This window comes from Sarcophilus harrisii, chromosome 3 (assembly GCF_902635505.1).
Source record: "Sarcophilus harrisii chromosome 3, mSarHar1.11, whole genome shotgun sequence".
Classification (NCBI taxonomy): domain Eukaryota; kingdom Metazoa; phylum Chordata; class Mammalia; order Dasyuromorphia; family Dasyuridae; genus Sarcophilus; species Sarcophilus harrisii.
The window spans coordinates 152,209,371-152,281,459 of NC_045428.1; the positions used below are offsets into that span (position 1 = coordinate 152,209,371).

At 33.2% G+C, this 72,089-nt stretch overlaps 1 protein-coding gene across 1 annotated transcript; it reads right to left on the minus strand.

The window, feature by feature from the left end:
• Positions 1–8,904: 8,904 nt before the first annotated feature.
• SLC10A2 (solute carrier family 10 member 2) lies at positions 8,905–29,774 on the minus strand. The gene is made up of 6 exons (XM_003765754.4): positions 29,298–29,774; positions 19,971–20,089; positions 15,469–15,557; positions 13,018–13,193; positions 11,502–11,659; positions 8,905–9,089 (listed from the first exon to the last, which is right to left on the minus strand). Exons 1-6 carry the CDS (start codon positions 29,669–29,671, stop codon positions 8,962–8,964), a joined length of 1,044 nt encoding a protein of 347 aa, XP_003765802.1. The 5' UTR covers positions 29,672–29,774; the 3' UTR covers positions 8,905–8,961.
• Between the last annotated feature and the right edge of the window lie 42,315 nt (positions 29,775–72,089).

Genomic DNA, 72,089 nt, shown 5'->3' on the forward strand with positions numbered 1-72,089 from the left:
AGTGACATTTGAAGTAGGACTTAATGAATTATATAGATAAGCAAGAAGATGATAGGGAGAGAATAGTTGTTCCCTGAGATCTATGTAGTAGGGGACCTGAATAATATTAAAATACCATATAAATGGTATATTTATTGACCAAAGTCCTCTATAAAGCTAGTGATTCAATATAATCTCTTTAAAAAACAAGATTTCTAAATCTATTATAACATGTAACTAGTTATATTTGAGGAATCTGACCCATCATATATAAGTATTCCTGATATGGAATCACAGGATTTAGGATCTAGTAACTAATTTAGTCCATCCCATTCATTAAGTAAACAGAAACCTAAAGAAATTAAATGACTTGATCAATATCACTCAATTATAGCAAAGCTAGGATTCATATCTAGGCCTTTTCACTTTATTAATCAATGGAGTCATCATGGATATTGTATTTATTAAACTATTTTAAGAATTTCCCAGAGTCACTGTGGTCTGTTACATATATGACATTCAAACACATTCATAAATGCTTCTTTATTTTGTTTATCAAATGAATATTTTGGTAAGACAAATGAAAAGGGGCAGGATGGTGATGTACCTAAAAAGCTGGTTATAGAATTATTAAGTCTTGGGTCCCATGGAGTATATGGGTCATAAGATCATAAATGTTGATCTGAAATGACCATCTAATTCAATTGCCTCACTTTACTAATAAGAAAACTGAGACGCAGAATTCAAGTGCTGTCTGACACATACTGATTGTGTGAACCTGAATGAATTATTTCACCTCTAAACTTTATAAGTAATAGATGACTTTTCAATATCTTTTGGTATATAATTTTCACTCCAAGAGTTTCACACACTGGTGAAGTTATAGGTCTAGACCTCCAAAAAGCAAATTGAAATAAGCTTCCTATAGCAAAGTCTGTTTCAGCATGGTTAGTCCCTTATAAGTGCTGTAGAATATGCCTAATACTTATTTACATAATAGGGTTAGAGTGGTCTGAGTGGTAAAATAACTATGCATACAGTTGTAAACCCACCCTAATAAATATGTATTTGAAAGCTGTAAGAAATATTTTTACACTTTCGCATTATATAATTGGAATTTTTATTTTCTATCCTTCATTCCATAACTAATTACAATATGGCAGGTCTCAACTATCGTTACAGGCAGATAAATAGAGCAATTATCCTTTAAAAAGAAATTCATGTGGTGTGGGAAGAATTAATCAAAAAGCATAATCATGCAAAGTTCTAAGTGAAATATTGTTAACATTAACCTGGAAATACCTAGTAGGAAATGAATATTTGCTATTGTATGTACATGTGCTTCCATAAAGCCCCCACAACTTCCAACTTTCCAATGTTTTTTTTTTTTTCTCCTCACCTTTAAAACTACCTGTTTAAATTCCCATCTATGCCTAAAGCCTAGCTACCTTTGAACTGTAATGGACAGAATAAAAAAAGAATAATAGGAAATGGATAGCAAAGATAGTTAAGAAGATTGTAAGAGAATACCTTATTGTTCTTGATAAATTCATGTTATATGACTTAGATGAACCTGGGGCAGGAAAAGGCTGGAGAATGTGATTACTGAGTAACTCCCACCAATATTTAAAATGTCATGGAGAATGGACAACATAACCATGGGACTGGGCAAGAGCAGATGTCCTGAATTAAAAAAAAAAAAAAAAGATGATAGAGTACAAACTATAGGTTGTACCAAATGGTGTCATGAAAACTTAGACATAACTGGAAACTACTGAACAAGTTCTTCTGTAGGACACTTTGGTCACACTAATACTGGAGCTATTCAATTCCACATTTAAGGAAGGACGTTTGACATGCTGAAGAGTATTCAGAGAATGCAAATAGAATGGCAATGTTTCTGAGTCCAACTTAATTTGAAGAAATGAAGGATGTGTCAGTAGGATAAAAGAGAATCCTGGAATACATCTTCAGATAGTTGAAGAGTTAGCCTGTGGAAGCTGAATCAGCATTGATGGAGTAAATAAAGGACTAAGTATTTGGAAGATCAGCCAAGAGTTTCCTTTTATATGTGCTGACTGTGTGACACTATGCAAATCATTTAACTTTTCAGTTCTTTAGGGTGCTGACATGTAGATTCCATGAAACCACAAGATCCACTTTTTATTCCTAATCTTGTTTGCTCCCTAAGGGCAGAACTAGTCACAAAGAGTAGAAATTTAGTCTAAATTTAACCTTGATATAAGGAAGAAAACTTTCTAACAACTAAATGTGTCCAAAAGTGAATGGATTGTTCTTGGAGATAGTGAGTAAATAACTTCTTAGGTACATTGGGGGAATCTTTTCTAAGTATGGGTTGGACTAGATATCAAACGGAAACAGAAACAGATTCCTGCCTACATATCAACTTAGAAAACTAGGGAGCCAGAACTCTGGAGAAGCATACTTAAAAAAAGGTGTTAATTCAGTGGAATTGATAAGACAATGGTTTTCTAGTTTAGCATGGTGATTAATAGTTCTCTAGTTCAGTATGATTGAATTAATCTTACAACAAATAATGGTTCCCTAGTGATACAATGATTGGCTTATACTCAGTATGATGAATAGATTTAATTGTAATAGAGTATTTAAGATGTCAGAGTCAGACCTAGAGGAGGACTCGAACAGATTTGGGGAAGGCTGGAGCACAAGCTCCTGGACTCAGGGACACTTCAAGACAGAGATCATGGTGATGGTCCTCCTGCTTTCTCCACAGAAACTAAGACACATTCTGGATCATCTCCAGAAAGCTAGCCAAGCCCCAGGCAAGGAGACAGACTGTGAAAGAGACGATAAAGACTTTTGGACTTTTATCACCTGGCTATTTTCGTGGTGATTACTCAGCTGAAATGAAGGCTGGTACAAAGACTTCCAAAAAGCTAACTAGAACATTACAGAAAACTTCAAATTTTTTCCCAGTTACATTTTAATATGATTCTGGTCTTGTTTGGGAGTTTTACAGAGACTACCACCCTGCAAGTTTGATATCTCTGGGCAATATGATGGCTGAATTCCTTCCCGCTGTGAAATTCTCTGGTTGCTCTAGGTATTCTCATTATTGTCTGGTAGGCATTTAGGCCTTGCTTCTACCATGTTTCATTCACTCATACTATCTGAGGGTGATAAAAAGGCCAGTCATTATTATGGTACAATAACTGATCATTCTTGAGTCCTGTCCTTGGCTAGGAAGACATGGAGGTAGTTAAATAGAAAAGAATTGGTGCCCAAAATACTGAGTATTTATATAATTAATTATATTATAATTAACCCATGACATTCTTCTCTCAAAAGAAAACAAAAGCAAATTAAAACAAAACACTAAAATCACTGGGGGTAAGTTTCTATCCCAAGGCTATTGTAACTTATGTTCCTCTTGGGAATACTCTGGATACTAATTTTAACCTGATTTTTCTGAGGGGCAGCATTCTTGTATATATGCACATCTTGGATATGTACAAATTCCATAAATCAGGGCTAAATTTATTATTTTATTTATTGCTTAGACTTAAGAAAGTGATGGAGAAAACATTAATAATGCAGATTAAATGTTAAAATGTGTTGAATAGAGACCTTATTGTTAAACATTTACCAGCACACTCCTTGGGGGAAAGGGAAGCAAGGAGATGTTGCAGTAGGATTTGTCCCAAATAATTTCTTTATTTCTTCCATGAAAGTTAGGTTTAATTCACAGAATTTACAGCTTAAAAAATTTTTAGAGATCAATTAATCCAGTCCCCACTTTCAAAAATGAGAAAACTGAGATACAAGGTTAAATTATTTGCTTAAGGTCACAGAGCTAATAAATAAGAGATCCTTGACCAGATGTCTCCTGACTCCAAATTCAAAGCTTTTTGTAACATGCTTTATAGGCCTTTTAGGGCTTAAAAGCCCTACTTTTGTCTTACAGGAATAAAAAGAATTATGGCAATTTCAGGTAAAAAATAGAAGGGTCAGTGGTACCATAGTAAAGGAGAGATTTGGAACAAAGTAATTTGTAAGAATAGTAATATCTTAACTGTGATCTTCCACAGTTTGTGGTTCAAAAAAGATAATATATTTTTAACAATAACTCTGGGATTTGTGATTTCATTTATATAGAAAACTTCTAGGTAAGAAACCCTATTGACCAATGGAGTTTGGCATCCTATTTGCAATTTTTAGCTTTTTTTTTTTTTAAACTAGAGCAGTAGTGTCAAACTTGAATTGAAACTAATTCATCTTTTAAATAGTATTTTATTTTTCCAGATACATGCAAAGATAATTTTCAACATTCATTTTTATAAAATTTTGTATTCTAAAATTTTCTCACTCCATTCTTTATCCCCCCTTAAGCGATTTAATACGTCATATACGTGCAATCCTCTTAATAATATTTCAATATTTGTTATGTTGTGCAAGAAAAATCAGACCAAAAGGAAAAAAAATGAGAAAGAAAAAAGAGAAAAAGATGAAAATATGATACTTCAATCCCCATTCAGTCTCCATAGTTGTCTCTCTGGATGTGATTGGCATTTTCCATCCCAAGTTTATTGGAATTGCCTTGAATCACCACATTGTTGAGAATTCATCACACCCAAATTCATCACAGTTGATCATCACATGATATTTTTGTTATCGTGTATAACTGTTTTCATGGTTCTGCTCACTTCACTAGGCATCAATTCAGGTAAATCTTTCAAGTTTTTTTCTGAAATCAGCCTGTTCATCATTTCTTATAGAACAGTAATGTTCCATTACATTCATATACCATGACTGATTCAGCCATTCCTAACTAATGGGCATCCATTCAATTTCCAGTTCCTGGCCACTACAAAAAGAGGAGCTAGAAACATTTTTGTACATATGAGACCTTTCCCCTTTTTATTATCTCTTTGGGAAATAGACCCAGTAGCAAGAATAGTGGATCAAAGGATATGTACAATTGAATCATTTCACAACTCCATCAACAATATATTAGTTTCAGTTTTCCCATGTCTCCTCCAATATTTGTTATTATGTTTTCTTATCATCTTAGCCAATCTCAAAGATGTGAGATGGTATGGTGTCACTAATTCATGCACAAAGATTGCTATAGACTTCATATTGACAGTTTAAAAATACATTATCTAGTATTTCATTGTATTTTTATCTGTTTTGCTAAATATTTCTCAATTACATTTTAATTTGTTTAAAGTTTAAGTCTGGTTCCAGTTGCCTTGAAGTTTGATACCTCTGATCTGGAGTGGTAAGAGATTGAGTGATTTGCCAAGAGACATAATATAAGAAGTACAAGAAAGAGTAGACCTACCTCAGTAGACCTATTGATTTTCACAACATATGTCAAATGCTTAGTCTTAAAACACAATGTACGTTTATCTGGAAAGTTAAGTGCCCACCTAGTTTTCCAATGGTCAGTGATATGGCTGAAAAACTGTTCATAGGACTTGTATTTTAGAAATACAAATTCCTTCTGCATCAGAAGCAATAAATCTATTGCTTCTATCTACATTTTTCCATTTGTAATTATTCACAGTCCTTAGCTGAAAAGTAAGTATAATAAGACTTACTCTTCTTGCTTCATAGGGAGTTGGTGAGTAAAAGACTTTGAAAATAATAATAATAATAATTAATATTACTAGGCAAAGAACAAGTAATGTCAAGTACTTATGGAAACAAATAGGGCAGGATCTGAATTAAATTATAACAAACTTGTTTATTTTCTAACCCATGTAATATTTCTATAGACTTAAGATCTTTTTTAATTTTCTCCTTTCTTTGGAGAAGAGGAATAAAAAAAAAATTATCTCTTTTTGTCTTTCACTCAGTTCCCTTCTCTCTCTTCCTTTCCCTATCCTCACTGCCTTTGACGAGGATTGACAGGTACTAAACTTCTGAAGGCAATCTTATGCTAAACTGATGTGCTCTAACAGGGGGGAGGGCTGCAGTTTGGAGTAGGAAATGTGGTTATTTTCATTGCATAAAACAAAATCTGAAGAAGGTCAAATGATCTCAAGATGTCAATGTATTCTCTGAATGGGCTTGGTTTTTTTTTTTTCTGATTTAGTGTTTCCTTTTTATTAGTACAGAACATTAAATCAACAACTTGACTTTATTTATAAAATCAGACTAGTTTTTCCCCTGTGAATTGTTTTGAGAAACTGTCTACAAATTAAATTTGATTTCTTTCAGAGGATCATTTAAAAATGCTTGATGTAATTACTATCATTATGATTATTAATTATAAAATTGATAAATGCTACAATGAACATCATAAAACATTATACTTCTTTTGTCAGTCCTCTTGGAATTATTTTCTTTGAAAAAAATAATTGGGGAGATTTTTGTGGTACTAATTAGTTGATTATGGTAGTTAATTATTTAAAAATATATTGTAGAATAATGTAACATTAGTTATTAAATAAGTTTTATTACAGGGCTAATTCTCAGCATTAAGGAAATCACACTATGAAATGATTCAAATAGACCAAATTTTACCAAAAAAATTAAGTTAATTTATTCAAGATTTTATAATAACATTAATTTAATGTAATGTAGAAGCAACTATATATATGTGTATATATATATGTATATGCACATTAATCAACTTCCCAAAGTTCATTTAAAAATAGAGATTTGTTGTTTCAAAGACTTGTTTTTTTCCTTCTCTCCAGAAATTTTTTGGAAAAAAAAAGTAAATTAAAAACAATGCACAAAATATTATATATTCATTATAGAGAAAGACATTTTTCCTCACTTGGCTATTTTAAAGGACAGGAAGGAATAATTCTCCTCATTTAAGATGTTTTCTAATCCTTGGACTTTCCATGTATTTGAAATTCTTAATTTGAATTTACTATCTTATATCTTAGGACACTTATCTGTTTTCTGTTTCATGAGGAAAGCATAGGAGAAATCTAGCCATAAGTTTGAAATACTTCTTTCTCACAATTGCAAAATTTGGGAATTGACTAAATATTTATGTGACATTCACTGAAATATGCACAAATTGATAATCTTTTGAATAGAATGTCAAAGTTTTGAAATTGATAGCTCGTAGCCATCTTACTCTCGAAATATGCTAATTAGGAAGTATAAGCAGGAATTTAGTCTGAATTTTGATCATTAACATGCTGAAAATAATTATGGGCAAAGAAATTTACTATAAAATTATCCTACTTGACAATAAAGACATCAACAAATGAGTTAGTAATGTGAGCAGATTCTGCTATTTAAAAAAACCCCAAAATTGTTGACTCTAATAAAGATCTCAACTATAGGATTCAAGATTCTAACCTTCCAATAATCTCAATGACCTTTTTATTTATAATCTCATCCTTTTCACTCATTCCAGACAAATCTACTTCAGTACTTCCTCTGCTAAGGTTTTTTTTTACTCTTAGCAATCATTACATGTCTTTGACTTCACACTATATCCAGTGGTCACCTCCTCATTAAACTCTTTCTGACCTGAATCATTCCATTTTTGTTATATCCAGTGCTTTTTTATATCACTGTATACCTATAATATTTCACATCCACATTTAGATGTTTTTTATTCCTTATTTTTCCTAGTTTAATTTGCCTTGTTGCCATTAATTTGAAATCTCTTATAGGGCTGTCACTGCTGTCAACTTCTATCACAACTTTCCATGATAGTAGCATTTAATATGCTCTAGACATAGTGGATATTTAATAAGTGTTGATCATTTGGCTGATATAAAACATTCATATCATATCTTTTTCTGTAGCATCAGAAACATACTGTACTTGGAGAAGACTCAAAAATTCAGAAAACTTTCTGCAAAATAAATGAATGAAGGAAAACACATTTATTACATTCTTACAATATGAAAAACTCTCTAATATATAAAAAATATAATATATAGTTAGATTTGTTAGTCTCTTGAAACATACTGTCTAGACCATTATATTTTTGAAGTGGAGCAAAGGATGGAGAGTAGGAGTACACCACTAATTTTATGTCCTGGACAGTCAATAAATGTTTGCTGAATCAAATGAATTCTGGTCATACTCATTTATATTAAAGCATTGTTCTTGGAAGGGGCTTCAGTTTGGGTTTTCTTTTTTGTCTCCCCACTTCTCAGCAGGAAAATCAGATATTGATTTGTGGTGTTCTCTGACAGGTTATCTTGATTTGAAGCAAAAGCTTTGAATAATAATAGTTTAAAAATATCATAGGTATGTTCATTTCTTCATTCAGGTAAATACTGTAACTTTTTTTTTAAACAATAGCTTTTTATTTTCAAAATACATGCAAAGATAGTTTTCAACATTCACTCTTGCAAAACCTTGTGTTCCAAATTTTTCTCCCTACCTTGTCCTCATCCCCTCCCCTAAACAGCAAATAATCCGATATATGTTAAATATGTACAATTCTTCTACATATATTTCCATATTTATCATGTTGCACAAGAAAAAATCAAATCAAAAAGAAAAAAAATGAGAAAAATGCAAACAAACAGCAACAAAAAGGTGAAAATACTATGTTTTGATCCATATTCAGTCCCCATTGTCCTCTTTCTGGATGCAGATGGTTGTCCCCATCATAAGTTGTAGCTTTTATTTATTTATTTTTTTTAGCGACAATGAATTGCATATCTCTCTTTCTATAAAATATCAGGTCCTCATCTCAGGGTGATAAAAAAACTCAAAGTATTATCCAGGAGGCAATGTAGTGCAATCATTAGAAGGTCTTCTTGGTGACCCTTAGAATATTTATTCTTGGCAGAAATTAAAATTAGTTGTTCTTGACAAATCTTTGTAACATCACAGGGCCACCAGTAAGTTATCACAGAATTCAAGTTGTGGCTTCAATCATATTTTAAATGTGATTTTAAATCACATTTTAAATTTAACTGTTTTACTTAGTCAAATGTTTTACCCAAACAAATACTTTTTAAAAAAAAAGTATCCTCCTTGGAGATCTTCAGTTTCCATTGAAGCCTAGTCCTCGTGCAGAGAAAATACTCCATTCTGAATACCAATGGGTGGATCAGATTCTGTATTATTGTTGTCACTCTCTACAAATTTTACATTATTTTTGTCAGCACATTTCTTGTATAAGACATAAGCTAGAAAAAAAACACACACACACACAAAGACATTCAAGATTAATAACAGAAGGCTGCATTGATGATAGGCTGCAAAATATTCCAGGATATGATTGTGAACATGACTTTTCACTCAAAAACACTTTGCATTTCTGAAAGGTCATGGAATATTCTGAAAACTGGGAATACCTTTGAGAATGCACTGGTGTTGAAGCTCATGCATGGATATCCTGAACTACTTTTGCATACAGTACAGAGCTGCTTTGTGACATGTGAGAATGAATGGGCCATTCATATGACTACTTTAAGCATAGTTTTCATGTAAAACTGTAAGCAAGAAAATCCTTTTGGTCTATGGGACTTTGTTGATTATAAAAATAATATTTTTCTAGATTTTTCTGCAAAAAGGACAAAACTTCTGAATGCAAATACCTCTTGAAATTATAATGATTCATCTTATTATGAAGATGTGAGAAGGGTAGAAAACATTGTCATTTGATTTTCTCAGTGTCCCAAAGCAGTAAAGGAGTTGGGACTAAAATGAGTCTATTTTAGCCTACGCTAGATATAGAGCAGATATGGAAGGAACTTTAAGAAATTACTTTATCTAATCATCTAATTATTAGATAAAGAAAGTGAGGTGAGATATCCAAAGTTGGCTAGACCTAGCTCTCCAGATTTACCAGTTAAATGCTTTTTCTAATAGAGGGTGGTGAAGTGGATAAATATTTAGACTTGAAGTCAGGTCCAAATCTTGTTTCTGATACTTACTAGCTTATGGTAATGGAGAAATTTTATTTTTGAACTGTTTTAGTTCCCTTTTTTGTAAAAGGGGGATAAAAATATCTGTTTAAAATTAATAAATGGTTTCTTATTTCCTCCTTTTCTATATATTTAAAAAAAATCCATGATTTCATCAATTAATATGCCAATTTATGGCTCACTCTCTTCATGCTTTAGAAAATAGTTTCATAATTTGTTGTGGTCAAAAAATCTATCATCTAGTAGACAACTTTTAGAGATGATACTTTCTAAAAATAGTTATTTTTCAAGCCTGTAGTAAATGCTTTGTAAGTTTTGTAGGACCTGTCTGAGACTGGATTTTCCTGGAATAGCCTTCAAGAAAGTAAGTTGATTTCTAAGTCACAATAATTGATAGATTAGATCAGTGATAGAATATTTATTACATATTTGCTATATACCAGTCATTGTGCTAAATCCTGGAGATAACAAATAGAATAAGAAAGACAGTTCCTACCCTCAAGGAACATACATTATCATGGATGAAGACAAAGCATTAAAGTAGAGCTGGAAAGAAAGTGAGGGACCATTGGTGAAGAGGTGGAGAAGTGTGGAGAATGAGACATTGAACCCACAGTGAAGTGAGCATGAACTGGGATATATCATGAAATAATAGGAAGGGAAGAGAACAAGCATTTACTAAGCATCTAGTATGTACCAGGCATTGTGATAGATGCTTTATAAATTTATATCATTTAAGCCTCATGAAACCCTGTGAAGAAGGTGCTGTTATTATTATCATTTTATTATTGAAGAAAACCAAGGCAAATAGAGATTCAATGATTTGCTCTGGATCACAGTTAGTAAGGTAGCTGAGGCTAGATTTGAACTCAGTTCTTCCTGACTCCTGGAGAAGGAAATGGTACTCCAATGTCTTTACCAAGAAAACCTCATGGACAATATTGCTGTGCTATGGCCCACAGGGTCATGAAGAGTCAGATATGGCTGGACAGCTAACTGACTGGTTTTCAGATTTATTTATTGCAAGGTGGGCTCAGTAGGTAAAGCTTTGGCTGAGTCTTGAGATGGACCTGAAGTTCATATTTTTCCTTGGATTCTAGTTATTTGATCCAGGGTAAATCACCTAAATAGGTCAGGGATTAATGGACAATCAGGGGAAGGTTCTGAATTTATTCAGGTAAAACATATTGTGGGTACATGTGGATTTCAGGGAAATGTAGGATTTAGGGATGCCCAATTGTTTTGATTCATTCCTCATTTATCTTATTTAGTTTGTATTTGTAGACACAGCTTTGGTTTCCAGGTAAAATATCCTTGACATACCTAGACAGTTATTTATTTAGCGATCTTGGACTTAACAGAACAATCAGTCAAATTCTCTTTGATGAACCCTTATGCAATATTTAGGAACAGCGTGACCTCCCTAAACACTTAGAACAGGATGCTACATGTCACATGTAAAATTCTTAATGGAACCCATTGCCAAACTTGGAACCTTTTGGACTGATATCAGGCAATTATAATAATATTATGGGCTGCTTTTCTCCTCCTTGCCCCATGTTTGTTTGCAAAACTAACTGCCCCAAACCAAGGAATGCATGAAGTTCAGTTTTGGCAATTCCAGGATTTTTGAAAGAAGACTGTCAGAGTATAGTGATTAATATTGCTTACTTCCTACGAGTATTCCTGCCATCCCAAGCTGGAAAATACTGTAGATGAGAGGAAAGGTAAAAATGTGATTAAGCTCTTCAATGCTGAAGGACAGTTGTATTATCGTTGAACACAGCTGAGTGTTCTGCATTCCTGTTTCCAAAGACACTGTACGACATCTAAAAGTAAATTAAAATAAATGTTCAGATAATATTTTAATTTTTCAAAGTTATGAAATATTAATTGTATACACGTATATACATAAATGTACATGCATCTATATAAATACACATATTTATCCATATATTTATAAATTTATATTTACCACACCATTAGTGAAGGGAACTCTAAGTAATCCCTTTTTACCACATAAGTCTCAGATAATTGACTGAGGCACTGAGAGGATAAATTATTTGCTCATAGGTATACAGCTAATATATATCAAAGATAGAATTTAAACCCATATCTTTTTGACTTCAAGTCTAGTCCTTGCTCCATTATGTGACATTCTTACTTGAAGTACTATATATATATATAGATGAAAAACATAGATTCATTTCTATAGATATTTCCACATGGCTTAGACGTCATTTTGCCTTTTTCTACTATGTTCTCAATTAATGTGGAGAGCACATAAGTGTAACTGATGTTGTTATTTTTTAAATTAAATTGAATTCGTCAATTATGGGCCCTAAATTGATAGATGAGAGGACTGACAGGCCCTACTTTCTTAGTTCTTTGCTCTTTCTAAATCTATTCTGGTGGAGAAAGTCTATGGCAAAATTTTCTATTCACTTCTCTTTGGACCAGTGGGATACAAGACTGGACTTGGTTAGGAAGTTCAAATTCTGATAAGAGACTTAATATCTATGTGACCCTGGAAAAATCACTTAATTGCTGCATGCATTAGTTTCCTCAGTTGCAAAATGGGGATAACCAGAACACACATACTTCCCAAAGTGACTGATGAAATGAAATGTTTGTAAAGCACTTTGCAAATCTTATAGTACTATGAAAATGCTAAATTTTATTATTTTAGTAATCTGCTTCTACTTCTTTCAACTTTGACTCTCCACCAACTTTGAAAGCTTTTTTTCCCCTACTCCTAGTTCAGATAGAGGAGAACTAGAAGAAATATCTCTTCCTCCCTGTGAGCAAGCATTACATCTACAACATCCCAAGTTTCAGCATGCAGCATCTTTTAGTGATGATACTTCTATGACCTCCTGTTGTCTGGAAGAGCCTTTAATTATAGTGTTCCCTTAATTGGTTTTATGTCAAGTTCCTGGCTGGAGAATGAAAATGCATAGAAATATAAAAGTGTGACTTTGCATAGTGTGCTAAATGATTCAAAAGAAAAGAATCAAACCAGAATAAGTCAGTATTTTTTTTGTCATTTACATATTTAGGTATAATCAAGGAATATATATGATTTTTTTCTTAGGGGTAATAGGTGAGAAGAAGAGATCATTATATTTTGAATTATAGATTAACTTTGGGAGCTATCTCCAAGAAACATGCAACAAAACAAATGTACCTCTGCCAGTTCTGACCAGCTATCCAAGCCAGGAAGAAGCCCATTGAATAACCAATTAAAGGAAACATAGTTCCTATAATCCACAATTTAGGACGAATGATCCAGGAACCCTGGTACAATATACCTCCAGTCACAGCTATGACCACTATGAGAATTAAACCTGTAATGGAACCAATCTGAAAAAAAAAAGGAAAAACAAACTATATGAAAAGCAAATAATCAATCCAAATAATCAAATCCAAATACATAGCTTGTCAAAATTAAAGTCATGAGGATAAATCCTTTGTAGTTTTTTTTTAGAGGCAGAATGGTATAATTGAAAGTGGAATTTAGAAATAGGATTCCTGGCACTGACTCTGAGCTCTTTTCTCTGATGGACAAGTCACTTTACCTCACTAAAATTCATTTTCCCTATTTGTGAAATGGGGATGCTAATGGTTGTGCAGCCTACCTTTAAAGTTTTAAGTATTTTTAAACAAATTTTGAAGAAATTCTAGGAGGATGAGAAAATCAAATACAAAACTGGTATGAATATATCCCCAAAATCTTAGTCAATGTCTTTGGGAAGAAGAAATTTACTAGCATGACTGTGAAAATTACACATGATTATGTATGTAAAGTGTCTTATAATCTTCAAAGTACTATTATAATAATAAATTTCTATTTCAAGGGGCAACAGGAATTAAGCTGAGACCAAAATTCTAGCCCTGAACAATTGTGTGCTTTTTACGTCTTTAAAGGTGTTTTTAAAAAGTCATTTTCTGAAATTATGCTATTTAAGATGCTGAAGTTAGTTCCTTGTTTTCATGAGGGAACCAGTGAGTGGATTGATACCTTAGATAGGGGATTGGACCGGACTCTGAGATTCTCTTAAAATAGATAAGTAGTTCATGTACAATTGTCTACAGATAATTGCTCAGTTTGTGTATTATAATTTATCTCTCTCTTCCCTTCCCCTTCCCCCCATATTTGCCATTTCACTATTTTGGTAGTGTCCCGTTTCATTTTTCCTTCATTTTACTCCCACTTTTGTCAAATAACTTTGTTAGATTTCTCTGCAGATGATATCTATGCTAGCCAAAAGATCATGAATTCATAGAATTTAGATCTGACGGGAACCTTAAAAGTCATCTAGTCTAACTCTTTTGTGTGGAAATAGAGGTTAAGAGATGTTAAGATTGAGATCACAGAGATACTAAGCAGGCAGAGTCAGATATAACTCAGCTCTTGTGACTCCAAGCCCAAACCCTTATCATACTGCTTTTCTCTTTCATCTTGTTTCTCTGTATTATTCTTAAACTAGATTGCAAAAACTGAAGAACATTATTAGGGTTCCAATTTAGCTGAAAGCAGGGTATAGATCTTACTCAATAGGTCACTTGATTGGGAATGGTTATAAATGCTAATCTCAGTATTTTAAAAATACAGAGTTTGAAGAGATCTCAGAGACAATCTAGGTTAATTTTGGTTCAAAAGATGAATTGAATATGAATATCTTCATATCATATGAATAAACTTTCTATCATATGAATAAACTTTAATCCAGTTTTGAATGGAAGATCTCTCTCTAGCAACAGAAAGATCATTAATTTCAGAAGAAACTCAATTAACTTTAGAACATTATTAGAAACTCTTGCTACATTGAGCATTTCCTTAGAAAAAGGAAAGACATTTAAGTTTTTTCCTGAAGCCTTCATAAGCTATCGGACATTGAAGGATTTGTGGAAACCATATGGATTAAATTTAAGAGATATAAGTTCTAATTTTGGTTCCACTACTAACTAGTTATGTAACTTTCCCAAAGTTCTTAACCTTTGTTAAATTTAAGTTTTTTCATATGTAAAATGGAATTATATTACTTGCATTCTGAAGGTAAAATAAAATAATGTATGTTAAAGTGTTTTGAAAACTATAAAGGTGAAAACTATAGACTTTTATTGTTGCATTTTTTTATCTGTTTTATAAAGATGTAATGGATAATAGGGAATTGATTGGAAAAGAATTTTTCACAGCCTAGTTAGTCACTTACTTCCTTTTCTATTCCTATTATACAGTTCAGTGATTGAGATTTTGCCTCCAAATTCTCAGAAAGTAGGAAGCCCAATAAAATATCAAACACTTTTCATGTTCATTCACATTTCATGTGAAATACCTTCATTTCCATAAAATATATTGGATTTTTAGTTTAAGGAGAATAAAATGTCAGCACTATTTTGCACATTGAAGAATAACTTCCTCATATATAATGATGGAAATATAGTTTGGTTATATTGATAAAAAAATTGTTTCCATAGAAATGCAGTCTGGGGAGCTTCTAGGATCCCCCATTCTCCCCTCAGCAGAAAAACATTTAACATGATAAAAAATATTTTAGTGGTGCTAAAGAAAAAATAATTTCCCTCATGATGTCTGGTTATTTATTGGTGTGGAAATACTGAATAGGACTCTTACCTTAAGTATGATCTGAGCTTTCTTTGGCCATTTTTGTTTGACAACTATTCCTACAGAGATGGGAATAACGAGAGCAACTAAAGAAATACCTAGAAATAAAAAAAAGGAAATTTTGTTAAGAGCAAAGATAGCAAAGAAAGAAAAAGACATAACAGGAGGAAAAAAAAACACAAGAAGAACTTGAAAGGATTTAGGAAACTTTTCTTGTTTCTTCTCTATATCTAAGGTCTTCTTCAGTTATAAATCTATGATCCTTTGACTGTTATCAGTGGTAATATGGAGTAGTAGATAGATAGATATAGACAGATAGCTAGATAACTAGCTAGAGAGGTAGATAGGTAGATAGATGGCAATAGATAGAAAGCTTTACTCTGAATCAGGAAGAACTGAATCATTCCTCTCACAGATCTTAAATGTGTGAACTAGGTGGCACAGTGAATAACAACATCTAACTCCTAGAATTTTTGGGGAGATAAAATGAGATTTTTTTTTAAAGTGCTTTACATTTTATTAATTATTATACTTTTTTTCCTTCCTATTACTATCTTGGGCAAATCACTAAACCACTTTATCTCTCAGGTATTAAGAGAATTAAATAAGTAATGCTAGGAATATAAATATTCTCCTTATAGATATTTTATTTCTTTTCTAGGCTTTAATATTACCTTTCCTTAGCATTGCCTTTGATCTAGATTCAGTTATATAAAAGCTTTTTAGCTGGTCCTTAGCATTTCTAAAAGGAGAGTGAAATGGGAGTTCCTTTTGATTCTGAACTCAGTTTCCTAGAATGAAAAATCAGAGCATCATTAATTGAAAGCTGCAAAGGATGTTAGAGGTCTTTTTTTTTTTAATAGATGAGGAATCTGTACATGGACATACATTGAAGACCTCCTTAGAGTCATATGGATAATCTGAGGCAGAATTTAGATACAGTTTTTCATGACTCCAGTATCATCTTTAAAGGTAATGCTATTTTTTTTTTTTTATTCTTTGTTAAATCCTGTTCTTGGAAGTGCAAGAATAATGTATGGAAAATTAGCTTGAGTTTATAGGGCATTCCTAAGACTTTTACACACTAATGACTTCCGGGACACTACTGACTCAGCTACATTCAAATCCATGACCTAGAAGTGGTAGACTAGAAGGGAAAACATGTTTTACATTTTTCTTGAGATAATCTATTTGGCAATGTCTCAAGTAATTACAATTCTTTGCAGCTATGTGCTCACCCAGCCAGATAACAGAGGTATACTTCAATTTCACTGTGTTCAATTTACTGCTGTTCTTGTGATATACAGTTTGTTTCCCATATTATTCAATAGCCATTTGTTCACTTGCTGCTTCTGTTATAGTAGGTACAGCTTCTTGTATTCACATTCCCTTCTTCTTTTTCCCCTCCCCTGCTTCTCTTTTTGTTTTCTCTCTATCCCTCCCTTATATGTTCATTCTCATTTTCTCTTTACTTTTCCTTCCTTCGTTTTCTTATGTTATCTTCTTATTTTCTCTATTCCTCTATCACTATCTCCTTCATTTTCTTCTCTCTTTTTAGTCTCTCCTTTTTCTTATCTCTCTTTCCCTTTCTCTTTTTCTCTCTTTCTCTTCTTCCCTCTTCCTACATTTTTTTCTTCTTGTGGTGCTCAATTTATTTTAAAATATTTTAGGGCTCCAAAATGTAATAATGAAATAACAGAGAATTTATAGCTGTTAGTAGTAAATTGTACCTAGGTTTAGAAGCAAATTCTAAGCAGTCTAAGTCTGGGAACATTACTTAAAGTAAGCAAAGCTGTAATAGAAAAGATTTACTCCAGTACAAAGGGGAAAAAAGCACTTTCTTTAGTTTTTATCTTTTCTGATTAAACAGGGATCAGTCCCTTGTTTAGCCCTGAATTTTTCAAAATAGAAGTAAATATTAATGGCAGATTTAAGGCAGGTCATTAAAAAGGAAAAAAAAAGGAATATGGGGGAATAAAGAAATAAGAAGAAAGAAAATTGGGGAAAAGAAAGGGAGGAAGAGGAGAAAAAGAATGGAGAAGGACAAAGTACAACCAATAGTTGTTTTCTGTGTATTTTTAGTGATGATAGTTCTACAGTCCAGGGCTTCTTAAACTTTTTTCTACTCATGATCTCATTTCACTTGAGAATTTTTTATGTGATCCCGGTAACTACTACTTAGTAGTAGTATATGCTAAGTTTTATATATATATATATATATATATATATATATATATACCTTATAGGTATAGGTATATAAAATAGGTATACAAATTAAACATCTACTGATAATAAAACATAATTTTGCAACTCCCACATTCAGTTATAAGACTGCATATAAGCTTGAAAACCACGGTTTAAGATGCTTTGCATATAGTATGTTTTCTCTTGGATTCCAATTTTATTACATATTTAATATTTATTAGATTTCTACATTGTGCTGGGCACCATACACAATTCATACATGTTCTACATAGAGCTTTCCATTCATGAGTTCTTTGTTTACTAATTACTGACAAGGCATATCATTTAAATAATTTTGCTTGTAGTAGTGATAATTCATACATGCTTTCTCTTGTCTGTCTCATGAACACTCAAATGCATAAGTGGGTAGAACATTTACTATAACATATACCAAAGCTAATTACTCACTGGAGAACTGAACCTACAATGTTTAGCTTTTTAGTCCAGTTGTTTGACCTAGTGGCAGATTACATGAGTCATAGATTCTAGGTATATGAAAAAGAAAAATATTTTAGGAGCTCTTATTGGTGAATTTATATAATATAGCCTTTTCCTTTGGATTAAGATTTATGTGTGATATTTATATTTCAGTCCTTTTCTTCACTACTTTCCTGTGACTCCAACAAAGCATTGTGAAAATTCCAGAGCAGTTTCTCGACTTAGGTTGAGAGAATGTCAGAGTTCTCATTCATTTCATTTGATGAGTTGTAGAGGATTCTTATATGTTTGAAAATGGTCTTAAATGACAGTAATCTTGAAATAATACTTTCTATAATCATAGAGCCTTAAACATTCTAAAAATACTTTCACATTATTAAACTTTTTTTATCCTAAGTTGTAAGGATCCTTAGGTCATTTGAGAAATCTATTTTTCCTATTCGATGGTTGATGGAACAAAATTTTGAGACATTGAATCTAGAGTTAGAATTAGGCTAAATTTTAAAGTAGGCAAAATTTGTCTTTAGTAGGTATAGACACCATTTTCCACCCTGCTATAGTTTTCCCCTTCCCTTCATAGGCCTAGTATTTTCATGATCTCTTCTCTTTCTATCAAAACTTACTGTTAAAAAAGATTGGATATTATTTACTTATATTTTAGTGTGGGTTTAAGCTTTGTGTTATTTTGGTCGGATATTCAAATTTTAAGCTTCATTTCCAATTATCATTAATTCTGGAATTGAAAGACATTTTCCCCATTAAATTATGTCTAGCAGACCAGAAATGACCAAACAATGACCAAATGTAGCTTGGTCTAGGACCTATTGGTAACCAATTAAAATCAGATTGACCAGAAACCCTGAGGGTTTTCTCTCTTAGATTCATTCTTTATTTAGATTTTTTTTTTTTTTTGGATCAGGTGAAAAATGAGATTCTTTGCCTCAATTGCTACTTAGCCTTAATCATGAAATGGGTGTGGCCACAGTCAAACTGAGACTTGTGGACCTTAGCTTAAAAGGCCAAGGCCTTTTATTGCATCCATGATCATCTCCAGTCTTCCTGATGTATATCTTCCCACTGGATCCATTGGCTTTGCAGGGGAAAGTGAGGCAGGTGACCTTGCACAGCCCTCCCTCACTTAAATCCAATTCACTTTCACGTCATGGCATCAATCCCTTGATATCATGGTCCTCTTCCATAATGAGGACAATAATAATAACAACTGCAAACCAGAGAGAACTGCACTACTGATTAGGCTAATCTCTTCTGGAGTATACAAGGAAATGTTTTATTACCAGATATTTTGAGTTTAATCTGCTTTACTAAGCAGTGAACTGAGCTCTGATTTATAGCAATTGCTGATTTCTGAGGAGTAAATGTTCATATTGAAAATTTAATAATCAATTTTCACTTATCTCCATATAAAGCTTTTTCTGGTTAAGTAAGGTATTTTAGATCACATATGTAGTTATTGAGAGGCAAGACTAGAATCCAGGTTTTCTCTGTTCTTTTTGCTATACCAGATTATTTATCTATCTAATATAGCCATTTCTATCTATCTATCTATCTATCTATCTATCTGTCTGTCTGTCTATCTACATCTATATCTATACATGTATTCATATATATGTATGTGTATATATATATATATATATATATTTATCAGGAATCTATAGTCCTTTCTTTATATTAAAAATACTTTAAAAGTCGAGGAATGTAGTATAAAAGACCAGTAAAACACATCTAGAAAAATTAGGGAAGGGGAAAATAGACAAAGTTTAGAAAAACATTAAAGTATAACATGGAAGAAAAAAAAATACCCAACTCACCTAAACTATCATAAGGAATTCTAATTGACCCAGAATCTGTCCACATTTTTGTATAAATATAGAGACAAAGAGGCATCATTCCCAAGGCAAGCATTGTGGAACATGTTGTCATGCTGATACTGTGAAGAAATGGACACATTTATTTAATTTGAATCTTTCCCATTCTTTTTTTCAAGTGAAAATCTCTTCCTTCCCTCCTCCTTTGCAGTTTATATACAACATTCAACATGAGATTATCAATAGCAGTAGCATCCTTTGATATGCAAAATATTTTTATATGGCATGTACTTATTTGGTTCCTTCTTCCTTCCTGTTTTACTCCCTCTTCTCTCTACTCTATCACTTCTTCACTAGGAGATATTTTACTCTCATGTGCTGCTAAGGAAGTATTGGCTTAAGCAAAAATACCTGCACACAAAACAAAGCTCCCAGAGTTTCTTGATCCATTTTCTCTGCAATTGGTCTCAGAGCAGTAAAATAATTGTGATTCATATCAGACAAAATTCTAGATGTAGTTCAGTATTAGTTCATTTCACATTGGTACCAAAGGATTTTTCTGGACCCCTACTCCCCCACCCAGGAGGACAACAAATATATATATATATATATATATATATATATATATATATATATATATATATATGTGTGTGTGTGTGTATTATGTACATATATTATATGTATATTATGTATATATATTATATATACACACATATATACGTGTATATTTTAAATGTGCACTAAATAAAAAATGGAAAGAAATAGTTGTTAATTACAGCCTAAACTGGAAAGGAATTTAGAGATAATCAAATATAACTTCTTAATATTGTAGATGAGGAAACCAAGACCCAAAGATTAACTAACCTGCTCAAAAGTACACCAGGTCTATATTGTTAGATAGCCAAGGTTCAGACCTTGGTGTTCTGATGCCAAATCTAAATTTCTATCCATATCCATACAGGACTTCTATTGTGTTGCTTCATCTTCCTTTGACCTATTTCCTTTTTCTGTGAAATGCAGGAGTCAGCTGAATTATTCATTAATTTTTTTTTTGGTAGATAAGTGGAGGATGGACTTGAACTCAGATCCTCTTGACTCTGGAGCTGGTATTCTACCTACTGCACCACATACCTGTCCCAGTAATGTCCTTTCAAGCTCTAAGTTCTTTTATGCTAAAATAATTAAATTATAGACATAAAGAGCAATGTAGAAGATGAAATTTCAGAGCACTGATATCTGATATTGAATAAAGCATACTATATTGCTATCCAGGTTCATTGAAGGGGCAAGGCCAGTAGTACTTTCAATCAGGTACTCTAGCTCACTGTTATTGTATATTGTAGTGTTTTATCTGGCATAATACAAGCTGGTTGATTTTGGGCAGACAGTCTGTATGGGTGATAATTCATTGAGGGACACTGGAAATAAGAGGAGGATCATTAGAGAAAAAAATCCAAACCACAAAGAAAGAAGCTGGCAAGGGCCAGAGATGTTTGGTATGTCCAAGATCTCCAAGTAAAGGTTAACAGTATGGCAATATCAGAATCTAAGGATCAAATAGGAAAATAAAGTCTACAGATCAAGCAGAAATTTATGAAAATTGCTTTCCCAACAGGTTTGAACTCATTCAAAGAAGTATGAGTACAATTTGCCTCACTCAATATGATGATTTCTGTTGGCACACTTCTGCACTCTAGTTGGCGAATTCTCTTGATTTTCTGAACGAGCTTCAGCTGTGGACAGCTCTCCTCCACTGCTAGCACTTAGTATCTTGAAAACAGCTGTGTTTTGGTGGTGGCATATGGTTCCATAGAAACTTATAGCACACATTTCCAGGAGAGTAATGGTTTAGTGTTACTTCTGCCAGGGGCATTTGTATTTTAAATAGGGGGCATTGGATAACATTCAGTTATTTCAAGAAGACCTAAAACCCTTCAAAGACCAAATAAATAAATCTTTATGATAGAATTCCTGGCACCTGGTGAGTAGAAGGGAAATGATTTTGGCCCGAGGGATTTTTCCTAGAACTCCTCAGATCTCAGAACACCTTATAAGGTCAATCCTAGGAATTTGTATGTTTTTGTGAGAAATTGTGCATGTATGACTGAACTATGAAAACTTGCTATGAGAACTGTGTTGCTGCATTATTGCCATGCAGCCTCTGATGTACCTAAATAATTATTTCTAAAGGCTAAACTTTCACAATTATTATCACAAATATCCAGGTTCAATCATTTCATTACAGTATTGTGAACTACTAATATTCATTTCATATGGAAATTAGGGTTTACCAAATACTTTCTTCACAACAACTTAATGTAATCAAGATTGCAAGTATTATCATAATAACTTTACAGGTGAGAAAAATGAGCTTCCAAATGGTTATATGACTGACCCAGAGTCATACAGCTGGCAAGGATTGAAGTTGAAATGGACACTTCTTCTGGCTCTAACTCCACAACTATTCTACTTTATTTGGAAGAGAGTCTCTCATAGTGGCAGGAATTCTAAAAATATTAGGAATGACAGCAGACTCCGTTTCTCTATTGCTGTGGGACACAAGAATGTAACAAACCATGATGGCTATAGAATGCTGCTGTATGTATCAGTGTTTATGTGTTCATATGTCAAGGAAAGATCCTAAATGTGCACAAATCAGCAAAAAGAAATAAATTTTAAGTAATGGACCTCTGTAGTTTTGCATTAAGGTAAGCAAAATGAGGTTTCTTTTAAGTAAAGATGAACATTTTAATTTTAATTCACTTAATCATATATGGGCAGTTCAACAGAAATATTTGTGTATGTGTGTATGAGTATGAGAGAGAGAGAGAGAGAGAGAGAGAGAGAGAGAGAGAGAGAGAAACAGAGAACAAGAAAGACAGAGAAAAAGAGAAGAAAGAGGCATGTATTTGGAATAGTAAATAGGAAGCTGTCCACAAAACTTAAAGTCAAATTCCATTTCTAATATATACTGGTAAAGTGGGTTCTAGACAAGTCACTTAACCTTGAAGTCTTATAGGATATATTCAAAGAACTTAAGTTTCCTACTCACTAGGTACCTGGAATTCTATCATAAAGCTTTATTTACTTGGTCTTTGAAGGATTTTAGGTCTTCTTGGAATCACTGAATGTTATCCAATGACCCTTATGCAAATTGGATTGGTAGAGTTCCCTATACATATGATATAATAGTTGTAGTGTCTAAGGAGGTGGGGGAGGTGTTGTTCAGGATAATGGTCCTTCCTGTTCATTCATTTTTAGGAATAACTTTTTTCTTGGTTCATTTTTTTTTTTTTTTTTTGGTTTCAGTTAAGTATAATTAGACTTAATATTATGAAGAATTGGTTAGTAAGAATGAATATGGGTAATAGAGATAATGAAATCCATTATTATGGTTGTTTTCTTGAGTGATACAAGCTGTTGTGATAACAGAATAACTCCATTTAGATATGAAATACAAAAAAAGACATGAAATAAGAAACTTTTGGATATTTTTTCTATTTCTCTGCTTAATTCTTTTTTATTTTTATTTTTTGCTTTCTTTTCTAGGGTCTTCAATTATTGATGGGCTTTGTGGCAAAAGGATGGAAGGATTTGAAGAGGACAGAAAAATACTTTGCAGATTTGTGGGAAAGAAGAAATGGGAATGAGACAAGTCATCAAATATATTATAACTAAGATCGAGAGGGAGATAGGATGAGATGGGTCATGGGGGAAAAGAAAATGATAGCAAATTGGGAAGAGAGGATATTGAATAGAATTGTTGCAGAAATCTATAAGGCACAAATGAGGAACTTTAAGGAGGAGAGGGCTTGCCTGAATGACAGGAGAAGAATTCATAATTTGAATTAAACTGCAAGAGTTGGGGTTTGGCAGTTTAAAAGATAGAGAAAAAAGAGAAAAAAAAGTCATGCACCACAGCTCTATTAACCATTAGCTAACAAGTGTGTGGAAAGAAATAAATGGAGAGAGAAAAGGGGATCTGTTAGTATCAAAAGAGAAGGTAGGCTAAAGAGGAAGAAGGTGGTCATTGAGTGGAGATCTTAGCATGTGTAGATCAGAGACATGAGGAAAGGACACAGAACAATAAAAACAAACAAAAAAGGAAATAAAATAATATAAAATGAAAAATTAAATATGGGGACTGAAGAAAGGAGCTAGGGCCAAGAGTTAAGAGTAACTACTTTTATTCCCTCTAAAGCTATTATCTATCTACTTTGTATTTATCTTGTGCATACTGATTTATTTGTCTTCTCTCCCATTATAATGGAAGCTCCTTGAGAGAAGGGACTAGTTTTGTTTTTTTTTTCTTTTAGTATGGTGCTTGATACAACAGAAGTACTTGACAAATGCTTGTTTATTGGTCAAATGATGGACATTTATGTGAATAAAGTTGGCGTTGAAATTGGAGAAAAGGTCCTAAAGAATTAAAACACTAGCAACATAGATGGGAAAAAAACAAAAAGAGAAAATGAAACAGAATACAGAATCCACAAAGAAAGAGAAAGAGTAATAACAAATAATAGAAACGAATGGATTAGTCAATGGAAGGAAAAGAAAGAATAAATCAAAGGTGGGGGTCAAAGGAAAGGCTACAGAAATATAGCTTATTCAAGGAGTAATTGAGATGAAGGAAAAGAAAGATAATAGTACATGTCAAAGGTAGAAAGTGTCAATTGGTATTTAAGTCTTTCCTGATTCTGCCAACTAAGGGAAGCTAAACTTTTCTCTTCTTTTATACCTCTTTCAACACCTACAAAGTCAGAGAAGATATATGACAGGTCTTAGGTGTAAATGTCAGGGAAGGAAAAAGGCTGGAGTGGTTTCTTCTGAAAACCAGAGAAGTAAAAAAATATCTGGTTGTATACTTGCTTTTGCTCCCAAACTTAGAAGTATTTTATCTGATAATAGAATTTATCCTCTGACACAGTGAGTTAGAAAAAGAAATATTAATGAATTGTCATGTAGAATTTTCAGTGACATATTTTGCTCTAATATTCTGATTTACATTTCCGTTGAATGGTACCATTACACAATGCTAATCAACCATCTCTAGCTAACTCTCTTCAAAACAGTTTCCATTTGGTTGAAATCCCTAATAGCTTGCCATTTCCTGAAATCATCTCCAAGTTATATGAATTACTGTATTATATCATATGCAGGCATATTTTTAAAACAGTTCTTTCACATTTTTCACAGGTGCTCTAAAACTTAAGCTTTGGAAAAGATATTTGACTCAAAAGTGGAAGTAAGGGTTTCAAATAACTCTACTATGCAGCCATGGGCTAGGGAGCAGCAACCTTTTGACTCCATCTTTGCATTTCCTGTTACAAACTGCAAGTCAGGAAGAGAGGAATGGGAGTATAAAGTAGCAGGAAGCACAGAAGGTCACAGCAGTGATGGCTTGAATACAGAAATATGAAGTTCTAGGATGAATTTTATTTCTGAATGACAGTAAAAACTCAATTTTCCATTTCCCTCAGTAAATGAATTTTCTGGGTATCTTAAGGTTACTTTTGCTGAGTGTCCCATAGGGGAAAGAGTGCAAGGGACTTGGATTTTAACTGCAGTCCAAACATTTATTAACCATATGTCCAAGGGCAAATCATATTACTTCTCTTAGCCTCAGATGCCCTGAATGTAAAAGAGTTAATAACATATGTATTAAATATATGTTGCATTGTTTACCTGATTCAATTGTTATGAGAAAAGAAAGTTTCATAAAGTTGAAAGGGCTATATAGAAATAAATAATTATTGACCTTTTAGTTTTTATTTTTCATTTGCTTTTTTTTATGGTATTCTCTCTAGCTCCCTTAATTTGGAGCTTTTCTTTCTTGCTATTAGCAAGATGCTTATCCTTGTAATTTACAGATTTTAACTTTCTAGAAAACCAGCTAGTCAGGTTTTAGAATTATATATAAAAGAAGAAAAAATAAACCTTGAGTGAAATTGTAAGGGGTTTTCCTATGAGTCAAATGTATAAGTTATACCATATGGACTTTATAACACTTATTTTGGTTACACTGAGATCTTTTAAGGATACTTCCTGGTTCTTGATTGTAGTAGATCATAAGGAGATAGGCTTTGGATCTGGAAGTGACCTTAGAGATTATTTAGTCCAACCCCTTCATTTTATAGATGAGGAAATTCAGTTCTGTGTAGGCCAGGTTCCCTCTTGGCTGAGATCCAGATAGATGGCACATTCTGATTCAGTGTCATACATAGCATTGTATAGTGGAAAAAGCACTTGATTTGAAGTCAGGGGACTTTAATTTGAAGTAACCTTGTGGTGTCCTGGTTGTGAGGCCTTAGCCAAACTTCTACTAGCTGGGGCTTAGTTACCTTTTAAGTATAACAAGACTGTTGGACCAAAAGATTTCTAATATCACTTCCAACTTGAAATGCTATTAGCCTCTTTAGGAGATTAAGATATTTTTCCAATACTGTGTCTATAATTCAAATTAAATTAATCTAGCACTCAATTTCTCATTATTGTTCCAATGCACATTTGGATTACTTAAGAAGCTTACACAAATAAATGGTTTAAGCTGAATTCTGTTTCACAGATTTATTTTGTTTTCCTTTTAAAAACATTTTACTATATTTAAAAAGTATGTCCTTGCTAGAACATGTTACTTAAAGCATCCCATATTTTCTTGGCTGAATATTGCTGAATATACCACTCTCCCATTACCTCTTGAGTAAGTAATTCCTTGTAATAGAATAAAAAAAGAAAATTTAATTCAGCAATATCAACACATTCACCTGATATAGCAGAATATACAATGTTTCATACTAATAATCCTTCTCCCATGCCTACAAAGAAGAGTGAGATGCCTTCATAGATTTCTTCTTGGGGTAAAGTTTGCCTTAATTATACTATATGTAGATAAGTAATAAGGTAAGACCTTGTTTACCTGTTCCTCAATTAATAGATATCTTCATTTCCAATTTTTTGCTATACCCCAAAGTGCTACTATGAAGATTTTGGTATATATAGAAGTTCAATATGCCTCCTAAATATATGTCTTGTAATAAGATTGTGTCATTTTGTAGCATATTTAAGTTGATTTCCATAATGGCCACACTAATTGATAGTTTCATTATCAATAAACTAATGTGCCTCTTTACTGTTACTCCAAAAGTGATTATTCCCATATTTCGTCATCATTGCAAGTTTGTATAGGAAGTGAAATCTTAAGAGTTGTTTTAATTTGGATTTTCCTTATTATCAGCGATTTGGAAGAGTTTTTCAAATGTTTGCTAACAGTTTATTATACCTTTGAGAATTTTTTTTTCATCTTTTTATCACTTACCATCTCCATAACTTTTTGAAACAAATTTCCCATATGTGGCTACTACTTGATCCTGTGTATTGTCTCTTCTATAAAATGTAAGCATGCCAGGAGAACAGCTGTCTTGGCATTTGTATTTGTGTCCCTAGAGCTTAGTATGGTCCTCCATACTTAACATGTTTTTTCATCCATTCATTGAGGAGTAACTGTTGGTCTTAGATATTTGTGTAAGTTAGCTCCATATTCTGCCTATCATGCTTATCAGAGATATCTGAATTTTTTACAAATTTCTTTTTAACTTCCCATTTTAAAATCTTTTTACTAAATTTATTAGCTAGAACATGTTACATAGGCATTCTATAATTTCTTTTTAAATATTGATATTAAAATTTTTTATATTAATATTGTCTCTTATTTCTAGAAAACCATTTAATTTTTCTTAAAAAATATACAACTATTTCAGAGACATTTGATTAGATTGTATAAAATACTTGCCAGAAAGGAATGGCCATGTCAGCAGTTATCCCCCCAAAAAAAGAAGTTAAACACTCCTATTATAAAATATATCAGTCTCCCATCATCCAAAAGGTGTTTATAATAGATGAGATTTTTTTTTTTACCCTTCCAAAGAGATGATAAATGCATGAATTGGAAAACTATGCTATTTCAGTGAAATATTACAATTTTTCTGAGAAAACAGTTTTGTTGTGCTAGCTCTTCATTCTCATGCAAATATATTCCAATCAGGCTGGATCAGTTAAGATAATAGACTGGTCACTAGGCCAAACTGGTCTAGATATCTCTTGGCACAACGGCTTTTCATGCAAATGACACACACATATATATATATATATATATATATATATATGTTGAACATAATAGCTATCCCTTTTTCTTTTATAAAACCTTACTAAGAAATTCTGTAGCGAGGTAGACATTATGTTTCCTTATTGGAGGAAAAAGGTGGGACCTGAAGAAATAGATTTATTTCTCACCCAAAGGTGCAGGAAGAAGTGATGACAGAGCTGAGAGGAGAGAAGACAAAGCTTGTAGAATTAGCTACCAGTTTCTTCCTCACTTGGCATTTTGTCTTTGGCATGCACATTTATATACTCTGCAGTTTCTGCTTTTTGAGATCTAATTCATACATTTTCAATCCTCTCTCCTGAGTACAGTAGCTGGTGATTAAGAGGCCTGATTGCCTACTATATGGTATTGATAAGCTCATATTACTTTAACACCTGGATGTTATGTATAAATGCATATTTTTCAAAGGGAATGGTATGTTGTTCAATACAGAAAAATAATTTTTTGCCTATTCAAGCTGTTGACATTAAAATTCCTGATCTATTCACTCTACTGCCACATCTTATTTCTATTAGTTTTTTTCCAAAGCTAGTTCAGACTGGAATATGATGAATTGAACAAATATTGCAATTTATGTAACTCTGTGGGAAGTAGAGAAACCATTTTCTGTTTGTTTTAGAATAAGGTAATCACAATTAAAATAGAAAGAAGCAAATTGTAGCTTCCCCTCCTCCCGCCTAAAGAAGGGTTTTTTGCCCTAGATTTTACCTCCAAAGACAAGACTAATTGACCTAGAAGAGTGAGTTTATTTACTGCCTCATCACAGTTTGTTTCTTAACAACTACTTTAACTTAGTATGACCATACTTTTTATTCTCTATTACTACCACCATCATTTCCCACCATTTTCTGATATTAAAATCTTTCACTGACTGTATTTTGTGGTTTGAAAAAGGCCTTTTCCTTCAGAAATTATGATTTCCTTCCCAGTGACTGAATCTTCACGATTGACAATGTATTTAATACAAAGATGACAACAAGATCAGCTTCTGAAGCCAAGGAACCTGTCAGCAGCACAAAGAAATGCACATGTCCTGCCCTGTTTTAATATCTTAATCAAGAGTTAGATTAGTGATAGATTCATTCAGAGTTCAACATGTTATACATAGACTTCTAAAATGACAAATACAATGTGATTCCAATAAGCTAATAGTTTGTTTCTCTTACCTCAGGTCCATGTCACCATCACTCCAATAAGTCAAAATATTGGAAGCTGTTCCTCCTGGACAACAGCCTATGATGAGCACTGCAACAGCTTGGATAGGAAGGATGTCAAAGGCCACGGAGAGGAGAAAGCCTGTAAGGGGCATGATTCCAAACTGACAAAGGAAGCCCACAAATATGCCCCATGGTTTTTTTATGTGAGAGATGAATTTTGGAAGGTCCACATTGCAACCCATGGAAAACATCACTAAGGCTAACATAATAGTAATAACAGTACTCAGGATGACACTTAGAGTTTCGTTGGGATTCTTCTCATGCAAAACACAGGATGTACCATTACAAATGGTAGCATTAGAAGAGCAAGCAGAAGTATCCATTGCTGTTCTGACAGTTGATGATTTGAAAATCTTTCTGTTTTCAGAAGCTGTTTCCTCAATGCTGTCTGTGTCGTTCACTGAAGCAAGTGGAGTGCCTATTGCAACTATTTCAAACTTTTAAACCTTTGTTAACACGTGTCACTTGGCATCCTATAAAAAAATAAAAACACCTCCCTAAGAAGCAATAAAAAACAATAAATACTTGAACTTCATGAATACTGGTTTCAAGACTTGGCTTATTATGACACAGCACAAATTATGAATCATAAAATTCCAGAAAAATTATTGGTTATGGTAAGAGAATTTTAATTAATCATTTATTGGGAAGAGATTGAACTATGTCATGTAAAAAAAGAGTTATGTTAATGTTTAATGATAGAACATTTTGCTGAATGTGTTTAGTTTTTTCTATCTTCTTTTTTTTTTTTTTGATAGCATTTGAAAGGAACCAACACAGTTTGTTCTCATGTCATAAATCTAAGTCTTGAAAACTTATTGGTCCCAATTTTCTGCAAATCTAAGTGTTACAAAGGCCTTGACCAAGATGTAGAAATGACTATGGTGAATATTGTCAGATTTCTGAAATCTATTCTGGATTCTGGACAAGTATGTTATGTATCTTGCACTATAGTAATTAATTACATTAATTATAGAGACAAAAATTATTTAAAAGGTTAAGTCTAAGATTTTGTCTAAAAAAGTAAATCTGATTTTTTAAAGATTCTTAGTCATAAGAAAGAAAGTAAAAGGATAAGTGAAAATAATAAAGAATTCAAATTCAAATTTAACAAACATTCATCATGCAACCACTATATGCAAAGTATGTGTGAGGTGCAAGATGAGAGCAAAGAGACAAAATCCTTGTCCTAGAGAAACTTACAGAATTCTAGAAGTTAATATATACACAGAGATAATTGTAAACTGTAGCAATACTTATTAAATTAGAGAAATGGGGAACCAAGCCATATAAAAGTTTCAAAGCAGAAAAGGTCAGAATTGAATATAAGAATTGGGGAAAAGATATTGGAGGAGGTTTTTAAAGTATGCTTGAATGAAATAGGGAAAGAAGAGGAAAGACGTTCCAGGAACAGTTAACAATATAAGCAAACGTATGGTAGCCAGAAAGTTAATAGTATATTCAAGGGGAAATGTATAATCTAATTTGACCAGAATGCATGAAGGATAGTAATAAGTGCTAAAGCTAGAAGGGTAGGATGTTGCAATATTGTGGAGGTTTTGAAGGCTAGCCTACAATATTTGAAATTTATTTGGATTAGAAAAAGGAGGGAGAGGTAGGGAGAACTCTTTGAGAGGCTGGTGGAATAGTCTAGGTAATCAGTAAAGATTTGTACTAAGGTATTAGCAGTGAAATTAGAGGCAGGAACAAAGTGACAGACACTAACTAGAACAGAAAGAGAAGACTTAGTGACTGATTAGCTATGAGATATGAGGGAAAGAGAAGAGGCAAACATAACATCAGATTTTCAAGCACAGGTTATTTAGTAAATGGGCGGTGCCATTGGGAGAAACAATGACATGAGACAGAGGTTAGGGATGACAGATCAGTTCATTTTTGAATATGTTGTGTTTGAGGAGATTGTAGGATGGCCAGTGCAATTATTATATTTTCCTAAATCTTCTCTGAGCTAAACAGTTACTTTTTTCAATCTATTCTTGAATGTCATGATCTCTAGTCCATTCATAATGCTGCTTATCTGTCGCTCTAATTTGTCAGTGTTCTTCTTAAAACACAATGTACAGAATTTAATGACATGGGATGTTACCAGAGAAGGATAACGAATAGGCACTGGATCTGTGAGTTCATTGGAATATAGAAATCTCAGGTGAGGAAACTTCTGACAGGGAAAGTCAATACCTTTTCTGCAATTTATATAATTTTATATAAAATATATACCACTGAGAGATTAAGTGATTTGCTCAGGACCACACAAATCCAGTATGTGTCAGAGACGAGTCTTGAACCCAGCCAGGTTTTTCTGGCATTTGAGGTCAATTCTCTATTCCCTACCACATCAATTCTCTCCAGGGAAAAACAGTATTCTAAAATAAATGCTCAAATGACAGATAGTCCAATAACTCCTTTTAAAATTGAACATGCAATAGTAATTATAGATTTTCTATTGCGTAGCACCATATTAGGTTCTGGGTACCCCAGATTGATATCATACACAGCTCTGAATTGATGTCACACTCCTAAAATCTAAAAGTGAGGGAGTCTGTTCACATTGCTGAGATCTGAAAGCGAGGGTCAGCATAAAGCTTTTCCTGCCATAGATGATTTGTGGAGAAGAATTCTCAGCCTTTAAGAAAGAGAATATTTTGCATATGTACAATTTGCAAATGAACAATCTGCTTTTTTCTAGACTGAGAGCTATATTCCCTACAAAACACACACACACACACACACACACACACACACACACACCACAGCAAGTACAATGCATTCCTAATTTTCAATTTTTTACATAAATTTACATGTAGAATCCAATAGGCTTTAAACGGATGTATTAAAGTAAATTAAAATCAATTAACTCATCATCAGAAGTTGCATTTCAGATTCTATTTTTAGACCATAATCTTTAGAATGTATAATATATTTGATAATTTACTGTAATATATTTGATAGTCTACTATATGTCTATAACTATATATGTACCTATTTCTCAAATTAGGAAAAAGGGGTAGGTAATTCATATTATTGAAACTTCTCCTGACCCCTTTGGTTTCCCTAAACATAAGAAATCTTTACAAAAACAGCTACCTATTTCTACTCATCACTGCTTTACTGAGGTTAACTGCTGTGGTTTGGGCTGTTTGGGAGAAACTGCTGAAATGCAAATTGATGTGATTTATTGTGAATTTCTCAAAGAATTAAACCAAGGTGAGCATATGTTTACTAGATAAGAGTAGTTGAGAAACAGAACTTGATACCATGCATTTGGGTAAGGATCAATGAAAGAAAAAATACAAAATGATATTATGCAGGGGTATGCAATAGCCCTATTCTTGCAGGAGCAGAAGAAGGATGAAGAGTTTGAGAAATAAAATCAAAAACCTTGTATGGAGGTATGATAGTGATGGAGAGGGAGGAACATTGACTATTTTGATATCTCTTAGAACTCTGTTAAAAATAGAACAGCTAACAAATTCTTGCTTTAATGATTTATTCTTTTCTTTAAAAGATGATTAAGGGACCAGTTAGATAATGTAGTAGATTGAGAACAATTCTGGAGTCAGGAGAATCTGATTTCAAATATGACCTCAGATCCTGATCAAGTCACTTAATCCCAATTGCTTGGCCAAAAAAAAAAAAGATGAATAAAGAAGAATTGATATTCCAGATGTGACTCCATGAGGAAGAATAGATTGTCAAAGTAGAAAAGATAAGAATTTTATGAAGAAATAATTTTTATAGTTAAATGACACAGAAGATGGAGTGTCAGGCCTCAAGTCAGAATGATTAATTTTCTAAGTTCAAATCCAGCTTCAGATACTTGTTAGCTCTGTGATTCTGGGTTAGTCACTTAATTCTGTTTACCTCAGTTTTCTCATTTATAAAATGAGCTGAAAAAGGAAATGGCAAGCTACTCTGATATCTTTGCTAACAAAACTCCAGGTGGCGCTATGGAATTCTGTAATGACTAAACAATAACAACAAATATTGATCAGTTCTCTAGTTTTTAACCACTAAAAACATTGCAATAAATATTTTTAATAAACATATGGCTCCTTTTCCTCTTTATTCTCTTTGGAGCATAGGCGTCAAATACCCTTGGTTATCAAAATTTGATAATTGTTTTGGTCATAGACCAAATGTCCAGACTATCTATACTAGTCCATAACTCTATTAAGGATCAATGTACCTGTTTTCAAAAAGACCTTCCACCATTTGTCATTTCCCTATTTTTTTCAATTTTGCCATCTGATGAATGTGAGGTGGAACATCAGAATTGCTTTAATTTGAATTTCTTTTATTGTTAATGATTAAGAGCATTTTTTTTTTAATATTGCTATTGAAAGTTTGGATTTTTCCCTTTGAAAATTGTCTGTGCATACTATACCGCCTTTGGCACTTACAAGTTATAGAACAGCTCTTATAAATTTGAATCAATTTCCTAGATATCTTAGAAATGATAACTTTATCAGAGGAATTTGCTTTAAATCTTTTATTTCTTCCCATTTACCTGCTTCCCCCCCCCTAATTTTAGCTACATTGGTTTTATTTGTATGAAAATATTTTATTTTATTTAATGAAAACTACCTCTCACCTTCCAAAATCCTTTATCCTTTATTTTATTATAAATTCATTCACTATCTATAGATCTGAAAGTTAATTTGTTCATTTCTTTTCTAATTTGTTTATGATGTTATCCTTTTTAATAGCTTTTTAAAATTTTTTTTTCAAATACATGCAAAGGACAGTTTTTACCCTTCACTTTTGCAAAACCTTGTGTTCCATTTTTTTCTTCTTCCCTCATCTGCCCCTTCCAGCAATCCAATATAGGTTAAATATGTGAAATTTTTCTATACATGTTTTAATATTCATCTTGCTGTACAAGAAAAGTCAAATTAAAAGGGGAAAAACATGAGAAAGAAAAAAAAGCAAACAGCTACAAAAAGTTAAAAATATTATAATTTTATACACATTGAGTCTCCATAGTCCCCTCTCTGGATGAAGATGGCTTTTCCATCAAAAGTCTATTGGAATTGCCTTGAATATGATATCATCATTTATTTTTAAGTCATAGCTCTATTTGGAGCTTATGTTAGTATACAGTGTGAGTTTCTGACTTTTAACTAATTTCTACTAGACTTCTTTCTAGCTTTCTTGGTGCTTCTTGATAATCCAAATAATGATTACTAACTATAAGATTATTATAACAAATAAGATTAATAACTATGATTTTGGGCTTTATCAAATATTAGGCTAGTATAGCCTTTCATTTACTTCTGTACATTTTATTTGCTTCTGTACATACCTAACAGTTCTGTAGATCAGACTCTTTTTTATTTTTTTAAAATTTTTTCCTTCTTTTTTTATTTTATCATTTTTTAAAAATTATAGCTTTTTATTTACAAGTTTTATTCATGGGTAATTTTACAGCATTGACAATTGCCAAACCTTTTATTCCAATTTTTTCCCTCCTTTCCCCCATCACTTCCCCCAGATGGCAGGTTGACCAATACATGTTAACTATGTTAAAGTATAAATTAAATACAATATAAGTAGTCTGTGAAGGAAATAAAAAATGCAGGTGGACAAAAATAGAAAGATTGGGAATTCTATCTAGTGGTTCATAGTCATCTCCCAGAATTCTTTCCCTGGGTGTAGCTGGTTCAATTCATTACTGCTCTATTGGAACTGATTTGGTTCATCTCATTGCTGGAGATGGCCACCTCCATCAGAATTGATCATCATATAGTATTATTGTTGAAGTATATAATGATCTCCTGGCCCTGCTCATTTCACTCAGCATCAGTTCATGTAAGTCTCTCCAGGCCTTTCTGAAATTATCCTGTTGGTCATTTCTTACTGAACAATAATATTCCATAATATTCATATACCACAATTTATTCAACCATTCTCCAATTGATGGGCATCCACTCAGTTTCCAGTTTCTGGCCACTACAAAGAGGGCTGCCACAAACATTCTTGCACATACAGGTCCCTTATCCTTTTTAAAAATCTCTTTGGGATATAAGCCCAGTACAGACTCTCTTTTTAAAATCAGTATCAAATTATTTTGATGATTATAATTTAGATTTTTAGAGTCTTATTGAAAAAATGGCTGCGAATACAGAGAACTTAGGCTGAATTAAAAGAAAAAAGGATGGTTCTGTAGGAATAATATTTGAGTTCTTAAGTTCAGAATAAGCTAAGGCACTAGTGTATTGGTGACAAGAGTAAGATAAGAAGAGGCATCATACCATTGCTTGGAGTAAAAAAAAATAATGACAGTAATAGAAAGATATCAGAATTACTCTATGCAGAATTATGGCCATGTCATACTGGGCCAGAAATATTTTTGTTGGTTTTGTGCTTTACCATACTTCCCCTTTCCCTGACTCACTGGGACTTAGATGAAGGTATAGATGATATACTTAGGAGAATTTTCAGATAATACAAAGTTGGAAAAGAAAGCCACCAAGATAAATAATAAAGTAAAGACTCACATTCTCAATAGGTTAGAACACTGAGATTTATCCAACAAGATGATGCTTATAGGTGAGGCTGGCAAGTGATATTAAGAAAGCAAAATTAATGATTGATATTGACTTCTTTTATTCCTTGTTCCTTTCATCCTACCAAATTCCTTTAATGACAAAAATAAGGTACTGCTATCAAAACCAGAAAAGTTAAAATAAGATCTATAGACAAATTTCCCTAATGAATGTTGATGAAAAAAATTAAGTAAAAAACCAGCAAGGATATTATAGAAATATATAAGGATCATGTACTATAACTGGTAGGATTTATATCAGGAATGCAGGACTGATCCAATACTAAAAAAATTATCAGCATAATTTCCTATCATTAACAAAAGCAAGAGAAATCATATGATATTAATAGATGCAGAAAAAGCTCTTAGTAAAATATAGAACCCATTCTTATTAAAAACACTGGAAAGTATATGAATAAAGGGAATTTCCCCTAAAGTTAAGTGTAATATCTATCTAAAATCACCTACAAGCATTACCTATAATGGAGATAAGATCAAGGGTGAATCAAGGATTCTCATTATCACTGCTATTATTCGATATTGTGCTAGAAATGATAACTATAGCAATAAGAGAAGAAAAAGAAACCTGAAGGCTTTAAAACAGGCAATGAAGAAACAAAGCTATTACATCATATCAGTAATATGATGGTATACTTAGAGAATTCTAAAGACTCAACTAAAAACTAAAAATTAAAAAAATAATTAAAACATTAGCAAATTTGTAGGATATAAAATAAACTCACATAAATCAACAGCATTTTTATAAATTACCAACAAAGCCCAGCAGCAAGAAATTCCATTTAAAATAATTGTAGCAACATAAAATACTTGGGAGTCTTTCTGCCAAGATTAACCAGGAACTATACAAATATAGATACAAAATATTTTTCACACAAATAAAGTCAGCTCTAACAGTTGGAGAAATAATAACTTTTCATTGATAGGGTGTTCCAATATAACAAAAATGCCATTCTACCTAAACTCTTCCTTCCTTTAAGGAAAAGGGGCAGAACTGATTCCTTTCTGACTACATGCATATCTACTCACTGGACTCACTTCATGGTATGTCATTTTATTTGTTCATCATTGTTTTTCTTACTCCCTCTCTTTTTATCAAGATATAGAAGGATGGGTGTTGTCTAGCACCAGTGTCTGCTTTCAAATTGATCTTCTATATCTACCATAAATGAATGATGTATGTATCTTAGAAGTGACATAAAGGAAGCCTTGGGTTCTGCTTTTTCATAGAGAATACACAGCAGTATAGAAATAAATTAGATTTAGACTAATATAGCTTTTACCCTTTCTAACAAGATAAGCTCTAAATGAATACATGTCTTACATAAAAAAGATCACATCAGAAAGAAATGAAAGAAATAAGGAAAAATTACTTTTTTATGGACAAAGAGTTCATTGCCAAATATGAGATAGAGAAAATCACAGAAGATGAAATGCATAATATGATGGCAAAAAAATTAGAAAGTGAACTTCCAGGATTAAGAGGTTTCTGTGGAATTATAGAAATAATCTGAAGTCAGAAGTGCTGACTGAAAAGGAATTTGCCTGCCATTAAAAAAAAAATGAGTATCTGAAGTTATCTCCAAGTAGAAAGGACTGCCTTAGGAGAGAATGCCTGCTTTCATTATTTCTTGGTGTTAGTAATTTCAGCCATGTCTGGCTCTATATCTTTAAATAGAGGTTTCACAGTCATCTATTAGGAGGTTTAATTGGAAGGTATTAACAGGATATTTGCCATTCCAAAATGAAAATTTAGAGATATTGGAAGAACCTTGGAAGATTTGAAACTTTGGAAGAACCATTGGAAGAATCTTGGAAGATTTCCAAGAGGAAATCTTGGAAGATTTAGAGATTTTGCTCTTCCATATCAATTTGGAGAGCAGATATTTGCTTTCTTCAAAAATGAATTGATTGTTAAGATCAAATGAAAGCAAAGTAACTTGACTTCCTTCTGTCATTTCTCATCAGAAATTATCTTAATTAGGCAATTGTGTACATTAATGTCATTGGAGGAACTCTGCTGAAGAGCTCTTTGACTAAAATTATTTTTACCATTGTCCTGCCATGCTACCTGAAATTACCACTATTAGCAATTCATTTTGTTTTTTTTTTTTTCTTCCAAGTGTGGAGATGGTTAAAGTAAAACAAGGAATTTTTCTTAAGCATTCTTTTTAAAAAAAAAGTATAAATGTTAATATTCCTGGGAGCAATATCACATTATCTATGAATTAAAAATATAAGATATTGGCAAACACATCAGTTATTTTTCAAAGCCTTGAATAAATGAAAAACAGAAAGAAAGCAGAAAGTGAAAGTGAAAGAAAAACTTTGCTTATTTCACTATTTTGCCCTAGGCTAGTCTATGTTTCCCTGGTTTTTTCTATTATCCAAAAATTAACTCCAAAAATTTATGAAGACATTCAGAGACAAGCTGATATGAAATTTTTAATCGAGTGGTTTTTTTTCCCCTTCATTCACTAGTCTTGGATCACTTCCCAGGCATGGTCTTCCTATGAAATAGATTATTATTTTTATGGTTACTTGGAAACCTTTGATCTTAAAGTAGCAGGTTATTTGTTCTATAAAAACCTGATCTTTTTTATGCTTCTTTAACATCTTATTTTCCTTGTTGGAATTTTTGAAATATATGTCATGATTATAGACATCCAAGAATACATTTGAGTTTTTGAGTTCCTAATTTGGGCTTTTGAATTCTTGTTTGTTCTAGAATTGGATCTCTGTATCTTTCATTCTGTTTTACTGATTAAGATTTTACTCTTTCTGGTTCTAACCTCAGGCATAGGATTCACCTTATAACTACTGCTTATAGGACTTAAGAATTGTTAGAGAAGAGCTCAGTTTTTAGAGAAAAATAATTCCTCATCTATTGTCTGATTGCTAAATTATTTGAATAATGAACAAAGACTTTAGGGATGATGTTCTTTTTAAATTAGATATAGTACAGGCATCAGGGCCTAAATTCCCAGCAACATATACATTATTAATTTCTGAGCCTTTTCTGGGAGAATGAACAAAAAGCAGAAGAAATGGACTCCATGTAAAAAGGAGAAGAATGCAGAACCAGGACTGGAAACAACAATTAGTTAATTAAGTTAGCTAGTCAACAGTTAGTCAACAAGCATTTATTGTACCCTTACAAAGAGCCTGGCACTGTGCTAAGCAATGGAGTGATAAATGTAAGCAAAAAGAAAGACAGTCCCTTGTCCTCAAAGAGTTTACATTTTAATGGAGGAATTTTATTGTTGGCAAATCATTTCAGTCATTTCAATTCTTTATGACCTCCTATTTGAACTTTTCTAGGGAAAGTTACTAGAATAGTTTGCCATTTCCTTCTACCCCTCACTTTATAGATGAGGAATTAAGGTGAGTAGGGTTAAGTTACTTGCTCAGGTCACATATCTAGTAAGCCTGATGCTAAATTTGAATTCAGGAAGATAAGTCTTCCTGACTCCAGATCTAGAGCTCAATCCACTGAGTCACCTTCCTGTTCCCATTAGAAGAAGGTAATATATAAAGGGGGAGATGAAACTGGAAGGTAGAGGAAGAGGATAACCAACATAACACTTATGCTAGAATAATCAGGAAATAAATGGTCTAGGATCCTTTCTCAAAATGAAGTTTCCAAGAACTCATTAATAGGAAAAGGATTTTGTAGAAAGCAACTGTGTCATCGTGATTAAGTCTAGAGAATGAAAGCAACTAGAAGAACTTCCCTAGCTATACAGTTTTAACTCAAACTAACTTACCTTGTTTAAAACTGTGCTTAAGTATTCATTTCAAGATCACCAGGCGTTAGGATTCTTACAAGGTGCTAAGTCAGTTATCTAGTTTTAGCATGGTACTTAACAGTTCTTTAGTTCACTAATGTAATTAGTACTTATTAGAGTTCTACAAGATTCACACCTTTAAGAGAGCATATATAAGCTAGGAGCCTCAACCAGGATTCAATCAGAGACATTCAGAAGTCAGAAAGAACAAGACCACTCTCAGAGGAGGAGACGGATTCATTCCATTTTCCACCCCTGTGCTGGCTGGAGACATTCGGAGGGAGCTATAGGCAGAAGCTGGAAGAGAGAAAGGACTAGTGGCAAGAACTCTCGGAACCAAGGAGAGAGAAAGCTAACGGGGCCCAAGGAAGGAGAAAATACTTGAAAGAGAAAATAAAGGATGTGGACTTTAACTCCTGGCTGTATTATGGGGTAATTAAATTAACTGAAACTAAGGCTGCCTCCAGAAGCCCCCCAAGAAACCTGCTTCCAGAGAACATTACATTTTAGAGAAGAACATTACAACCAGGCATCCTGTTCAGGATTCTTACCATATCTTGTCTTATGCCATGATCCCTATTGTCTTTTTCTCCATTTGATGTCTCAAATTTTCTCTTCTGTTCTAGGGGGAGAAAGGTATTTAACTCATGACAAATCTGATTTACCTGTGGTAGAGTTTTTTCATAGAGAAGAGTTTTATTTCACATTTTTTTCTTCAAACATTTGTATACTATCTGTTACTAAAACTGATTACTGGTGACTTTGAACTTTCAAAGGAAATAGCAGTATAGAGTAGTACATTTTCTGTAGAGTCTAACCAAACTGCACATTCTTCAAGTATGCACTGTTAAGGACTGTATGTCTACATGAGTTTGAAGGGTTTTATCATCAGTGAATTAATAACTGGGCGTCAAATATTTTGGGCTATGACAACTTAAGAAGGCCATTTATCAAGCCATAGAGGGATCAAAAATTGCACAGATATAGTAGCCATGCTAATAAAATAGTATATCATTGAGGCATTAATGCATACTTATCTTGTTCTTTGAATAGTCATACACTGTATACAGCAATTTCTCTCTCTCTCTCTCTCTCTCTCTCTCTCTCTTATTCTCTCTCTGTGCCTCTTTCTATTCCCCTTTCCATTTTTTCCCTCCTTCCTTCCCTCACTCCCCCTTTTAATAAATATGTAAATAACAGAAAAGGATCTAGCCAATTTACTTTCTTAGTTCTTTGGAGGAAGATAGGGACATTTAAATCTGACCAAAGACCTGTCTTCATTTGTTTTGATTAGCAATTGAAAGGAACAAATAATAGGAACGATATTCAAATCCACAGCAGTATTGTAACTAGAAATATTTGAGCTTAGGTAAATAGAAAAAAACCTAGATAGGGAAAGTTGAGCAAAAATCATTTTCAAAAGATAGGAGCAGGAAATAGCAGATTAGGAAAGTTACCAGGAGTGCAACTGGTAGTCCACCATATGGTAGCTTCCTTTTTTACCTAATTATTTTTGCTAAGTAGGGACTAAGGTTACTTGTTAACATGGTAAAAAGTGGTTGTAAGTGCTGCCAGAATGCTCCAAGTTTTCTTGATCTGCAACAATGTTTCGGGCACCATTTTAGCTATGATTTTATTCCACAAATCTTCATTGCCTTTCTCCTGGGACATTACCCAGACTTAGATCTATTGTTTTGCAGAATATTCTCTTAGGATTTTGGTCCATAATATGAACATGCCAAAACAGAACTAAAATTTCAAGCACTACAATTTTCTCTATTGAAGAAAGTTGGCTATTCATGGTATCAGTCAGTCTTAACGAGGAGGGTCATGAATAGTTGAGTGATAAAGTATCTCTGAAACCTGGTTGTAATAGTTGTTACAACATTAATCATTCTCTATTGGGAAAGAATGTGGCAATGGAAAGGGGACTGACTTTCCAATTTTCTAGGTTATAGGTTATATAATTGAGTGTGATCTTAATAGCAAGGCTGATATTATTTCACTAGGTCAGTCACCAAGGAAATATTCATTCAAACAAATTCAAAAATTTTGTTCATACATACAAATATATCTCTTCCAGTTATACTGATTCTTTCATCCAATTAATTAATAAACATTTATTAACCACCTATTATGTGCTAAGCACTGGAGTATCACACAAAGACAAAACAGAGTCTCTGACCTCAAGGAGCTTGCAACTCTAATTTGGGAGACAACATAAAAGCAAATATATAAAAACCAAGCTATATACATGATAAATGGGAAATAATTAATAAAAGGAAGAAACTAAAATTAAGAGGGGTTGGAGAAAACTTCCAATAAAAAATGGAACTTATTTGGAACTTAAACATCTCCAGACAAAGCTGAAGAGGAGGAACAATCTTAAGGAATAAGAAGCCTGGAAAGATGAGAAACTAGGTTAAAAGGGGCTTTGTCTGCCAAAGAAAACATTTTGGATTGGATCTGGGAAGCAATAGGGACTTTGAAATTTACATACTTAAAAAATTAAAATTTTATTTTTAATTACATGTAAAACAATTTTAATATTCATTTTTAAAATTTTGAGTTCCAAATTCTTTTCCTTCCTCCTTTCTTTCCCCCAATTAAGAAGGCAAGTAATTTGATATAAATAATTCATGTACAATCATGAAAACATACTCCTGTATTAGCTTTGTTGCAAAAGAAAGCAAAGATCAAAAACAAAAACAAAAACCATATCCAAACAAAACAAAAGCAACAAAAAAGGAAAAATAAAGAAAATATGTTTTGATCTACATTTAATCAGTCCATCACTTTTTCTCTGGGGTTGGATAGCATTTTTCACCATAAGTCTTTCAGAATTGTTTTGGATCATTATATTGCTAAGAACTAAGTCATTCATAGCGGATAATTGTACAATGTTGCTACTACTGTATATAATGTTCTCCTGGTTTTGTTCATTTTACTTCACATCATTTCATATCTCTCTTCTCAGGTTTTTCTCAAACCAGTCTGCTAGTCAATTCTCAGAACACAATACTATTTCATCACAATCATATACTCCAACTTGCTTAGTTGAGGAACTGATGTGTGTCCTCTAAATTTCCAGTTCTTTGTCAGCAGAAAACAGCTGCTATAAATATTTTTGTACACATAGGTTTCTCCAGATAGTTTTTAATATAGATATAACATCATTTTAAGAATATCTCCATTTATTTTTCTGCCTTCTAGTATTTTTGTTAGGAACGAGTGTTGTGTTTTGATAAAAACCTTTTCTGCCTTTATTGAGATAATTATATGATTGTTGTTTTTGTTATTAATATAGTCAATGATGTTGATAGTTTTCCTAATTCTGTATCAACCCTGTATTGTTATAAATCCCACCTGATCTTTGTGATATGTTGCTAATGTTGTAATTTCCTTGCCAATATTTTATTTAAAATTTCTGCATCAACATCTATTAAGGAAATTGGCTTATAGTTTTTTCTTTGTTTTTGCTTTCCCTCATTTATAAAGCAAAAGTTGTTTGTGTAATAAAAAGAATTTGTGTCATAAAAGGATTCCTTCTTTGCCTATTTTTCCAAATAGTTTATATTGGAATTAATTGTTCTTTAAATGTTTGGTAGAATTCACTTATGAATCTATCTGGCCCTTGGCATTTTTTCTTAGAAGCTCTTTTATTGCTTGCTTATTTTTTTTCCTAAGAGTTATTTGTGCAATATTTTTGTTCTTTTGTTCATCTCAGCAATTTATATCTATGTAAATATTCATCCATTTCATTTAATTGGACAAAATAGCTCTTAATTATTGCTTAATTTTCATTTTCATTGATGATACATTAACTCTTTTCATTTTTTGGTTTTAGTAATTTAATTTTCTCTTTTCTTTTTAAAAATCAAATTAAACAAGGCTTATTTTATTTTTTAAAAATAAAACCAGCTTGTAGTTTTATGTTAGTTCAATGATTTTCTTAGTTTCAGTTTTATTAATCTCTTCTTTGATTTTTAGGATTCCAACATGATGTCTAATTAGGGATTTTAGTTTGCTTTATCTATTTTTTAAAATTTCATTGATCTCTATTTTTATTGATAAAAGCATTTAGAAATATAAAAATTTCCCTAAGCACTGGTTTTGCTACATCCGGTAAATTTTATTCTCTTTAATAAAGTTATTTATTATTTCTACTATATGTTCTTTTGCTTATTCATTTCCAATTAATTTTAATCTATGCTTCCATAGCCCTTTATTGAATATAATTTCACTAATCCTGATCTGAAAATAATGCATTTAATATTTCTGCTTTTCTACATTTGAGAAATTTCTATTACCTAAAACATGGTCAAGTTTTTTTTAAAAAAAGGTAAACTCCTTTCTATTCTCATTCAATTTTCTGAAGAGGTCTAAAATATTTATGTACATTTTTTATTCATCTCCCTAACTTATTTCTTGTTTATTTTGTGGTTGAATTTATCTTGTTCTGAGAGAGGAAAATGAGGTCTCTCTCTAATATAGTTTTACTGTCTATTTGCAGACTATACCACATGGTGCATATGTGTTTAGAATTGATATTACTTCATTGTCTATAGTATCTTTGAGCAAAATGTGGTTTTTCTGCTTATTTCTTTTAATTAGATCTATTTTTGCTTTCACTTTGTCTGAGATCATGACTGCTACCCTTGTTTTGTTTTTACTTGAACTGAAATATACTAAATTGTATTTCCATCCCCTTTTCACTCTTTCTCAGTCATTCTGTTTCAAGTGTGTTTCTTGTAAGCAGCATATTGTTGGATTCCAATTTTTAATTTGTTTTGTTATCCCCTTCTGCTTTATGGGTGATTCATCCCATTCACATTCAGTTATGATTACTAACATTATTTTTCTCCATTCTATTTTCTTCTGTTCATCCTTTTTTCTCTCTCCTTTCATCTTGTCCCTTCTCAAAATTTTGTTTTGCTTCTGAGAAACCCCTTCATCAATCTGACCTTTCTTCTATTTGTTATAATTTAAAACTTTATTAAGGGAGGTTGGCCATATGATAAGAAAACTGCTATCATGGAGTGGTGTGAGACGTACAGTCATAGATTTTATCACTTTCTCACATAGTAATAGCATCCCCACATGGCTTTGTTGTGCAGGATAGCTTTGAGGAAGGTAGGAGCTATGGGATAGGAGAGTAAAAAGAAGGGATGATCATTTTTAAAAACTGTAATCTTAAGCAGGAGAATCAAACTTCCCAGAGGTGGTTACCAGACAAATAATTATAGGGTTAGGATATTCACTTGGTGTTTTTAATTGATATTTTCCATAGTAAACTTGATATTGTGTGATAGTTCACTTTAGTACAATCCACATATAACTTAATAGATGTCTTAGGGATTCACTTTGAAGTTAAGGCTAGATTTCCTTTTTAAGAACCATATCTTAAACCAAAAACACTCTGATTCTCATTGTTTGGCCATCAATAGGTCCCAAGTCAAGTCCTATTTGATCATTGTTTGGGTTCTGAATGAATCATACTGAATGTAATTAGTAACCATTTTTGCTTTCACCAGAAACCCTGAAGGTCTTTCTCTTCCAGATTTATTTATTTAGATTTTTTTTTTTTTTGATTAGGTGAAAGGGGAGATGCTTTGCCTCAATTGCTACCTGGCCTTAAATTACTTAATGCACTGGGTACAGCCTCAGTCAAACTGAAACCTATTAGCTTAACTTAAAAAGGCAGAGGTCTCCCCTTGCACTTAGGACCATTTCCAGTCGTCCTGATCTGTATCTTGCCATTAGACCCTGATGACTCTGGAAGGTAAAGTTAAACATGGGACTTTGCATAGCCCTCCCTTCCTTAAATCCAATTCATTTGGAGGCCATGGTATCACATCTCTGACAAACAATTCCCCCACTTCACTAATCTGTCCCCCCTCCTATTTGTAGGGCACAATAGATTTCTATACCCAACTGAGTGTTTATGTTATTCCCTTATTAAGTGACTTCCAATGGGAATAAGGTTCAAGCAGTGTCCACCTCATTTTCCTTTCCTTTGTAAAGACTTCAGTTTACACCACTTTTATGTGAGTTAATTTGCCCATTCTACCTTTCCCTTCTCCTTTCTCCTAGTGTATTCTCAGTTTCTTATTCCTTAATTTTATTTTTTGAAATCATCCCATCATAGTCAATTCATATTTATAGAGTTCTATGTATTCTCCTTAGTAGTATTATCTTCCCATGTAAATAGTTTAATCTTTCTTCCCATGTAAACAGTTTAATCTTATTAAATTCCTAATTGTTTCTCTTTCATATTTACTTTTTTGTGCTTTTCTTGAGACATGGATTTGAAATTTTCTATATAGCTCTGGTCTTCTCATCAAACATATATGGAAGTATTTTGTTTTGTTAAACAATCTTTTCCCCCCCTCCCCTGAATACTTAGTTTTGCTGAATAGGTGAGTCTTGATTATATTCCAGCTACTTTGCCCTCTTGGAGTATCACATTCCCAGCCCTCTGATCCTTTAATTCAAAAGCAGCTAAATTTTATATTGTACTGATTGTGGCTCTTTGATATTTGAATTGTTCTTTCTGGCTGCTTGCAGTATTTTCTCCTTGACCTGGGAGCTTTGGAATTTGGAGCTGTGATTTTTAGACCTCTTTCAGGAGATGTTCAGTGTATTCTTAATTTCTTTTTTTACCCTCTGGTCCTAGGAAGTAAAGGCAATTTTCCTTGATAATTTCTTGAAATATGATGACTTGAATCTTTTTTTTTTTTTGATTGTGTCTTTCACATAGTCCAATAAATTAAAAATTATTTTTCCATCTATTTCCCCATATCACTCATATTTCCAATGAGATTTCACATTTTCTTCTATTTTCCCACCATTTTAAATTTAGTTTTATCATTTCTTGAAGGCTCATAGAGGCATTAGCTTCCATTTGCTCAATTTTAATTCTTAAGGAATTATTTTCTTGGGTGAATTTTCCTATCTTCTTTTCCATTTGACCAATTTTATTTTTTTGAAAAGTTATTGTTTTCAATGAATTTTTGTACCTCTTTTTCTAGTTGACCAACTTTTCTTTTTAAGTAATATTTCTCTTTAGTGGATTTTTGAGCACTCTTTACCATTTTGGACAATTCTAGTTTTTTAAAGGTGTTATTTTTCTTAAGTATGTTTTTTTGTGTGCCTCTTTTATCAAGTTCACAGTTTTCTTAGCTCACTCTCATTTCTTTTCCCAATTTTTCCTCTATTTTAGTTAATTTTGAAAATCATTTTTGAGAAAGTCTTTCAGGATTTTTCTTTTTTTTTTGGTGGAGATCCTGTAACCAATTCACATTTTTGGGAGGACTTTGTATGTAGCCAGTTTGATTTCATTGTCTTCTTCCGAGTTTATGTTTTGATCATTCCTGTCGCCAGAGTAACTTTCTATGCTCAAGTTCTTTTTTTTGTTTGTTTGCTCATTTTCCCAGTCTATTTTTTGACTTTTAACTTTATTTTTAATTGGGCAATGTTCCTGGAATGGAGTGGACCAACTGCTCCAAGGGTCTTGCTCTCCTATGAAAAACCATACCTCCCTTCTTTGCCCTGGAACTGTGACCAGAGACCTTGTTCCCCTGCAGCCAGTGCCAGCAAATTGTGCCCTGTAATCTTCTGATCAGCTGACCAATGCCTTTACAATCTGTGGGCTGAGATTTCCCAGAGCTGCCACTGCTTCCAGGCTGACTGTTGGCTTGCTATGGCACGGCCTACACTCAAGACCCAACCACCACCTCAATGAGGAAGACCTTTTCTGTTCATCTCCTTCCCAAGTTGTCTTAGATTGGGAAATTGTTTTGCCTTTTGTGAGTTCTGCGACTTCAGAATTCAATCTGGGATGCAATTTTAAAGTGGTTTGGAGGGGAATTTTGGAGAGCTCTGGTGAATTTTTTTCTGCCATCTTGATCTTGCCCCACTCTTTGGGACTTTTAAACCTTAGAAATAAAGTTACTGTGGTTTTAATAGCTCCAACTTGCAAGACCGCCATAACTGAACATCTAGATTTGGATTTGGTGCCACCTTGAGGAAAGCCCAGATTGTTGCACATGTTACAATTGGCCAGTGAGATGGGCAGTTAGGGCAGCACCCGTGGACAGGGCTTTATGGGCTTTGACTTTTTGAGCCAGCTGACAGTTTTGGATCTATAATTTTGTGAGATTCTCAGCTTTCCCAGAAGATGTTCCCCTGCCCCATTAACAAAAAGGAGAAACAATTAAAATTATTTTTAATTGAGCACTTTAGTGATAACAACACATTCCCCATGTAAGGGTATTTTTTTGAGCCCTCTATTTTACAGCAGCGTTATTTTGAGTGGTATAGAAAGCAACAGGCAGCTGTAGAAATCAGGAAAAGGGCAATTCAACAAGCCATATCTCTGGTCCCTAGATGGAAGGTGACACTACTAAATTACATGTATTATAAATTGCAAGAATCACAAGTATTCACTATCAGTACTGATGCAAATTAAAGTATATGGTATATGATTAAAGTATATGGTAATTCAACAAAAACACTAGGAATTTTGGTCCCAGTCTCTAACTGGATCTACATTGAGCTATATGACATTTGAAGAAAAAAAAAAAACCAAAAAACTCCTTGCTTACTGCTGGAACACAGTTGGAACTGGGAGACTGATTTAGAATATCCAGTCAAACTCAGGCTAAAAATTCCAATCCTTCAAGAAATGCTGACTACTGTTGAATTCCATAAGGTAGACTGAGCTCACAAATCATCCATCATCCAAAACAAATGACATGCAGAGTCTGCCCAAGTCAAGTCATGGGGAAGCAATAGCTTATATAGAGCCATTGCTGAGCAAAAGTCAGCTGTAGTTCTTATTCTGGGTGAATCTGATTCACATTTTGCTGAACTCCCAGAAGGAAATATCTGATTCACAAATGAAGCCACCATAAAGGAGATATTTTTCTTCACTGATTAATTTTTAGAGACCCCTTTTTGCTTGGACTTGGTATTTTTAACTGTGTAAGAGCTGCCACAGATCATTTGTCTAAAAATCTTGTATAAACAAGGTTTTATACAGAGCTCCCTTCCAGCAGCTCAGTACCTTTAACAAAAAGGTATATTCTATGACTTATCTGGACTGCCACCCTACATGCTGCCCTGTGGAGTTGAAGAAGGCCACACACGACTCTATTCAGACTGAATTGCTGCAGCAACAAAACCATTGTAACCCATCCTAATCTTGATACATCCTGTCATTCATCTGAACTTCATTCTAAATTTGTGTGACATAAAACATAAGTAAAGAGCAAGTTGTAGGGATGGCATTGGCCAAAGTGAAATTTCTTTCACATGAGAAATCTGATCCCTTGTAGAAAACCTAGGAAACAGTCTGAGGAAACTCGTCAGAAGTGTTTACCTATTTATGATTTTATGTCTAGCATCACAGAGCCGTTAGGTGGTTCAGAGATAGAGTGCCGGACCTGAACTCAGAAAGACTCATTTTCTGGAGTTCAATTTGGCCTATGACACTTACTAGTTGTGTGATCCTGGGAAAGTCACTTAATTCTGTTTGCTTCAGTTTCTTCATTGCAAAATGAGCTGGAAAATGAAATGACAAATTATTTCAGTATTTTTGCCAATAAAACACCAAATGGGGACGTGAAGAATTGGACATGACTGAAATGACTGAACAACATTTATTAACATCACAGATTTGTCCAAATTTTGAATTAGATGTTCAAGAGTGGTGCAGAAATGTACATATTCCATCTCATGGCAAAAGGGTTCATACTAATTGACTAAAAACAAATAATTTACTGTGGAACAGATGAGCTGTCAGAATGATCCATTTCCTGTATGTCTGCCTTCTATTCTGATCTGGGTTGCTTAACCCCAATTTACTGGATCCTGTCCAGTGCATTCCACCAGAGAATAGATCTTTGCCCAGATTGGTGAGATTGGCTCTGGTTAATATGGATCTGGAGCACAAATCACAGACTGGAAATCAGTTCCCTTGATTTGCTATACTGCCACTATGTCCTCTGACCTTAAGTTACATCTGAAAACAATAATAAAGCCTTCTGCCAAGGCTCTCTCTAGCATCTTGCTAATGATGAAAAAAGGATCATGAATTCTTAGATATAAAACCAAAGGTGATTTTGTAAGCTCATTTTATAGGCAAGAAATTAATTAACTAGCCCTAAGATCATAGAGAGAATAAATAGGATTTGAACCCATGCTCTCTTGTTTTCTGTAATTAGGATCTCCATGGAATCACTGAGCCATGAACTTGGTTGTCATAAGATCATAGATTTAGATCTGGAAGGAGCCTTGGAGATTGTATATTTTAATTCTCTCTTTTTACAGATGAAGAAAGGGTTAAATAACTTTTACAGGAACCCATAGCTAGTAAGGTGCTGAGGCAGGATTGTATTCTTGGATTTTCATTACACTTGAGAATATGTTAAATATCTTGAGAATAGGTCTGATTTTTCTTTTTCTTTTCTTTTTGCATTTCTAGGGCATAGCAGAGGGCTTGGCACAAAGTAGGTGCTTAATAAATTCTTGTTGACGCCAAGCCAGTGTTCAGTTCAAACATTATAGTCAGCCAGTATTACTTCTAGTAAACAATCTACCAATCATTGTACAGACTCTGTACTGGTTCTAGACTCTGACTTTATAACTTGGTAAACTGTAACTTGGTTTAGCAAGAAAATAAATGTTTTTTGGGGCTATAGTCATAGTAATAGCAGTGAGGCTGAGGGGGAAACTCAGTAAAACTCATAAAGCAGGAGGGCTTTAATGCCTAATGATATACAAAAAGCAGATGATAGAAAAAGCCTGTCTCTGATCACAATTCTGAAAGAATAGAGCTCAATATTCAATCCTTCTGACTGAGTCAAAGAGGTGAACTTTTTCTTTATATACTGGATTCTGATGCTGAGTGACTTTTGATCTGAAATAGAATTGTTCTTGGCAATTGGCCAAAAAGTTCCTGGTAGCTATTGTATAATCACAACTTTTCACTCTACCATTCAACTTGGGAGATTTTTACCTGATGCTATGGTAGAATCTCAAGTCCAAGCAGATTCCATTTTTGATTCCACCCAGAAATAGATCATTTTTCCAGATAAAATGTTATATGTGTACCATATAGCAAAATAATTCCAATGAGGAAAAAATCAAAATAAATGGTTTTGTATAGTCCTGCATCGTAGCAGCCAAATGACTTGTGTAAGTCACATCATTTGATCCTCATAACAACCTTCTGAGGCACACAGAGCATGTATGATTACTTTCATTTGGCATTTGTGGTACCCAGTAGTTAGAGAGATTAAGAGTATTACCCAATGTTACTTGCCCAAATTAGTGGCCAAAATCTAGGTTTTCTTCTTTCAAAAACGATGCATCAAAACTGTCCCTAATACTAACCTAACACAGAAACAGCATTAGAAAAGAAACTCTACACCTTTGCTTAAAAATTCATATTAGGGGAAAAGGAAAGAAAGGAAAGAGATGTTATGTATGACATATGGTGTGAAGGTAAGATGTTAATGGGAGTGGGGGTGGAGGTATCTCCTGTAACACGTCCCTAATTTAACTTGGCTTTCCATCAAATCATTTCCTTTTTACTCCTCGTTTATTTTTTCTATGTATTTATCTATCCATTCATTTATCCATTTGTTTATTTATTCATGTATTGCTTATCTATCTATCTTTAGAACAATTCCAACCAATAAATTAATTAACAAATCACATTGCTTACTACATTCCAAGCACTACACTAACCACTGGGGATGCAAAGACAGAAATGAAAGAATCCTGTCTTCAAGAAACTTATAGTGTAATGGATGAGACATATAGACACATTTACACAAGATGAAGGTACTGTAATTTTGGAGGTGTTACCTCAACAGCTGAGGGGATCAAGAAGGGCTTCACAAAGAAGTTGTGCTTGAGTGAGTCTTGAAGGAAACCAGAGATTCCAGCAGGAAGGAGTGAGAAGAAAGACTTTGTCATTCTTATCCAGAAAATGTAAATTCATTTTTGATTTTTCCTTCTCTGTAGTCACTCCAAATTCAATGAGTTGCTATTTTCTGTTAATTCTACCTCTGCTGTCTGTCTTCTACCTTTCATTTCCTTTCCCTTTCTTCCACAATCATAATGAGTCTAGTCCTCACCACACTTTGCCAATATAAAGGCAATCATTTCTTTTTTTTTTAATTATAGCTTTTTATTTACAAGTTATATGCAGGGATAATTTTACAGCATTGACAATTGCCAAACCTTTTGTTCCAATTTTCCCCCTCCTTCCCCTCATCCCCTCCCCCAGATAGCAGGTTGACCAATACATGTTAAATATGTTAAAGTATAAATTAAATACAATATAAGTATACATATGCAAACAGTTATTTTGCTGTACAAAAAGAATTGGACTTTGAAATAGTGTACAATTAGCCTGTGAAGGAAATCAAAAATATAGGTGGATAAAAATAGAGGGATTGGGAATTCTATGTAATGGTTCATAGTCATCTCCCAGAGTTCTTTCCTTTGGTGTAGCTGGTTCAATTCATTACTGCTCTATTGGAACTGATTTGGTTCATCCCATTGTTGAAGATGGCCACGTCCATCAGAATTGATTATCTTATAGTATTGTTGTTGAAGTATGCAATGATCTCCTGGTCCTGCTCATTTCACTCAGCATCAGTTCGTGTAAGTCTCTCCAGGCCTTTCTGAAATCATCCTGCTGGTCATTTCTTACTGAACAATAATATTCCATATTATTCATATATCACAATTTATTCAGCCATTCTCCAATTGATGGGCATCCACTCAGTTTCCAGTTTCTGCCCACTACAAAGAGAAAGGCAATCATTTCTTAATAATAGTATTCAGAGCTGGGAGGGATCTCGGGAGACTATTTCAGTCCTCTCATTTTACTGGAGAGGAAACTGAGGATGGAAAAAGTTAAATGGCTTTTCACAGGCATACAGGGAGAGAGTAGCAGAATCTAGATTTAAACCTATTACTTCTCACCAATTCTAGTGCCTCTTCAACCATGTTAAAGCAGACTCTTTGCCTTTCAATTTTATCTTTTTTCAGGCTTTTTACAGTATTATAAAATTATACTTCTTAAAGCACAAATTGGATGTGACATATCATGGTAGTAAACAAATGACTCGTGTAAGTCACTTCATTTGATCTTCATAATAACCCCATGAGGCACACAATAGTCAGATTAGGAGGCTTACTCAATGTTACTTACCTAAATTAGTGGCCCAAATCTCAAGTACCTTATTACTGATCTTCCTTTACAATTTGACTCCTGCCTAACTTTGTGGCATTATCTCCCACAGCTATCTGTGTACCTTTCACTTTTGCCAAATTGCCAAACTCTCTTAAGTTCCAAACAGGTTCCATTTTTTTGTAGTTCCTGTGCTTCTTTCCTTTTTCTGTAATTTTTATTCTTTTCCCCACCCTTTTCCTCTGCCAGAGTCTAGAGTATGTATGATTGTGAACAGAGATTTCATAGGCAAAGTATAGGTACAAAATGGGGAGAGAGTTATGAGCAGCACAGATCACAAGCAGAACTCAGAGACAGTGTCTTCTTTTTGTCATCAGGCAGTATATGTTTTTTCTTTGCCTTCCTCTTAGGAATGACTTAAGAAGAATTATACTTTTTGGGCCTTTAAGGTTTATGTGTGGGTATGTGTTTCTCTGTCCTTGCTGATGGTGAGTTGTTCTTCTTTTTGTTTCTTTATCTATCTATTCATTTATAAATATATCATATGTCCATCAATCTGTCTGTTTATCTATCTTTCTTCTTACCTGTCTATATCTAAAAAATGTCAAGCACTGCTCAGATGTCACCAGGCTCAGCATGTTTTTCATGAGAATACTCTTTTTTTGGTTATTCCCTTATACTCTCTCCCACTCCCCACCCCAGTGATGTCAGAATTAAGAGCCTTTGAGCACTCAAAGCTAAGTTCTCTAATATTGCTTGTCCTGTCTTCATAATATCTCTCACATCTGTCCCCTTTTTTTCATTTCTGTTACTACCACCCTTATTCAAGCCCTCATTACTATTAGGGGTATTACTATAATAATCACTTAGCTATTCCCTAATATTTTAGTGTCTGCTTTTAGTTCTTTCTTTATACTTTTGACAGATGAATCTTCCTTAAATATAGTTCTGCTCATTTTAATCCCCATTCAAAACCTTTTACTGAATCTGTATTACCTATGAAAGAAAGAAAAAAAAATCTTTTGATTGGTCTTTGAAGCCATTCACAATCTGACCCCAGTCTATGTTTTCAGCTTTAACTCACTTAATTCCCCCAGTGTACTTATGCTACCACTAGACAGAACTACTGGGTTGTCTCTCAATAGAGGGAGGTCTTCAAGAGTGGGTTTGATGATTGCATCAGGCATTTTGGAGAGAAGATTCTTGTTAAACCTTAGGTCAGACTAAATAACTACTGAAGTCCCCTCTGATTTGAGTTAGATTCTGTGTTTATGTGATGTCTTACATTTTCTCACTTCCCTACCTTTGCTCAAGTCATTCCCTGTAGATAAATACACTTCTCTCGTCTCTACCAGATTTTCCTCATTCTTAAAGATTCAACTTAAATGTGTTCTGTTCCATAAAGCCTTATCTTTTCCCCTGTTTCTCAAATGGAAGTGATCTCTCTTTCATTTACTCTCATGGCAGATCAATCACCATATTAAAGTATATATTTAACATACATTAATATGAAATATATTCATCAGTATTCATGGTTTATCCCCACTTAGATTTTTAAGATCCATGAGAACAAATCTATTTCTTATTTATGCTTGTATCTTTAGCAATGCTTTGCCAAGTACATAAAACATATTTCACCACTTCAGACCTTTTCAACTTTTATAGAAAGGAAGTCAAACCCCTGAGAGCCCAGTATCATATTCATGACATGACAAGGCATTATAGCAGAATTCCATGGGAGGCAATGAACACTTCAATACCAAACAAATACATATGTAAATTAGTGAATTGTACAAAATATTATCTAATACCTTCTCTTATCTTCAACTTTGTCAACTGATAGAAGTATAAAAGAACTAATAGGTAATCTTTTTTCACAAAGGAAACTTACATTTTGATGCTCCATCTGAGGGAGATTGTATTCTGAATGAAAGCATCTGCCTGAGAACTTTGAAACATTGTCATTTATCCTGCAGTTATTTGTTTTCAGACACCTACTAGCTATGTGACCCTGGACAAGTCACTTCACGCTGTTTATCTCAGTGTTATCCATAAAATGAGCTGGAGAAGGAAATGGCAATCCACACCAGTATCTTTGCCAAGAAAATCCCATGAAGAATTAGCCACAACTGAAACATGACTGAAACCATTTATTCTAAAAGGGCTACCTTAGGCCTAAAGTACAAAATATTTTATAGGAAAGCCAAATTCCATGAAATCTGGCACAAGAAGAGCCAGTTTTAGACTTTAGATGCTTTAGAATTCTACTTAATAAATATCACTAAGTTTATAGATATTGTTACTGATCAGTCAGAGAATTTTTCAATGTATATCAGACAGATTACACTTGGAAACAGCTAAGATTCAATGACCCCTCAGGATAGTTATGGTTGATATTTTACAAGTCAGAAAATAAAACTCCAACACACAAATGGTCAATACATCTGTTTTCTGTTATGAGTGCTGTGTCTTTCAATAAACTCAGGTAGGCTTATTTTAACTCTGAAATAGTTAACCCTGATTTAACAGTCATTGTCCAAAATTCCTCTTCTCATTTAGTCATGCTCTTCCCTTTTTAAAATCAGTGACTAGGAATTTATTAGGCTCTTATGCTTTGACCCAGACATACTAGACAATGGAGAAGACTGAAGTAGGCAGGCAGTACTAAAGGAAAATATTATAAACCAACATATGTTCACATATGGGGAGGTCACACTTCTGGCTTGTCTTCCTCAGGCATTTTTTCCTTTGAATCTTGTCTGAGTCCAAACAGGACACTAGTGACTTGTTTTTGGATAATCGTGAAGAGAATAAGACAGTTCTTTTTACTATAAAATATACCCAATCTCTGCAGAAAAACCTAGAGATGCCTTTGTTCCCCATAATTAGCATTTTGACTTCCTTTCTTGAAATCTCACAATGCTTGTTCCAAACATTCTCTTTTTTCATAAGCACTCTGGCTTTTACCTCTTATTGTTAGCAGATGACCTCACTTCTTTTGCTAAGATGGTCAAACCTGCAACGACTTCCTAAGTTTTTTTTTTAATTGCATTCCTCATTATCTTCACCTATATTCTCCTTCCTTTACCTCTCAGAAACAAATTAATGTATTCATTATCAAATCAATATTTTCACTTGTGTACTTGATGATACTCGGGGAGAGAGGGAATTAAGATGGTGGAGTAAAGGCAGGGAATCTCTTGGAATTTGCTCAGGGTCATACAGCTAGTTAGAGTCTGAGGTATGATTTGAGCTAAGCTTTTCTTGAGTCTAGACCAAGCTCCACCTGACTATCCAAATTCATTTTTAATATCTTCCTTTTTAATAGGCTTTTTCCATTTACAATACAAATATGCACACGTCTCCTTCCCCTCTTTAAAAATAAATCTTCCTTTAATCCAGCCCTAACCCTTAAGCTATTTGTCCCTTATTTTTCCTATTCTTCATTATCAAACTTGACTAAAAAATCCACTCAACATTGTATTAAGTTCTGGGAATAAAAATATAAAAATAAAGGTTCTGATCTCAAGGCCCTTGCTTTCTAATAGGGAAAGACAACATATCAGGGAGGGACTTTTTTCCTATTTATAATTGTTTTATTTTTTCTGCTTATACGTGAATAATAAAATACACATTTCTTTATGAATCATGTTGGGAGAGAAAAATCAGAACAAAAAAAGTATGTGTTGATTTACATTCAATCTTCATAGTTCTTTTTCTGGATACAGATGGCATCATCTATCCAAAGTCTATTGGAATTGCCTTGGATCAGTGAAGCACTGAGAAGAACCAAGTCTTTCTCTTTTTAAATTTTTTAAATTTTAATTTTTTTTATTATTATATCTTTTTATTTATAAAGCATATGCATGGGTAATTCTGGCATGAATGGAAGGTAGAAATTCTGTTCTGGATGCTTAGAATACATCACTTTGTCTCTTCAAAAATAATTTTCTTTGTGTAAGTAGGTAAGCGGAGATATGGCCAAATAATTATTTTCTTCTCTCATCTATATTTTCTGAAATGTTTCATTTATGGACTGTATAGATTAGGGGCATATAAGTGCTAAAGAGTAACTGAAGCGATGTTTGTTTTATTTTTTGTGTATTAGACATTCAAGGCAATCTTAATCGTTAGTAACTAATCTATAGAATAAATCTACATTACTATATATTAGGAAGAAATCTGAATTGCGGCCAAAAGTCTTTTATTTTTCCCCACTAAGTAATATTTTATCTTTTCCAATAACATGTAAAGATAGTTTTCAACATTCATTTTTATAGGATTTTGATTTGCAATTTTTTTCTCCCTCCCTCCTCACCTCCCCAAGATGGCAAGCAATCTGATATAGGTTATACATGTACAATCATATTAAACATTTTCACATTAGTCATGTTGTGAAAGAAGAATCAGAACAAAAGGGGAAAACCACTAGAAAGAGCCCCCCCCCCCCAAAAAGTGAAAATAATATGCTTTGTTCTTCATTCAGACTCCAGTTCTTTCTCGGGATACAGGTAGACTTTTCCATCATGAGACCTTTGGAATTGTCTTAAATCATTGTATATCTGAGAAGAGGTAAAGCTAACAAATCTGACCACCACATAATGTTATTATTGTTGTGTACAATGTTCTTCTGATTCTGCTCATTTCACTCAGCATCTGTTCATGTAAGTCAAAATACTATTTTATTACATTCATATACCACAACTTGTTCAACCATTTTTCAATGGTTGATGGGCATCTCCTACATTTCCAATTCTAAACTGCTGTAAATATTTTTATACATGAGCGTCCTTTGCTTTATGAAAATTTTTTTGAATATATGAAATCATGTAATTGGATCATTTTAATTATATAGTGTTGTAGAAAGAACACCGTGCTTCAAAAACTTCCTTCTAGTACTTACTAGCCATGTGACCATGAACAAATCACTTAAATTCTTGAGTTTCATTTCCCTAGTTTAAAATGAAGAAATAATAAAGTTGCCTAATTCCTAGGAATGTTGTGAAGAAAGTGGTTTGTACACTTCAAATCAACACATGTAGTTTAGTTGGTAATCCTCCCTTTGAAAGTACTTTTTCTATATTTTTACTGACCTATCTGGGTATGATTCCCACCAATGGAATGTAAGCTTCTTGACAGTAAGAACTGTTTCCATTTTTGTCTTTGTGTTCCCAGTATCCAGTGTATACTTATCAGTTGAAAGAGGTTGTTGAATTGATTTGATGCAATTATGAATAATTAAAATACATAATATACATACATACTTACATATCTTTATATATAAGGTAACCTTTAATCTTTCTAGATGCTATGGAAATAAGGTGAAAGGCTTGCCTTTAACATTGTATTTTTATTCCTAGTGCAAGATTATGCTGAGCTTATTAGCCTAACATTAGTATTTTCCTTTATGTGTCTGGTTCAGTAGCTCAAAGGATTTAAAGGAGTCTAGAGACAAAGAAGAATGAATTGGCAGTTTTCATTTTCATCAAATAGCTTTTATTAAATGCCATGTGGACTTGGGGCCATGCTGGGTATTATAAAAACAAGCTTAAGCTTAAATTGTCTCAGGTGATCATGCTGGAAAGATCTTTTATCTCTCTCCCAAATTGACCTTCTTTTGTTTTGCACATAAAATATTGACTTCAAAGTCCCAGTAGCCAATTTGTCCTTATAGATGATGGCTTCTCTCCTCGCCCTTTTATCATTCAGAGGTTGGGCATTTGATGGGGCAGAAATCCAGAAAGAAGAAACTGAGGAATCTAAGACACCAAGTTCAAGAAGGTTAAAATGATGCAAGATTCATCTTCTATTAACATTCATACTTTTATGTATGGAAGCTCAATTTCGTGATTCTGCATTTCTGAAGTGAATTATTTACAATGAAAAAAGGAGAGAATATCAAACTTCAGTGTGACAAAAAGAGAGATAGGGCTAAAGTAAAGGACAATTGAGAAATGTAGTTCACTAGAATGAGTAATATAACTATTTTTTTTTTTTCTGAGAAGAATCATTATAGTGTGTAACAGGAGAAAGAGCGCTGGTCCCTGGAATCAGAGAAAATTAGATCAAATGCCATCTTTGATGCTTACTGTGTGTGTGTGACCTTGAAACAAGCTGTTTAATCTTTTTTTAAACCGAATTTTACTTTTCAAAATTGCTGAAATATATTTTCTTTCCTTCTCACTCATTTGTTTGGGAAAAAAGGTAAAATTTTGGTAACAAATATGTATCACCAAGCAAAATAAATTCCTTCACTGGGAATATTTTATAGTAATCTCTCTGGGCCTCTGGTACCTCATCTATAAAATAGGGGACTGGATGGCCTCTGAGGTATTTTTCAACTCTAGGTTGATGAAGCTTTTTCATTGTGCAGTCCCTAGAGAACCTGGAGAGGTGACTAGAGTTTGTGTGATCCATCTGGTAAATGGAAACGCAGAAATTCTAAACATAAGGACTATATCAATCTTTTTTTTATTTAGTTTGGATCTGATAAACAAATTCATATGGTTATATTTTGTTCACTGGTGAAGTAGTTACACAAAGGTCAGGGAGAATCCTAATGACGTCTATGACCAATAGACCATAGTAACACATGAATACATTCTGAAAAGTCAGAGAGAGTTCACAATTTGCATCAGTAAGATGAGTCTCTTCACTGGTAAAATCTTGGATGCTTGATAACAATGGTACATAAATAATAAATAATTCAGTAACATTGCCAGAGTAGAAAGGAGTCCTCTGAAATAAAAGTAGAGGCAAATTTCTATAGCTGTTTGGTTATTGGTACAACTAGGGAGATAGCATAATATGACAGGAATAGCACTGAATATAGCATCAGAAGATTTGGGTTCAAATTCCAATTTTGTTATTTATTAGTATGAGCTTGGGAAGTCACTTAACTTCTCAGGTTTCAAGTTCTTCATCTGTAAATTGAGGAGACTGGATAGTATGAATACTAAAATCCTTTGGAGTTCTAAAAATATGATCCAAAGATTCCTACCTACTATCAGGGCACAGAGAATCCTATGGAAGATAAATATTCGGGGGAACATGAATTCTTAATGATTAGCATTATCTGAAAATTGATACTTTAAGAGATTCTAGAAATAAAGCAACTCTAGATCCTGTACCCTTTATTCTCATTGATCTAGAGTGAGTCAGTTTATGGACCAAGCAATTCAGGAACTCAGAGGTGATCAGGGAATCTTTAGGGTACTTAAACTTCTGTCAATCGTTTTTGGCTTAGAAATGGAAACTTACTCAAATGTGCAGATTCTCAAAGACATGGTCAAATGGATAAAAGGGAAGCTAAATTGTATTCTCTCATAGTACATGATGCAAGTTGTAAATGGCCATGGACCAGGTGATTTACAACACCTTAAGAGAAACACCTCACAGAAAGTATGGAGAAGATTGTTGTTCAGGAAGCAGAAATATGCTTACATTTCTAGTTTAGTAGAAATTTAAGATCCCCAGCACTGGAAAGATTATCAAAGTATTTACTTGTCCTATTGGATGATCAAACTCTTTGACTTTGCTGTTAGCTGTATTAGAATCTCTTGAGGCTCAAGGTTTGTTCACTTGCTTTCCCCCTAGGGTCCTATATTTACAAGTTTGAAAAAGAGGGGAATTGTAAATAGTTGGAGGTTTTATTTTGTCCTATATAGCTGACAGTCTTTTAAGTTCTCTCTGTTTCTGTTTTTTTTTCTGTCTTTCTTCCTTCTGTCCCTGTCTTTCTTCCTTCCTATGTTCTCTCCCTCCCTCTCTGTTTGTCTGTCTCTCTCACTCTTTCCTCTCCTGTCCTGTCCTGTCCTGTCCTCTCCTGTCCTCTCCTCTCCTCTCTTCTCCTCTCTCTCTTTCCTCTCCTCTCCCCTCTCTCTTTCCTCTCCTCTCCTCTCCTCTCCTCTCCTCTCCTCTCCTCTCCTCTCCTCTCCTCTCCTCTCCTCTCCTCTCCTCTTCTCTCCTCTCCTCTCTTCTTCTTCCTTACCTTTCCTCTCCTTTCCTTTCCTTCCCCCTCTCTCTGTGTTTTTGCTTGTCCCTGTCTGTCTGTCTCTCATTGGATTAGTTGTATTTGAATTTCCCTTTTTGGGCTTCTTTTTTTAAGAGTATAGTCACGCAGGGGTCCTCAAACTACAGCCCATGGGCCAGATGCAGCATCTGAGGACGTTTATCCCCCTCACCAGGGCTATGAAGTTTCTTTATTTAAAGGCCCACAAAACAGTTTTTGTTTTTACTATAGTCCGGCCCTCCAACAATCTGAGGGACAGTGAACTGGCCCCCTATTTAAAAAATTTGAGGACCCCTGTTAATGCAATGGAATTGAGAACCGTATTTTGAATCAGAAAATCTTAGCTCCAAGTCCAGTTCTGCAACTTGGTATTTGACCTAAGATAATTCACATTCTTTCTCTAATTTCTCACCTTTAAAATGAGAAAGTTTGTTTGCTTCTCTATGATCCCTTTAAGCTTTAAATCTTAGAAGTTTATGAACTACTTCTCTTACTGAATTTTGTTGTAATCAATTATTACTAGGCTTGATTATTCCCTAAATGCAGGCAAGGCAGGATTTGGTGTGAGTAAGAATTTTAAACTGTCTTGAAGTATCTCATCATAGAGAAGAAAGAATTATGGCTTCAAACTTAATGGAAACAGTTCTAATTGTATTGCTCTTAATTCAAATATGATCTCCTTGAAACCAAGAGCTCCCTTGTTTTTCTATATCATTTCCCAGTGCTTTGCACATAACCAGAATTTGCTAAAGGCTTTTTTTTTGTTCATTCATTCATTCATTCATTTATTCTTGACATTACCAACTAATTAAATGACCAATGAAAAGTCATTTCTCTGGCCTTCAGTTTCCTCGTCTTTAAAATAATAGAACTGGGTTAGAAAATCACTAAGTTTCCTTCTACAATTCTTTAGTTTAAAAATTCTTTGATTCTGTGATCCATTAAGCTCATATGAAAGATAATTCCCTTTTTCAATACTTTTTCTGACTAGGAAAGAAGTCGCCTTTCCTTATCATCATCAGCAAGGACTGTTAATCAACTACAACAAAATATATTGATTTAAAAAATTACAGGACTTTTGCTTGGATCATTTCAAGATATGTTGTCATTCAAAAGAATAATTAATATTGATATTGTGTTCTTTCCACAAAGCATTGACTTCAGGATGCCAATCAGTCATTTAAAAAAGTCATCTTTAATTTTTCCTCCCTTCATAACCCTGATGTTTGATATTTCTTTCCTGGAGAAATTCAAAGGATTTGTAATCATCCTGGGCATTCAGTGCTTCTGGAGTCAAGTCTGTACCTTTAGTTTCTGTTGATACATATTAAGAATTTTGTACTTATGTAGTTCGACTGACATTTTGATAACACTGCAGATAGAGTATTTTTAAAATTTGCTTTTCAGTAGTCATACAATTTAATGTTATCTATAGTGTCTGGGCTAGCTCTCTGGAGGGCCTCAGGATCAGTCAGTCAGAATCAGTCAAAGTCCTTGGTCTTTAGGGAGAGAAGTGAAGGAGGCAGACAAGCTGCCACAAGGCTTTTCAAAGATCAATTCTGGACTCTGTAGTCTAGAGCCTGAAGTCTCTCTCCTGCTCTTCATCCTTCAGCCAAGCAGCTCTGACCTCTCTCCCTCCACCCTCCAATCCTTGCCTATGATTACCTCACCACCACACATTCAGCAAGCAGCAAGTTTTATTTAAGAGCTATGATAATGGAGTTGAGGTTAGACTGACTTAGAGGGGACTGAAGCTATCTTTCTGAATTTTTTACATCATGGTACTGGTGAAATTTTTTAATTAAAGAATAATTTTCATGTTGATATCAAGGACTCGATAAATTTGTATCTTTTTGTATATCTGTAGTACTTGAATAAACCATGAGTAAATCAAAGACTTTGAAATTGATAAAGACAGTGCAAATGTTATGTTTTCAAAAATTATTTGGTCTGTGAAAAATAGCAAGGAAATAATAAATCCTGAGACTGAGAAACAAAAAACTCCAAGACTTTTTATCTTTGTTATTTTGTTTTTATATCCTATTGTTTTCTTGTGTTTATGGATTTTTGTGTGTGGAGTATAGAAAACTTGAATGCTTTGCTTGATATATTGATAATATTGACGTATTGATAATTTGAACTAAACTAAGTAGTTTAAAAATCATTGTTCATTTATTTTTAACTTTTTTTTTTTTTTACAATTTTGAGATCCATATTCTTTTCTCCCTTTTGCTCCTCTCCTATCTATAAAGAAATATGCTATGAATTATATGTTTAAAAAAATACTAAATAAGTTTCCATATTAGCCATACTGTGGAAAAGCAAAAGAAACAAAATCAAAACAAAGAAAGTAAAAAAATATGCTTCTATCTGCACTCAGAATTCATCAGTTCCTTTTCTAAAGGTTGATAGAGTTTTTCATCATTGGTCCTTTGAAATTGTCTTGGATCATTGTCTTATTAGAGTAGCTAATTTTCCATAATTCATCATCTGTACGATAGTGCTGTTATGATATGCAGTGTTCTCATGGTTTTGCTTCCTTCACTTTTTATCAGTTCATACATCTTCCCAAAACTTTCAGAAACCATCCTGCTCACCATTTCATATAGCACAATTATATTCCATCACAATCATATACCGTAAATTATTAGGTATTCCCCCAACAAATAGGCATCCCTATCATTTCCAATTATTTGTGACCATAGAAAAAGCTGCTATAAATATTTTTGTACATATAAGTGCTTTTCCTTTCCCTTGGATCTCTTTGGGATATGGGCTTATCAGTGGCATTGCTGAATTAAAAGGTATAAAAATATACTAGATAATTTTCATAGGATATCATGTCATTATTATTTTGCTCTCCTATGAAAAAGCACATGCAATTCTCTTACTGGCAAAAATGTATTTGTCCTATAAAGTACTCAGGAACATAAATTTGAATTCTCATTCTTGCTTTGTCACTTAATAATAACTCATATTTGCATATGAGAGGTAGCTAGTGGTACAGTGGACATAGTACTGGTCCTGGAATCAAGAAGACCTGAATTCAAATCCTTCTTCAGATACTTAGGTAATATATTATAATATGCCATACTATACTATACTGTGATATGCTATGTTATGCTATACAATATTTAGTAGGTCATAAATCTATTTGCTTCATTTGCAAAATGGCAATAATAATGGCATCTCCTTCCCAGCATTGGTTTAAGAGTCAAAAAGATAATAATTGCAAAAAGAAATTTAGCATACATCGCATAATACATAGTTGGTGCCATATAAATGCTTATTCCTGTCCTTTTATTAATAAATATCAAGTACATTGTTCACAACAATTTAATGATAAATATTATTAGTTATTACTCCATTTTAACATATGAAGAAACTACATTTCACTGAAGTGAAATGACTTGCAAGATCACATAGCTAGCAAGTGTCTTAGCATATGCAAATTAGAAATTTTGAATATTTTCATATAATATAGTAGTCTATGAAACAATAAAACTTTCAGGTCACCCAAAGGACATGGACAGATGCCTGATAGTAATAAAGAGACTGTAGGGCATTACTAATGAAGACTTTAATACCAGTACTGTTGTTAGAGATATCATCAAAGAGAGAAATAACTGGAAATTGAGATGGACCAGTCATGTAGTGAGAGTGAAGGCTAATACATGGGTGTCTTGTGTTCTCTGTTGTTTAAAAGATCTGGGTGTTGGATATTTTTCTTGTATTCATAGGAAGACACATATAAGTGTTATATGAGATTAAGATGGTATGGATGAATTGTGTCAATGAGAAAATAATACACTAGAGAATAAAATATTTACATGGTTTTCCTCAAAATGTTTACTATCACAATGATTTTATATGAATATAGTTTGATTAAATAGGAACTACAAGGGATAAGAGGAATATCCAACATCTTTCTTGGTATCATGTAATGCTAAAAAGTCCAGAACAAAGCATAGGACATTTTGAATGGGTCCTTTATGTGGATTTTGAGGAAGATAGAGACAAAATTCATGAAAGATGAGAAATGGGAATGGTGGGATATGATCTGTACCAAAGGAAAAAAATGCTTACATAGATGATCATGATTTCATGGATATATAGATGTAAATACTTACAAAAACTTCAAAACATTAAAAAATCTGTCTTTTTACCAAGAGGTTAAGTTATGTTTTTGATTACATAAGGCCTGAATAATAAGGCTTTATTCAGGTTTTTTATTTTTCCTGTTGCTCTAATTTGATTTCATTGTTTTTTGGGATTACCTAAGTAACATGAGCAATAGTCAGTTTTGGTCATATTGTAGTAACACTGTTTTTTGTTTGTTAAAGGCAAAATGGTTGCTAGAAGTTTATTTATACACAATATTTTTGAGCTGCTTATCATTTTTGAGTTACACTTATACAATTTCATCATTCCCAAAATTTATCCTAATTTCATAGTATATTGCCCCACTTCTGGCTTTTCTTACCTCCTCATTCCAAACATAGCAAATTTGATAATTTGTTGACTGCTATTCTAAGATATTCCCTGAAACTATTTTCTAGGCCCAGAAAGTGATCTACATCTTTTCTTGTTTTGCATAAAATGCCCTGTATCACTGATTTTCGAAAACTTACATATTTTTTTAAGATCAAAGTCAAGTGAAGCAAATTTCATGGGTTTTTTTTTGATATGTCTCAAAAATATTGTTGACCTAAAGATAGGGGGATGTCTGATGGAGATAGTCTAGATTCCTCAACCAAGAATCTTTGCTATAGCAATACTTCCAGCCTACTATTCACAACTGTTATTTTGGAGGCAACTGCTGTGGAAATGCAAGTTAATTAATTTGCACCATGATCAAGCATTCAATATGATTGTCAGAGACAGTAAGGGAAGGGATTTGAATCTAACTTTTCTTGGCTCTGAGTTCAGTTTTTTTTTTCACCCTGCCATGCCATTTAATAAATATGACATAATTATATTTTGAATTAAAAAAAAACTTGCTTTTCATTAACAGAATCATTGAGTTGACCATATTTGAGCATTAGAAAAGAAAAATCATCATGTGTAACTATATTTTTATTCATCCTTTATGAGTAGCTATCAGCAAGACTGATCTGTATGTATAAGGAAAAAAATCTCCATATATTACTGAGGTCATCCTTAAATAATAATAATAAAAAATGAACATATGAAAATTAGGTACAGCAATAAGGTTCCCTAAATCAGTTAAATATATATTTTAATAGCTGAAGAGATATATCTCAGAGCTATAAAAGTATTACTTAAAGATAATATAATTAGGTATACATAATAAATAATGTTATTTAAAATTCAATGTAATGGAGATATATAGCTGTTCTAGCAGGATTAATAAACCTGCTATATCCAAAATCCATTAGATAACCAAGTCTAGCTATTTGAAGGTAATATCTTTGGTTACCCACAATATGTTATCTACTTGAGTTGACCATTTGTTCCAGCTGGAGATTCCTCCTTCAAATAGCTAGAAGTGTCCATTATCAGCTATGGTACTCCCAAGGATGGTATTAGAGCTGGAGACTCTATGGTAATAGCATAAAAAGATTGTTCTTCAGTGGAAATAATGAACTCGTTTTTGTGTTTTTCATTTCATTTTTTATTACATTAAAAACAAAAAAATAAAATCTCAAGTGTAAATAAGAATGAAAAAAAATTAAAATATTTAGAGCCTGAGAGACTCAAAGCCATTATTGTAAGAGAATTAACTAAGAACTGTTTGGGCAACTGAGTGGTACAATGGATAGTGCTGAATCTGGAGTCGGATCTTCCTTAGTTCTGGTTCCAGACATGTACTAGCTGTATGACCCTGGACAAGCCATTTAATCCTATTTGTTTCTGTAAAATGATCTGGAGGGGAAAAAAATTCCAGATCACTCCAGTATCTTTGCAAAAACAAACAAACAAACAAAAACAAAACCCAAATGGGGTCACAGAGAGTCAGATATGACTGAATGATAAGTACTGTTTATTTGAGAATTCACAAGCAATTATTTTTAAACCTTTGTACTTATTTTTTTTTCAGAACCTGATCCTGATAATAGAGGGAGTAGGGATCATTGAAATACAAATAATACAATGCCTTTTACACATCTGAAACAGAAGAAGGGGCATGAAAAATGATGAAGATCCTACTTTAGGAAGTATTTCAGATCTGCAAGATATTTCTATTAAAGATGGGTGAATGTAGGGAAAGGTAAAAATAGTGATTATGTTATACAAATGAGGAGTAGCAGAAGAATAGACACAGAGGCATTAGAAGGGGAAGAAGGACTCATAGTTCTGAAAATCTACTCACATCAGGAATGGGCTAAATAGGCAACATTACATATATAACCTGAAAGATATAACATTCTCCAAAATCTATAAAGAAAGACTGGAGGAGGGATGGGATGAGGGAAAAGCAAAGGTTAGGGAAAGAAAGCAAAGGAGGAATCCATGAGTAGGGGGAGGTCAAGTAATAGCAAGGAAGTTAAGGAGCAGAATTAAAGTAGAAGAGTTAGCAGGTATAGGAAAGAAGAGATGCACAAACACTATAGCAAGAATTAGGAGTAGAATTTATTAGAAAAAATGTGGGACTTGTAATCATTGATCTTAGACAAAATCAAATTTAAAGATTCAGTCAAGAGAAACATCTACATTATATGTCAGCCATACTAATATTGTTTTAGATATATATTTACATATGAGTAAATGTATATATATATATATATATATATATATATATATATACATACACACATATATACATATGTGCATGAGCATATGTAGATACGTATACATTTTATTCTATGTATGGGTGTATATAGATACATGTATTCATGATGGGTGATCTGTGCGTAGGTTTGAATGAATATGCATATATGTGTGTATATATACCATATATATTTATACATACATACATATATATATATATATATATATATGTATGTATAAATATATATATATATATGTATGTATGTATAAATATATCTGTGCTTAATTATAGCCTGCTTGGGGGAGGTAGGTGGGATGATAGGTGAAAAAAAAGCACAAAGTAAAAAAAATGTATGGAGCAAAGAACAAAAGAACAACCTACAAAGAAGAAAAGATGGATGCTCATGAATGTAATCTCTTTTATTATTTTAGATACTTTCTTGAATTGGAAATTCATTGTTATATACTTTGAATCCTCCCTGGTGTTCCCTTGACACATGACAATGTTCCGTTTTGTTCTGCTTTTTTATTTTCCTTTTCTTTCTTTTTTCTATTTTTTTCTTATTTTGTATTTAGCACAATAAATAAATTAGAAAAAGAAAAAGGGAAAAAAAAAGATGGATGAACAGGACTTTCCTTGCTATTCCCTTTAAAAAGTCTTTATATTTGTAATTACATAGATCCTAGTAGATTCTGTGCATGGATAAAACTCAGTTGATTATACAGTTTTATCGTAATGAACCCTAGATTGAGTTTATTTCTTCTTTGGACCTGTGAGCTTTCCTCTGTTCCTTATCCCTTATAGACCAAGGGTTCTCAGACTTTTTAGTCTCAGAATTCTTTTATGCTCTTAAAAATATTAAGGAACTGGAAAAATGGCTGAGTATCTTAGAAAATTACAAGCTTTCCTGATTTCCCCCATAAACAGAACAAATTTCTATCTTGGAGCTATTATAGACTGATAAAAAAGCAAAGAAGATGGGGCCGAACAGAAGTCATTCTTGGATAACCTGAAATAACTTGAAGAAAAGTGCTGGCCTGGGAATTGATCCATGTGAAGTGCAAACACCTCCAGGCTAGCTCCATAGAAACACTAACTGGAAAGGGTGGGGCTCACTGGGTTTGGGAACCACAGAAACTTTTACTTTGGGACTACATGAGAGGTTAGGAGTCTGAGTCTGGGAAAACTGAGGGAACCTTTGCTGATTAGGTACACTAGGCCTGGTTATTAGAAAGATATAGCTCTGGGCAATAAGGAACCAGCGCATCCAGTGAGTTAGAAACAGTTGGGCAGGGCACTGGGGGCTCTTGGAGGAGCGGAGTTTTTGGTTTGGGGTTCTAGGTCAGAGGGAAAGCTGAAGTGAAGCTAGAGGGACCATTCCCCTATATCATGATTGGATATGCTTATACTAATAATTCTTATTTTTTTTTAAATGAACAGGCTAAAGAGAAAAGAGTCCAATCATAGAAATTTATGATGGGAATAGAGAATATCAGTATTCATTTTCAGAGGAAGATAGTAAAGTAAAAGAAGCCTCTTCTACCCCAAAGAATAAAGTTTAATGGTTAACTGCCCAGAAAGAGTATATAGAAGAACACAGAAAAGACTTTGAACATCAAGTGAGAGAGTTTGAGGAAAAACAAAAACAAACAAACAACACTTCCACAAACAAACAAACAAAAATCCAAAAAAAAAAAATTGCAAGATTATGAAAAAAAAGTTAACCAACCAGAAAAGGAGATAATAATCTTAAAGAAAAAAAATAATTTTTTTGAAAATTGGAATTGGGCAAGGGGAAGCCAATGAAGCTATAAGGGACCAAGAAATAACAAAACAATATAAAGAATGAAAAAAATAGAACAGAATATGAAACATCTTATAAGAAAAAACAAGATCTGAAGAACAGATCAAGAAGAGAAAATATAAGAATTACCTAATAATCTGTGAACAAAAAAAGACCCTTGACACAACAATGCAAGAAATAATCAATGAAAATTATCCTGGAGTGATAGAATAGGAGGAGAAAATAGAAATAGAAGAAAATTCACCAATCCTTCAAAAGATCCTTTGTGGAAAACACATAGGGATATTATTGACAAATTTAAAAAACACCAGGCATAGAGAAAATTTTTCAAGAAATAAAAAAATAAACAAAACTCAATTACAATATGCTGGAGCTACAATTTGAATTGTATAAAACTTTGCTACCACAATAAAAAGATCCATAAGTCCTGAAATAATATGTACTGACAATGAAAAGAACTAAGCCTGTGCCAAAAATATCATATCCAGAAAAAAAAATCCATAATATTGAATGAAAAAGGACATTCAACAAACTTGCAGATTTTTAGGACTTTGTCTCAACCAAACCCAAAATTAAAAGAAAATTTAAAATATAAGAGCCAATATCAAAGGTTAATTTTAAGGAACTCAACATGGTCAAATCATTTATGTGTTGTGCCTGGAAATGTGTACCATGTATTTAAGACTGACGTCAGTAATTGAATAATTCAAAAGAAAGACTGAGGCAAAGTTGAGTATGATATGATTCTAAAAAGGAATACTGTTTAGGAAAGGTAAAAATAGCAATTATCTTATATAAATGAGGTGCAGAGGAAGAACTGATACAGAGAATTGAGCAGGGCTCATAGTTCTGAAAACCTACTCATGTTGGGAATGAGTTAAATAAGGAACATTACATACACACACACACACACACACACACACACACACACATACCCCTCCAAAATCTATAAAAAAAAGGGAGAAGGAATAGGATAAGGGGTTGTATAGAAAGATATGGTACTTAGATTAATTGAGTGGGATAAGATGTTTAGATTCATGAGAATGAGATAAAGAGAAATGGAAAGTGTTGGAGGAAAAGATCAGGGAGGGATCCATGGGTGGGGAGGAGTTAAGTAATATAGTAAAACAAGTTAAGGAACAGAATTAAGGTAGAAGAGTTAGCAGGGAAAGGAAAAAAAAAGATATATAGAAACACTATGACAAGGATCAAGAATAGAATTTTTTAAAAAGTAGAGCTAATAATTATTGATCTTAGTAAAACAAATTTATGTTTTATGTCATCCATATTAATATTGTTTTAGATGAATGTTTACACATGGATAAATGCATATTTATACATTTATGTCTGAGTACATGTCGGCATGTATGTATGTAGGTCTCTCTGTGTTATATGTACATATGTTGTGTTCTATAGGAATATATGTGTGCATATATACATACACATACATACATACATACATACATGTGTTATGTGTGTACTTGGGTGAGGAGGGGAGGATGAAAGGGGAAAAATGAATAAAGTCAAAAAATGCAAAGCAGAGAACAAAAGAATAAGCTACAAAATGCAAAGAAAAGATGGACACTCATGTCCATGGACACTCATGAATATAATTTCTTCTGTTATTATAATATGCTGTCTTGAAATGGAAATTTGTTATATATTTTGAATCCTCCCTTATGTTCTGCTGGGCATATGGCAATGTCTTTCCCTCTTTTTTTTCTGTATTTCTTTTTTCTATTCTGTTTTTTCATATTTTATATTTAGTTCAATAAAAATTAAAAGTTACAAGAGGCACTCCCAAAATATTTTATTTATATAAACAATTTCTATTGACATTTGACATCTTAGGTAGTAAAAAACCCTAGTTTTACAAAAACATTTTTGACTTTACAGATCCCTGTGAATGGGTCTCAGGACCCCCTCCCCCTGGCCAAAGCTCTCTGGAGTACACTTTGAGCAACACTGCTTCCATAGACCATTCTCTATCTGTGTAAATGGGTGGTCTCTGAGATTTTTTTGCCCAGGTACAATTCTTTGAATTGCTGACCTTTTGTTCAAAGGACATCCCAGTCTTAGAGAACTGCATAGAAATACCTTTAGGAACTTCAATTAAATTTAATTCTATTTATGCAATTCAAGCATTATTTCTTGATCAATCATATGCAAAGCACTGTGCTATGTGATATTAATATATGAAACATGATTGTCTCCTTTAAAAAACCTGAAAAACTTTCAGCCTTGTATATCTTGAACAATACTTAAATTAATGTTCTAAATTTAGTATTTTTAGGCACTTAGATATCACTAATTTTCAGTATTAACCACAGTATTTACTTAGTTCTTAATAACTGGTTTATTAAAGTATCACCCTTCCCAGATTTGAATGTAAGAGAGAACTGCAATTGTAGGAAAGAGATGAGAAATGACTAAGTAAATGCATGTGAGGTGGAGTCTTATAATAAATGCTCCATCCACTCTTTTTACTAAAATTACAATTCAGTTATTTAATATGAAGAATCAAGAATTATTTCCTGATATTCTCAATTCTTCCTTCTTATATTGAATCTATATATGTGTGTGTACATATATGTTCATGTATGCATATGTGTATA

What these genes read in the sequence shown, in the direction of transcription:
- SLC10A2 (XM_003765754.4), bottom strand. Translation starts at nt 29,671, where the DNA reads ATGGATACTTCTGCTTGCTCTTCTAATGCTACCATTTGTAATGGTACA. An exon ending in GCTGGTCAGAACTGGCAGAG is followed by an intron (nt 11,660 to 13,017) that starts GTACATTTGTTT and finishes ATTTACTTTTAG; the next exon opens with ATGTCGTACAGTGTCTTTGG. An exon ending in GGCAGGAATACTCGTAGGAA is followed by an intron (nt 9,090 to 11,501) that starts GTAAGCAATATT and finishes TTTTTTTTCTAG; the next exon opens with CTTATGTCTTATACAAGAAA.